Below are 72,089 nucleotides of genomic sequence, written 5' to 3' on the forward strand. Positions count from 1 at the left end.
TCCCTCTCATGTCTGGCAGGAGCAAAGGCCAGAAGCCTGATGGAACAAGCAACTTTTCTTCTCTTATCCCAGAAAATGTCCATAGTGTTTGGAATTGAGTATTGAACCCTCCTGTGGCACTTTATGAACAAAGCTAAAACTTGCAGCCTCTGGTTGCATCATCAGTGAGATGCCACATGAAAAAGACAGACACACTGGTTAGCCCCTGAAACAATGCTTTCTTTCTGAAGTGTTCTGCATCATGGTGAGCAGTCAGGCTTTCTACTGCTTATACCATTTTAGTTAGACACATCTCCCTGTAGTATAAAATTGCCATTTAAAAGTAAGGATACAGAGAAATTGAAAGGGTACACGCACCCCAATGTATATAGCAGCATTATCAACAACAGCCAAACTATGGAGAGAGCCTAAGTGTCCATTGACTGATGAATGAATAAAGATGTGGTGTCTATATACAGTGGAATATTACTCAGCAATCAAAAGAATGAAATCTTGCCATTTGCAATGATGTGGATGGAGCTAGAGTGTATTATGCTAAGTGAAATAAGTCAGAGAAAGATACATACTGTATGATTCCTTTTTTTTAATTAAAAAAATATTTGTTTATTTTCAACAGAGAGGGAGAGAGTGGGGGGGGTTAGAGAGAGAGGGAGAAAGAGGATCCTGAAGCTGACTGGCAGAGAGCCTGGTATGGGGCTTGAACTCCTGAGGCATGAGCCGAAACCAAGAGTTGGATACTCAACTGACTGAGCCACCCAGGTGTCCCTAAATACCATACGATTTCACTCATATGTGGAATTAAGGAAAGAAAAAAGATAAACATATGGGAAGGGAAAAAAAAGAGGGGGGGGGAAGCAAACCCTAAGAGAGAAAAAAAAGAGGGGGGGGGAAGCAAACCCTAAGAGACTCTTTTTTTTTTTTTCAACGTTTATTTATTTTTGGGACAGAGAGAGACAGAGCATGAACGGGGGAGGGGCAGAGAGAGAGGGAGACACAGATTCGGAAACAGGCTCCAGGCTCCGAGCCATCTGCCCAGAGCCCGACGCGGGGCTCGAACTCACGGACCGCGAGATCGTGACCTGGCTGAAGTCGGACGCTTAACCGACTGCGCCACCCAGGCGCCCCTCTAAGAGACTCTTAACAGTAGAGAACAAACTGAGGGTTGAGGGAGGGGAGGTTGGTGGGAGATGGGCAAGATGGATGATGGGCATTTAAGAGGGCACTTGCTGAGATGAGTACTGGGTTTATACATAAGTGATGAATCACTGGGTTCTACTTCAGGGACCAATATTGCACTGTACATTAACTACATAAAAATTAAATAAAAAATTAGAGGGAAGAATATATACATAGCATAAAAAATAAAAGTAACAGTGTTAGGGCATCTCTGTTTCCTTCCTGTAGTACCCCAGGCCCGTTGTCACTTGCACTTCCATGTATCAAGTTTTAACTTGAACGTCTTCCCTGATGTCACCTTCCCAACCAGGATTTTCTCCTGATTATTTTTTCCTTTTATAGCTCTGTGTTTGTCCTTGGTAACACTTGTCGCAGTTATATTTTTTCATTTACATGCCAAATCAGTGATTAGTATCTGCCTTGCCTACTGGACTTCAAATTATAACAGATCAGGTATAATATTTTTTTTACTAGGGCTGTCATATTTAACATGCATGCAAGATAAATAAAATAAAATAAGATAAGATAAGATAAAATAAAATAAAATAAAATAAAATAAAATAAAATAAAATAAAAATAAAATAGATTACAGGACACCCAATCACATTGAAATTTAAGGTGAACAATAATATTTAGTATAAGTATGCTGCTGATCTAAAATTCAAATTTAACTGGAAATCCTGTATTTTGTCTGGTGACATTTTCTACTTACAATTTGACCTTCAATGCCTACCATGGTGTTAGGAACATTGTAAGAGTTCAATTAAAATTTCTTGAATGGGTGTATGAAAGATTGCAGAAGGAAAAAAGTACCATAAAATCTGAGACAGTTGCTAATATAGGAGAAGGCTTACTTGTATGCTTGTAATCCATTCTCCCCAGAAACTCTCTTAAAGTAATATTTCAAAAATGAGGAATAATCCATCAAGCTTATAGATAAAAGACTTTCACAGTTATTGATAAAAATGTCATACTAGAATTCTGTCCCTCTAAGTTTTGACCTGCTGAGTCCCCCTATATCAGAGGTAACAAAAGTCACATACACACCCTAGTATGAACTAAAAGCTGAATTTGAGGCAAAAAGTTTCTACTAATTTTTTTTTTGCAAAATTGATTTATTATAGCAGATGAAACTAATATAGTAGACAGAGGTTGTGAACGATTCACTGAGATCAAGTACTACAGAAACAAGAAAGGAAACTGGCAAAGAGCCCTTATAAGGTCTTGGGTGAGCTTAGGTGAGCTAATTCCTGAACATTATAACTGTTTGACAGAATTGTTTCCTTTAAGTTACAAAGCGGATCACTGTCTTCTCAGATTTTTATGCTCATCTTTTCTTTCTTGAACTTCAGCAAATACTGAATGCCCCTGTAAGCAAGACAGTGTCTATAACAGATGAGAAGAATTTGTGTTACTGTATTGAATATGAACACATATATAGAAAGCATACTTAAGTGGAAATACATACATTCTTCATAAAAACAAATTGCTACATTCCATAAATGTACCAAAGGCAAAGGTTGCAGAGTGCAGAAAGAATCAATTTGTGTGAATACAAGTTAAGACATGTACTGTGATAGCGTTCATTCCCTCTAATACATATTTAGTTTGGCTCCTTATCCTCCATGATTCATACAGCATTAGCCACTTCATTTGTTTGAATACTCTGTTTTAAAACATCACTAATAAAATAAGTTCTACTACAGGTTTAAATTGCTACTAACGAATGTAGGCACACTTCTGCTTTGCTGGGTTTTGACATGCTCCTCCTTATCACAATATTTTAGAAAAACACTTTGTGGCAGATTAAAGATGAGCTACAAATTCCTTGCTATGACTTCCACATGAAGTGGAGTCTAATCCCCATCTCTTTGAATCTGGGCTTTAGTGATACACACACACACACACACACACACACACACACACACACACTTTGGAGTAGAATGTGTAAGACTGAAGGTTTTGTTATTGTTGTTTGTCTTGAGTGATAGTGATAGAACTTGCTGGAAAAGCCATATCTTTTGATTTTGGTTTGTGAGATCTTTTACTAGAAATTCAAACACTTTGTTATTAATGGGACTCTAATGTTTCTCTTTTTAATTTGGTTTTGAGGAATTTGACCAATTATGTAAATATTCAAATTTATTGGCATAAAGTTGTTTATAATATCCCTCTATTTTCTAAATTTTTTAAAATGTTTATTTATTTATTTTTGAGAGAGAGGGAGAGGGAGAGTGCATGAGCAGGGAGGGGGGCAGAGAGAGAGGGAGACAGAGAATTCCAAGCAGGCTCCTGATGTCAGCGAAGAGTCCTATGAGGGGCTCCAACAAAAGAACTGTGAGGTCATGACCTGAGCTGAAGTCGAGTCAGATGCTTAACCTACTGAGCCAGCCAGGTGCTCCATTATATTTTTTATTTTTTTATTTTAGATAGAGAGAGTGAACAGGGGAGAGGGACAGAGGGAAAGAGAGAGAGAGAGAGAGAGAGAGAGAGAGAGAGAGAGAGAGAATATCTTAAGCAGGCTCCACGCTCAGTGTGTGGAGCCCGTCACAGGACTTGATCTCATGACCCTGGGATCATGACCTGAACCGAGATCAAGAGTTGGATGCTCAACTGACGGAGCGACCCAGGCACCCCTCTCTCTATTTTCTGTTTAAGTTTTCACATCCGTTATGCTCTCCAATATTTCTAATGGTAATTCTTTAAGCACCCTCATCTCTCCTCACCGCCCACTCCATCTTCCTCTCCTTCTTCTTCATCAATCTTGTGATAGTTTTCTCAAAGAAATAGTAATGTATTTTAGCTTTGTTCTTTTAAGTGTATTTGTATTTTATTTCCATTATTTCCTAATCTATTAATAAGGGGAGGGGCAGAATGGATATATCATGGTCAGCTAGCAGCATGTCACATTTCCACCTGAGAACTGCATCTATGTTCCATAGAGGGCTAAAGGAAAAAAAAAGTAAATTTCAGAGAAGTACAACTTCAAAAGTGAAATTCTATGCATTACCCATTTCAAAATGATATATTTTGTAGTAAAGAATTTGGCCTTGCAGAAAGAGAGATCCAGCCTTATCCTTGGCTCCAGGGAGGTAATCTCCAAACTCTTGGAAGTACCCTCAGTGATAGGAGTACCTCTGTTATTCATGGTAGGCCTTTGGAACCACATCTGCCAGTTTATGCTAGCGAGATGACAGGTGGATCCCTCTGACCATATCTGAGACTTTATGCTAATTATGGTGACTTATGGTGGGCCTCAGCCCTGTGTTATCAGCCTGAGCTCTGAGAGTAAGGGCTGGAGACTCGCGTGCAGCTTTGTGGGCAATCATCCAGTCAGGCCCAAGTAATGAAACTTCAGTAAAAAGTCTAGGCACAGAAGTTAAGATGAGCTCCCTGGGTTGTCAAGCCTCCACAGGTACTGTCACACATTGATGCCAGGTGGAAAATGGAAGTCTTGGGTTTGGAACCCTCCCAGAATCTGCTCTGTGTTTTGCCTTGGCTGATTTTAATGTATCATTTCCTTGTAATAAACCATAAATGTATATATAATAGTTTTCAGAGACTTCTAGGAGTCCTTCTGGCAAATTACGGACATTGAGGATGGTCTTGTGAAACATCAGTTTGGACTGTCAAGTCACATTGCATCAGACCAAGAACCACACTTCATAGCTTCTATGTCCAACAATGGGCAGAAAGCTTGTGTCCCCAGAGCAGTGGCTAGATATAGAATTAGAACAGGCAATAGGAATAGTTGTTGTTTAAAATGGGTAGATAAAAGCAAGAGTAGTTGGCTTCTGCACCTTCATGAGTGTGTTCTCACACTCAACATGAGGGGAGGCCAAGGAAGGATCTCTATCAGATAGATTCCCCTGCTTTTCTGAGTAATCTGAGAAGAAGGAAGTGGGGAAGTATTCTGGTATGACTGTATAATTCTTCCCATGGGGGGAGGATGCTGTTATGACTACACTGTTTCTTTTTTGCTCACATCACCTCAACTTTTTTCTTACCTAATGCAGTGGTCCTAGGACCAGGCCTGTGACTATTGGTGCCCGAAAAGCAGAGATAATCCTTAAACAAACAAACAAACAAAAAAACACTGTACCTATATCTTTAAACTTTTATGTCAGAATTCCTAAGGGCCTGATAGGTTGGATTATGCCTTTACCCCATCTGGCATAATTGGGGTTGGTGGGAAATGTAACACACGAGTTGCTTAGTGTCCGAGAGCCCACTAGCTATGTACTGTGTAATCCTACCCTGTATAATGGGAGTGCATTGCAGGGAATGCTTGCTGGACCAGTATTACTACTGGCAATCTGGACCTGCTCAACAGCCAAACCTGCCGTCTCTTCCAAAGGTGAAAATGTTTGGGTAAAACTAGGCAGTTAATGAAGCTAGGGAAAATAGTAGCTGAGGCTATGGGAGGGCATAAATCGGTTTTATAAGGGGGGAAATAAATACTACATTACTACTTTGAGAAAGGCTAAGAACAAGAGATGATATGGTGTCAATGCTCAATTACACCAGTGGGTGAAGGCCACTTCTGCTTTTGCAACCTGACAGCATTGACAGGAAACCTACAAAGCTGAGTGGCATCACTCTGGCAGCCATTTTGGTTAGACAATATGATGACGGACTGTACTGTTAATGACTGAGTGGGACTCTGGTGATGTGCCAGTATGTTTTGATTCTTATACATTAAGAATCCTATATATAAGAATATACATTCTTGTATATTAAGAATATTATATCACATCTGCTGCCATAGTGTGATAGGGTATGACACTGGCCTTGTTGTTAAGGTTATAATGTTGATATTGATGATCAATTTGGGAAAAAGAATTAAAGCCTCCTCAAACCATAACACTGATGGAAAATGATTGGCTTAAGGAAGAACTGAATTTAGCCAATCATCAGATAATCTCTATGCTAAATAACATTGCATAAGTTTACTCTAAAGTACACATAATGGTAAATCAAGGAGTAAAAATATAAATGTAATATATGTAATGACTTTATAGGATGGATTAGTTTTTTCCTAAAAAAAAATTTAATGTTTATTTTTGAGAGAGAGACACAGAGTGTGAGTGCAGAAGGGGCAGAGAGAGAGAGAGAGAGAGAGAGAGAGAGAGAGAGAGACAGAATCCAAATCAGACTCCAGGCTCTGAGATGCCAGCACAGAGCCCGATGTGGGGTTTGAACTCATGAACTGTGAGTTCATGACCTGAACCAAAGCTGGACACTTAACTGAAGAAGCCACCCAGTCACCCTTAGGATGGATTAGTTTTTTCTTTAAACCTGTCCCTTCCCCATACTGGCTCCTCCAAATGTGAGGCACATTCATATGATAGTACTGTCTCTACCATATACAAGCTATACTAAATGTAGTTGCAGGTAAATATGATTGTTTTGCTATAAGACAGACTTGGCCAAAGGCCAGAGGTAGCCTTTATAGGATATCATTTGGTTTGGCCAAAGGAAAGCTCTGGCCTTTGTCCCTAGCCACTGGGAGGGACCTTCTAAACTTTTTGGATTTCTTAGATGATAGGAGTATCTTTGTTATTATGGACCACATCTGATACTTTATGCTACGGAGGTGACTCACGGTGGGCCCCTTGGGCTACATGGTATCAACCCAACTTCTGGGCAGTAGGGGACTAGGAACTGAGTGCGACTGCATGGGTAATCAATCAATCATGTCCACTTAATGAAGTCCCCATAAAGTTGTGGACACCAAAGCTTGGGTGAGCTTCCTGGTTGGCACTAGTGAGTGCATATTGTCGCATGTCAGGGTTGGAAGTGAAATGCATTCTGAAGACAACAGAAGCTTCACATTTGGATTTACCAGGCTCTGTCCTATGCGTTATTGGCTGACTTTAATTTAGTCTTTCCCTGTAATAAACCATAGGCACGTGTATATTAGCTCTGAGTCCTGTGAGTCTTTCTAATGAATTACCAAACCTGACAGTGATTTTAGAAATCCCCTCAAACTTGTAGTTGGTGCAGAGGTCCCAGAAACATTTGGCAACTCAGAGGATTGCGCCCTCAAACCTCACATTTTAGCTACCTTTGGAAGTTGTAGGTATATTTAAAAGGGAGAAACTGGACCAAAGAAAATACTCTGTCTCCATATACCTCATTTAAAAATAACTGTAACTATGGTGGGGAAGCCAAGGCACATCAAATTATTTTTAATACATGCCACAAAACAAATAAGTCACACCAGACACTTTACAAAGAAGAAGGTTCCTGTTATGCAGCATACTCAGGCAATGACTTCACTCCTCTATTTAAAGGAACTTACATGGTTTAAAAGACCCTCGTGGTGGAGCCCCCACTGCCTCCTCACCTGCAGAGGGTTGGTGGTACTGCCTTGCAGCCCTGAAACGAGTTCCCCCAAATGTCACGGCCTCTCAAAATACAGGGCATGGATTTTCTTCTGCCTTGAACGCTTTCCATCAAACCTGCGCCTGATTTATTAGTGTTTATCCTTCAGACCTCGGCTGAATTCTCTTTTTCCAAAGGAAGTTTTGCCTGCTTGCCACAGAGTAATTTTATACCTGTACAGGAACATGCACTTCTCCTTCATCACATTTTTGACAGTTGTGATAATTTGTGTCTGTGTCTCCCTTATTAGGCTGTAAGCTCCATGATAACAGGGTTACCTGTTTTGCCCACAGTTGCGGAGTGGTGGTTATGAGCCAGGTACTGTAAGGTGCAGTTATTTTACTCAATTCATACTATTCAATGAGTCAGATGTCTTCATTGTGGCCCCCATTTATAGAAAAAGAACGTTTGACATGAAGACCTAAGTGTCTTCATGTGTGGAGACTCTAAATGTGGGGAAACCATGGGGCACCTGGGTGGCTCAGTTGCTTAAGCATTCGACTTCAGCTCAGGCCATGATCTCGCAGTTCGTGAGTTTGAGCCCCCTGTTGGGCACTATGCTGACACCTCAGAGCCTGGAGCCTGCTTCAGATTCTGTGTCTCCCTCTTTCTCTGCCCCTTCTCCGCTAATGCTCTTTCTTTCTCTCAAAAATAAACATGCAAAAAATTTTTTTAAAAAAGTGGGGAAACCAGGATTGGAATCCATGAATTTTGACTCTAGGCCCTATATTTTAAAAACACCATATTACAGTAGATGGTTAATAATACTTGCTATATAAACAACAGAAATTAATAAAATATGCCTAGAATACTCTGTTATGCTTTACAAATACTACCCTTTCCAAAAATTTAGATGATAATCTCTCATACCATAATTGTATTTTATCTTTTGTAATCAAGAGTATACTCCAAAATCTTACTGAGCTATAGAAATATTCGTGGGGAATCACTTATTCCCAGTAAAAGCATCAGGAATACTTTTAATCATAGGAAATTGATTCATAGGAAATTGATTCAATATTCTGAGTCATAGGAAATTGCAACTTGGAAGCTGTAAAAAAAATACAGCTCTGAAGCTTTGAAAAAAAATAGCTCAGTATCAGTAATTTTATATAGCTCAATCCAATCAAAACTTTTTGTTGTTGTCAATAGAAATCCAAATAATATTTTTTTTTCTCCCTAATTCAACAACACATGAGGCTGGCCTGGCGTTTCCACAACGTGAAACAAGATGACGAGGTTTATGTCATCAGGAAATTTATTGCCTGAAAATACAAAGAAAACCCGCCCAAAGAAGTTTTGCAGACCAAGTATCTGAAAGGAAAGCACTGCCCCTTGCTCCTTTGTGCTTGCTGAGACAATTGAGATATTGTTATTGGATGCAGTTGCACGCTCCAAACCCTGGCACTTCTCTCTTCTCCAGCATCTCTGAAGAAATTTTAACAGAGCTTTAAACCTTGATCTCACTTCCTTAACCTATTTGTATTTCCCAGTGGTGGAAAATAGTCAAAACAAACAACTATCTAAGCACCGCCTCCAAAAACCATGATAACAAAAAACGGAAACAAACTGAAACCCTTTGACCGAAAAGGCAAAAGGCAAAGCAGAACAAAACAAAACCGAGATGCTTATCTATATGGTGCAGTCTACCTAAATTCAAAATCTGTTTCTTTTGTGGCTCATACGGATTCTTTGTTGAAGTACTTTCAGTGCAAAGCTGAACCAAACGAAAGTGGAGTAAATGCTCACGACCATTATTTCCCATGAAATTAATGCTGGCTTCAAAGTTTTTACCACCTCACCTTTCTGGAGAACTTGAGTTCTAATAGTGTCACATCGCAGGACCTCTCGTGCCGTTTCTGGAATCTGAAATTGACCTGGACATCTGGTAAGACACTATTATGATTTTCTCTGTTTTGTGGAATGTTCTGAAGCTTTACCCTCACTATGAAGATACTTGTAGAGGGATGAAGCCCACTGATGTTTCTGGCCTTGCTTTTGAGTTTATGAAATGACCAAGATCTGGCAGCCATAGAGTTATAAGGCTTTTCTCATTTTCATGCACTTTTGCAAGTTCTTCAGTAGTTTGTTCATAGCATTCTGGGTGTAGTTCACAGCTCATACTTAAGGACCATATGACACCCTCCCTCCTTTAAAATTGCCTGCAAAGAGCATGGATTTGGGAGTGAGATTAACATGACTTAATGCATAATATTATTCAAGACAGCATCATGAGGATTAGATGAAAACACTTCTACAACTTTTACTTTGTTTAATTTTTTAAAATGTTTTCTATTTATTTTTGAAGAGGAGGGGTAGAGAGAGAAAGAGACGCAGAATCTGAAGCAGGCTTCAGGCTCTGAGCTGTCAGCACACAGCCCAATGCAGGGCTCAAACTCACCAACTGCGAGATCGTGACCTGAACCCAAGTTGGATGCTTCATCAACTGAGCCACCCAGGTGCCCTGCTTCTGTAACTTTTAAGTGCAAGGTTTTGAGGCCTAATTAGACATTCAATACGTGTTCATTTTCTTCCTCATCTCCGTTAGGTGTCCTCTACCCTCCACGATGGGCCACTGGTGTCTCTAGTTGCCGGCCGTGTAGAGTATCATCTTTTCTTATCTCAATACTTACATCTGGATTCTGTGCTCTGTTCCATAGGTGTAACAAAAGCTCCCTGGCCTTTCTTCAGCTTTCTGTTTCTTGGGGAAATCTTCTGGAACCTTTCAAGTTTAGCTTGGTTTCAAAGGGCACCATTCTTAACCACTGGCACAACTGTTGGCATGTAGGGTTTCTTTAAAAAACCAGCGGTCAGGACCATGATTTTCTTCTATTTTGCCAAGAAATTTCATTAGTTTTATTTAGAACTGAGACTCCCATGAAATGTGAAAATTACCCAAAAGACTGTGGAAGTTACCCAAGAAAAGAGGCTTGTGAAACTCTATTAAATTATACTTCAGATCCTTCATGAAGCAAGGTTAATCACTGGCCCCACTGTAGACTTCATCTTAGGGTGATATTATACAAGTCTTCTGGATAGTCCTTAGAGGATATGGGTGAGAAGTGACCAGTCTGGGTCTCCCTCTGATACATACCTACATACATCCAAAAAGTCTAGCAGCAGTCAAAAAAAATTTTTTTTGCCTACTCATTAAATAAACATTTATATAATACCTACTACTATTGTTCAGCTCATGACAAACACTGAAGATTCAATAATAAATATGGTTTAAATTTTTCTTTAATGTTTATTTATTTTTGAGACAGAGAGAGCCAGAGCAGGGTAGGGGCAGAGAGAGAGGGAGACACAGAATCTGAAGCAGGCTTCAGGCTCTGAGCTGTCAGTACAGAGCCCGACACGGGGCTAGAATCCATGAGCTGTGAGATCATGACCTGAGCCGAAGTCGGACGCTTAACTGACTGAGCCACCCAGGCGCCCCAAATATGGTTTAGATTAATAAATTTATTTCTTGTCTCAGACAAAAATAAACTAACAAATAACTCTCACCATATGAAGAGCAGTATTCTAATTATCGTGCATCATATCTCTGATAATATATAATACAACAAGCCTCTGAAGTGGGTGAGTACTATAATTATCTCCATTTTACAGATGAGGAAACTGAGACACAGAGAGGCTAAGCAACTGACTCTAGGTGACACAGCTAGTACGTGGAAGAGCCAGAATTTGAACCTTGGCTATCAGACAGTTTTTGTTTTTGTTTTTTTAAGTTTCATTTATTTAATTTGAGAGAGATAGAGAAAGCATGAACAGGGGAGGGGCAGAGAGAGGGAGAAAGAGAATTTCAAGCAGCCTCCATCTTGTCAGCACAGAGCCCGATGCGGGGCTCAAACTCAAGAACCTTGAGATCATGACCTGAGCAGAAATCGAGTTGGATGCTTACCTGACTGAGCCACCCAGGTGCCCCTTGCTATAGGACTGTTAATGTCCTGCCACATGGTCCCTTGGCTTACTTCTGAATTCATCTGTGGGGGAAGTAGTAAGTTTCCACATGCTCAGAGCTTCCCACCACAGGCCCCTGGTATGTATACTTGTCAGCCTGAGAGCTTTCTCTGATTATTGTTTGGGGGCTTGCTCAGCGTTTGCAGGGTAAAGCTTAAAGGTGCCAGGTCTTTAATGCCTCCAGAGAAAACTCTCTGTGGGCGTTGGGTATGGTGGGTAAAATACCTTGTCCCTCATCTCTTGGAGACATGCTCCTTGAAGTTCTGAGACATGTTCCTTAAAGTTCCTCAGAGGGTTTTGAATGGTATGGCGCTCCCAAGGCTCTCAGGCATGACCTGCTCATTGGCATGTTTGATCTCTTTGATCTCTTTTTCCCCCTTTCTTTCTCCACTCCTTCATCTGTGCTTACTGGGATCACCTCTCAAAACAAGTACCTGCACCCAAACCTTTACCTCAAGATTTGCTTTTAAAGCCACCCAAACTGTGGCAGATACAACTCTCAACATAATATACTGCCTCTCTACAACCTCTGGTTCCTTAGTCTGCTTGGTCTCTGCTCAGAAAGGCCTGCCTTCACCATCTAAATTAAAATATTTATTTGTTAGGTTACAGGCTTAGCTGCCGAAACAAAGAGACCCAATATTGAGATTAAAAAAAATGAATTGCACTTATCTCTTGCATAGCATTCCAGAAATAGACAGGGAGTCACCTCCCCTTCCAAACATCTATATTCAGGAACATAGATTCCTTCCATCTGGAGGCTCTACCATTCCCTAGAGTCCCTGTTCAGGCTGGTTCACATTTCCACCAAGAAGGGGAAAGGAGTTGGTTGCGGCAAGATGGCGGCTTAGGAGGATGCTGGGCTCACCGCATGTCCTGCTGATCACTTAGATTCCATCTACACCTGCCTAAATAACCCAGAAAACCGTCAGAGGATTAGCAGAACGGAGTCGCCGGAGCCAAACGCAGACGAGAGGCCCACGGAAGAGGGTAGGAAGGGCGGCGAGGCGGTGCGCGCTCCACGGACTGGCGGGAGGGAGCCGGGGCGGAGGGGCGGCTCGCCGGCCAAGCAGAGCCCCCGAGTCGGGCTTGCAAAAGCGGAGGGGCCGGGCGGACTGTGTTCCGACAGCAAGCGCGACTTAGCGTCTGGGAGGTCAGAAATTAACAGCTCTGCTTGGAAAGCGGGAAGGCTGGAGGACAAAGGGAGGGAGAGCTGCTGAGCCCCCTGACAACAGAGCTCAGTTTGGTGGGGAACAAAGGCACTCGCCAGCGCCATTTCCCCCGCCCATCCCCCAGCCGAAATCCCAAAGGGAACTGGTTCCTGCCAGGGAACTTGCTCGCTCCGCGCAAACACCCAACTCTGCGCTTCTGCGGAGCCAAACCTCCGGCAGCGGATCTGACTCCCTCCCGCTGCCACAGGGCCCCTCCTGAAGTGGATCACCTAAGGAGAAGCGATCTAAGCCTGCCCCTCCTGCCCCCGAGCACCTTGCCTACCCACCCCAGCTAATACGCCAGATCCCCAGCATCACAAGCCTGGCAGGGTGCAAGTAGCCCAGACGAGCCACACCACCCCACAGTGAATCCCGCCCCTAGGAGAGGGGAAGAGAAGGCACACACCAGTCTGACTGTGGCCCCAGCGGTGGGCTGGGGGCAGACATCAGGTCTGGCTGCGGCCCCGCCCACCAACTCCAGGCATACACCACAGCACAGGGGAAGTGCCCTGCAGGTCCTCACCACGCCAGGGACTATCCAAAATGACCAAGCGGAAGAACTCCCCTCAGAAGAATCTCCAGGAAATAACAACAGCTAATGAGCTGATCAAAAAGGATTTAAATAATATAACAGAAAGTGAATTTAGAATAATAGTCATAAAATTAATCGCTGGGCTTGAAAACAGTATACAGGACAGCAGAGAATCTCTTGCTACAGAGATCAAGGGACTAAGGAACAGTCACGAGGAGCTGAAAAACGCTTTAAACGAAATGCATAACAAAATGGAAACCACCACAGCTCGGCTTGAAGAGGCAGAGGAGAGAATAGGTGAACTAGAAGATAAAGTTATGGAAAAAGAGGAAGCTGAGAAAAAGAGAGATAAAAAAATCCAGGAGTATGAGGGGAAAATTAGAGAATTAAGTGATACACTAAAAAGAAATAATATACGCATAATTGGTATCCCAGAGGAGGAAGAGAGAGGGAAAGGTGCTGAAGGGGTACTTGAAGAAATCATAGCTGAGAACTTCCCTGAACTGGGGAAGGAAAAAGGCATTGAAATCCAAGAGGCACAGAGAACTCCCTTCAGACGTAACTTGAATCGATCTTCTGCACGACATATCATAGTGAAACTGGCAAAATACAAGGATAAAGAGAAAATTCTGAAAGCAGCAAGGGGTAAACGTGCCCTCACATATAAAGGGAGACCTATAAGACTCGTGACTGATCTCTCTTTTGAAACTTGGCAGGCCAGAAAGAATTGGCAAGAGATTTTCAGGGTGCTAGACAGAAAAAATATGCAGCCAAGAATCCTTTATCCAGCAAGTCTGTCATTTAGAATAGAAGGAGAGATAAAGGTCTTCCCAAACAAACAAAAACTGAAGGAATTTGTCACCACTAAACCAGCCCTACAAGAGATCCTAAGGGGGACCCTGTGAGACAAAGTCCCAGAGACATCACTATAAGCATAAAACATACAGACATCACAATGACTCTAAACCCGTATCTTTCTATAATAACACTGAATGTAAATGGATTAAATGCGCCAACCAAAAGACATAGGGTATCAGAATGGATAAAAAAACAAGACCCATCGATTTGCTGTCTACAAGAGACTCATTTTAGACCTGAGGACACCTTTAGATTGAGAGTGAGGGGATGGAGAACTATTTATCATGCGACTGGAAGCCAAAAGAAAGCTGGAGTAGCCATACTTATATCAGACAAACTAGACTTTAAATTAAAGGCTGTAACAAGAGATGAAGAAGGACATTATATAATAGTTACAGGGTCTATCCATCAGGAAGAGCTAACAATTATCAATGTCTATGCACCGAATACCGGAGCCCCCAAATATATAAAACAATTACTCATAAACATAAGCAACCTTATTGATAAGAATGTGGTAATTGCAGGGGACTTTAATACACCACTTACAGAAATGGATAGATCATCTAGACACACGGTCAATAAAGAAACAAGGGCCCTGAATGAGACATTGGATCAGATGGACTTGACAGATATATTTAGAACTCTGCATCCCAAAGCAACAGAATATACTTTCTTCTCGAGTGCACATGGAACATTCTCCAAGATAGATCATATACTGGGTCACAAAACAGCCCTTCATAAGTTTACAAGAATTGAAATTATACCATGCTTACTTTCAGACCACAATGCCATGAAGCTTGAAATCAACCACAGGAAAAAGTCTGGAAAACCTCCAAAAGCATGGAGGTTAAAGAACACCCTACTAACGAATGAGTGGGTCAACCAGGCAATTAGAGAAGAAATTAAAAAATATATGGAAACAAACGAAAATGAAAATACAACAATCCAAACGCTTTGGGACGCAGCAAAGGCAGTCCTGAGAGGAAAATACATTGCAATCCAGGCCTATCTCAAGAAACAAGAAAAATCCCAAATACAAAATCTAACAGCACACCTAAAGGAACTAGAAGCAGAACAGCAAAGGCAGCCTAAGCCCAGCAGAAGAAGAGAAATAATAAAGATCAGAGCAGAAATAAACAATATAGAAACTAAAAAAACTGTAGAGCAGATCAACGAAACCAAGAGTTGGTTTTTTGAAAAAATAAACAAAATTGACAAACCTCTAGCCAGGCTTCTCAAAAAGAAAAGGGAGATGACCCAAATAGATAAAATCATGAATGAAAATGGAATTATTACAACCAATCCCTCAGAGATACAAACAATTATCAGGGAATACTATGAAAACTTATATGCCAACAAATTGGACAACCTGGAAGAAATGGACGAATTCCTGAACACCCACACGCTTCCAAAACTCAATCAGGAGGAAATAGAAAGCTTGAACAGACCCATAACCAGCGAAGAAATTGAATCGGTTATCAAAAATCTCCCAACAAATAAGAGTCCAGGACCAGATGGCTTCCCAGGGGAGTTCTACCAGACGTTTAAAGCAGAGATAATACCTATCCTTCTCAAGCTATTCCAAGAAATAGAAAGGGAAGGAAAACTTCCAGACTCATTCTATGAAGCCAGTATTACTTTGATTCCTAAACCAGACAGAGACCCAGTAAAAAAAGAGAACTACAGGCCAATATCCCTGATGAATATGGATGCAAAAATTCTCAATAAGATACTAGCAAATCGAATTCAACGGCATATAAAAAGAATTATTCACCATGATCAAGTGGGATTCATTCCTGGGATGCAGGGCTGGTTCAACATTCGCAAATCAATCAACGTGATACATCACATTAACAAAAAAAGAGAGAAGAACCATATGATCCTGTCAATCGATGCAGAAAAGGCCTTCGACAAAATCCAGCACCCTTTCTTAATAAAAACCCTTGAGAAAGTCGGGATAGAAGGAACATACTTAAAGATCATAAAAGCCATTTATGAAAAGCCCACAGCTAACATCATCCTCAACGGGGAAAAACTGAAAGCTTTTTCCCTGAGATCAGGAACACGACAAGGATGCCCACTCTCACCGCTGCTGTTTAACATAGTGCTGGAAGTTCTAGCATCAGCAATCAGACAACAAAAGGAAATCAAAGGCATCAAAATTGGCAAAGATGAAGTCAAGCTTTCGCTTTTTGCAGATGACATGATATTATACATGGAAAATCCGATAGACTCCACCAAAAGTCTGCTAGAACTGATACAGGAATTCAGCAAAGTTGCAGGATACAAAATCAATGTACAGAAATCAGTTGCATTCTTATACACTAACAATGAAGCAACAGAAAGACAAATAAAGAAACTGATCCCATTCACAATTGCACCAAGAAGCATAAAATACCTAGGAATAAATCTAACCAAAGATGTAAAGGATCTGTATGCTGAAAACTATAGAAAGCTTCTGAAGGAAATTGAAGAAGATTTAAAGAAATGGAAAGACATTCCCTGCTCATGGATTGGAAAAATAAATATTGTCAAAATGTCAATACTACCCAAAGCTATCTACACATTCAATGCAATCCCAATCAAAATTGCACCAGCATTCTTCTCGAAACTAGAACAAGCAATCCTAAAATTCATATGGAACCACAAAAGGCCCCGAATAGCCAAAGGAATTTTGAAGAAGAAGACCAAAGCAGGAGGCATCACAATCCCAGACTTTAGCCTCTACTACAAAGCTGTCATCATCAAGACAGCATGGTATTGGCACCAAAACAGACACATAGACCAATGGAATAGAATAGAAACCCCAGAACTAGACCCACAAACGTATGGCCAACTCATCTTTGACAAAGCAGGAAAGAACATCCAATGGAAAAAAGACAGCCTCTTTAACAAATGGTGCTGGGAGAACTGGACAGCAACATGCAGAAGGTTGAAACTAGACCACTTTCTCACACCATTCACAAAAATAAACTCAAAATGGATAAAGGACCTAAATGTGAGACAGGAAACCATCAAAACCTTAGAGGAGAAAGCAGGAAAAGACCTCTCTGACCTCAGCCGTAGCAATCTCTTACTCGACACATCCCCAAAGGCAAGGGAATTAAAAGCAAAAGTGAATTACTGGGACCTTATGAAGATAAAAAGCTTCTGCACAGCAAAGGAAACAACCAACAAAACTAAAAGGCAACCAACGGAATGGGAAAAGATATTCGCAAATGACATATCAGACAAAGGGCTAGTATCCAAAATCTATAAAGAGCTCACCAAACTCCACACCCGAAAAACAAATAACCCAGTGAAGAAATGGGCAGAAAACATGAATAGACACTTCTCTAAAGAAGACATCCGGATGGCCAACAGGCACATGAAAAGATGTTCAGCGTCGCTCCTTATCAGGGAAATACAAATCAAAACCACACTCAGGTATCACCTCACGCCAGTCAGAGTGGCCAAAATGAACAAATCAGGAGACTATAGATGCTGGAGAGGATGTGGAGAAACGGGAACCCTCTTGCACTGTTGGTGGGAATGCAAATTGGTGCAGCCGCTCTGGAAAGCAGTGTGGAGGTTCCTCAGAAAATTAAAAATAGACCTACCCTATGACCCAGCAATAGCACTGCTAGGAATTTATCCAAGGGATACAGGAGCACTGATGCATAGGGCCACTTGTACCCCAATGTTCATAGCAGCACTCTCAACAATAGCCAAATTATGGAAAGAGCCTAAATGTCCATCAACTGATGAATGGATAAAGAAATTGTGGTTTATATACACAATGGAATATTACATGGCAATGAGAAAAAATGAAATATGGCCTTTTGTAGCAACGTGGATGGAACTGGAGAGTGTGATGCTAAGTGAAATAAGCCATACAGAGAAAGACAGATACCATATGGTTTCACTCTTATGTGGATCCTGAGAAACTTCACAGGAACCCATGGGGGAGGGGAAGGAAAAAAAAAAAAAAAAAAAGAGGTTAGAATGGGAGAGAGCCAAAGCATAAGAGACTGTTAAAAACTGAGAACAAACTGAGGGTTGATGGGGGGTGGGAGGGAGGAGAGGGTGGGTGATGGGTATTGAGGAGGGCACCTTTTGGGATGAGCACTGGGTGATGTATGGAAACCAATTTGTCAATAAATTTCAGAAAAAAAAAATAAAACAGAAAAAAAAAAAAAGAAGGGGAAAGGAAAGAAAGGTATCCTTTATTAAGTATGTATCTTAGAAACTGTACACATTGCTTCTCTTCACATTCCATTGGTTAAGACATTGTCAGATGGCCTAGCTACGAAGGAGGCTGAGGAATATAGTTTTACTCAGGTAGCCATGTTTCCTTGTATCATTCAGGAAAATGGATATTGCGGATAATTAAGAGTTTTAAGCAAAAATAGCATCAACCCAAACAGCATTTATATATTCTTCTTCCTGCTTTATTTCCCATCAATTCACATATCACTATTTGATGACTGATATATTTCTCATATGTCTCCCCCACTAATGTATAAATGCCTTGAGGGAGAGGCTTTGTGAGTTTTGCCCACCTATAAATCCAGGCTCCAGCATGGTGCAGGAAGTCTGAAATCACTAGGGCTATACTACCTCTGAGGAATCAAGGCGACAACTTGTTTCTTCAGCTTTTGGTGGCTGACCTGGCTTTCTGGGCTTGTGACCACATCACTGCAGTTTCCAACTATGTCTTCACATGACACCCTTTCTTTATATCTGTATCTTGCCCTCTTTTGTCTGCCTCAAATATCCCTCTGCCTTTTATCTGATAAGGAAACTTATCAGTGGATTTGGGCTCACCCAGTAACTCAGGATTATCTCAAGACCTTTAATTGAATCACGGTTGAAAAGGCCCTTTTTCTGAAAAAGGTAACATTCATAGTTTCTACAGTTTTTCTGTAAATATATCCTTTTTGAACTAGGGTAGGGGGTCTGGGCCTGTGGTACATTTTGCAGCCTACCAGTCCCTTCTCTGGCCCCAAAGGTTCATATCCATCCCACATGGGAAATACAGCCACTCCATCCCAACATCCCCCAAAGACTCCATGTATGACAGCATCAACTCAAGTTCAAAATCTCGTCTAGCTCTCATCAACCCCCTAATCCCAAATATCATCATCTAATCAGATACAAATAAGACTCTGGGGATCTACCCTAGAGCAGAATCTCTCTTCATTTCTGGACCTGTAAAACTAGAAAGTGAACTGTCTGCTTCTAAAATACGATGATGAAACAAGCATAGGGGAAAACAAACAAGCACAGATTCTGTAGACCAATAATGCATCTCTGTGTCAGATTAAATCTTGAGGCCACCTTGTTGTAGACCTTTGCTGGGGGAGGATGGCAGAGTTCCTCCAGGGAGAAATGTATATACATTTGGTGGTGGTAGGGTGGAGATCGTGAGACATTTTGTTAGGGAAAGGAAGATGAAAGAGATAGAGTTATTGAAAAAAGTCCTGTAATTTTTCTATAAATTTCAATAGATAGCTGTATAGAAAAAAGTATTATTGTTTGTTTATTATTTTAGCCCATTCTGATAATTTTAATCTTTTTATCTATGCCTATCTATATTTATCTACCCATCTGTCGATTGAAATTTATAGAAAAATTGAAAGTATGGTGCAAAGAACAATTTCATTTTTCCTGAAGCATTTGAGAGTAGGTGGCCAAATATGTGCCTCCGTCACCCCTAATATTTTAGCATTTCCTACAAACCAGAACATTCTTCAATGTAACTTCAATACAAACAGAACCAAGAGATAGATTTTGACACATTACTACATCTAATCAGATTCCATTCAAGTATTGTCAGAGGTTCCCACAAGGTCCTTACCCCACACTCAAACTTCCCAATTGTCCCAGTGATGCCTTAGTAGCAAACATGCTTTCATCTGTTCACATTTAGTTGCCATGCTTCTTCACATTCCTGGAACAGTTTGTTGGCCTTTCTTTACCTTTCATGGCACTTTTGTAGATGACGGGCTATTATGTTATAGACTAGATATAGAAAGATATGTTTATATTTTCTAGAATTTTATGTGAATAGAATTATACATTATGTATTCTTTTATTTTTTGCCTGTCTTCTTTCACTCACCATGATGATTTTGAGATTTAACTGCCTCTGTAATTCATTATTTTGGGTGGGGCGTACTAAATGCCTATAGTTGAAGGCATGATACCAATGAAAAAACTTAAGTAGATATTTTGGTATTTCTCTTTTTTTTATTGTTGAGCTGTACTCTATTATATGGTTATACCACAATTTGTTTATCTACTCACCTTCTAGGGAATATTTGGGTTGTTTCCAGTTTTAGGCTATTACAAATAGGCTGCTGTGAAAATTTGTGTACACATCTTTGTATGAACATATGCTTTCATTTTTCTTGGGTAAATACCTAGGAGTGAAATGGCTTGGCCCTACTGACTTTTAAAAATTTGCTATCCATTTCCAAAAAACTATACCATTTTGCATTCCCACCAGAAGTGTGTAAGAGTTATGATTGCTTCACCACCTCACTGATACTTAAGTATGGCCAGTATTTAAAGTTTTAGACATTGTAGTGAGTGTGTAGTATTATCTTTTTGTGGTTTTGATTTGCATCTCCTTGATGACAATCATGTTGAGCATCTTTGCATGTACTCATTTACCATCCATATATCTTCACTGGTGAAGCATCTGTTCACATTTTTTTTTTCCATTTGGGATGTTTTATTCTTATTAAGTTGTAAGAATGCTGTATATATTCTAGACTCAAGCTCTCTCCCTAATTTTGAAGGAAATTGCTTCTAAAGTCCAAAGTTTTCAAAAACTTTAAATGATTACTACTCTGCTTTGCTTTGTATTTAATAAAACCTTCACTAAACTGAAGTTCACTCAGAGTTTACTCTATGTCTTCTTCTAGAAATTTGGTAGGTTTTGCTCCTACACATAAGTATATGGTCCATTATGATTGTTAAAAATATGATGTGAAGATTTAAAGACTTGAGTTTATATATATATATATATATATATATATATATGTATATATATATATATATATATATATATGTATATATATATCAAAACTGTTTTAGCATCTTGACTGAAGAGGTTATACTTTCCACACTGAATTTTCTTGCATCATTGGTGAAAAACAATCAACCATATATGTTTGCATCTATTTCTGGGCTCTTTATCTGTTCCATTGACTTCTACATCCATTTTTATGCCAAAAGCACAATTTTTCCTCAGTTGGGTAATAAATATCCTTCAACGTTACTACTTTGTTTTTTGACATGTTTCCATCATTTGTTTTTAGAGCAATTCTTTAGTTTCTGGCACTAAAGGATATTCTGTGTTCATCTTGTATTGCCTTAAGACCTAAAATTGGCCTTTCCTCCAACAAGCCCTATTTCCTATCTGTGGCGAATAGTATTTAGAAGCCAAGATCTGAGTGGGCGTCATGGACATTCATGACTATTAAGAGTATCACTAGTCCCATACCACTTAGTGGACAAGCTAGAGTATATATATGCATGCATTTGAACACACATATGCACACATAATATACATGTATACACATGATACATATATTTACATCCATATTTCTCCATTTTTATCTACCTATTGAAGACTACTATTTCACATTGATGCCACCAATTCTAAAACAAGGTTAATTCTAATGTTTTTTCTTTCTATATTTGAACTGACTTCTGTGGCAATGCAGAAGCAGGATCCTCTTATCTTAAATATATTACTTATTTGATCAACCTCCCTTTATGCCATCACCATTGCCACCTTCCTTCTGCATAAATACCCTTCTTACCTTGTTAGGCCTCTTGTGCCAGACTCTTCCCTATGTGAAATCCTGTTTTACATTCCTGGGTTGTGATACTTTATGCTTGGCTGTTGTTGGGGAAGAATGCCCTCCTTACCCTGCTTGGACTTAGAACACTACTTTTCAGGGGACTCCCTTTCTTTCCTACCCCCAAAACCTGTGCAAATATTTACCTTCATCGCCTACATTGAGTGGCTTTAAGATTGAACTGTTTTGGAAAGAAAAGGAAGAGAAGAAGATGAGGAAGAAGAAAAAGAAAAGAAAGACTAGTGGGATTGGATAAAAAGTAATTACATTTTGTCTTTAAGTGAGTGATAATGCAGGGTGCCTGGGTGGCTCAGTTGGTTAAGCATCCGACTTCAGCTCAGGTCATGATCTCTTGGTTCGTGAGTTCAAGTCCCGCGTTGGGCTCTGTGCTGACAGCTCAGAGCCTGGAGTCTGCTTTGGGTTCTGTGTCTGCCCCTCTCCTGCTCATGCTCTGTCTCTCTCTGTCTCTCAAAAATAAATACATGTAAAAAAAAGGAATTAAGTGAGTGATAATGCAACTCTACTATTGATTTTATAGGAAAGACACAAATCACGTGTAAATAACACATTGATTGTATCTTTAAATTTAATTGACCTTTACGGAAGTCAAAGCTGCTACAGCTGCCATTTCACATATCCTCTCCCCTCTCCTGCTGGGGAAAAGACAAGGTGCATTATTTAGTGTGATTCTATTTTTGAAACTCCAACTCAAGAGTAATGGTTGAGGAAATTTAGGAGTGATATCTGACATTCAATTTTAAGTGACTGTGTTTTTTTTTCTTGAATCTTTGACAAAATTCCACCTTTTGAGATGATTTGATAAATAAATGAGATGACCTGCTTCAAAGCTTGGTCAGGGGACATAGAGAAGATGAATAGTTACAGAGGACAGGCTACTGGGAGGGGAGGGATTACTGAACTAGCAACAGCAACTTGTATACGGATGAATCTGTATACATAGTCAGTAGAAGAAAATACCTGAGGTCAGAAATGAGCTATGCAGGTTAATGTTAACACAAAGTGCTGTGAAATTAAATTTCATAAGTTAACGTGGCATATATGTAATTATTGAATTCCATGCAATTCAGTCAGTGACTCACATTTAATATTTCATTTCATATGATAAAAAGCCAATGAAGTAGTGAACTATATCCACTCTAGAAGGGAAAAAGCTTAGAGGTTTAAATAAAACAAAACAAAACAAAACAAAACAAAAAAGAAGACACTTAAGATCACCAAATTGGTAGTTAAGAGAGCTAGGGTTGAAACTTTATATCAGGAACTCTTTTTTTTTTTTTAATGTTTATTTGAGAGAGAGAACGTGAGTGGAGGAGGGGCAGAGAGAGACGAGGACAGAGGATCCCAAGCCAGCTCTGTGATGACAGCAGCTAGTCCGATGTGGGGCTCAAACTCATGAACCATGAGATCATGACCTGAGCTGAGTTGGATGCTCAACCAACCGAGTGAGCCACCCAGGCGCCCCTAGATCAGTAACCATTAACAAATATGGCTACAGTCATTTTAACCTATATCATCTTTGCAGTCAGTTTTTTCAGTAGCAAGAAAAGGCCTTCAAGGCCTTAAATTGATGTTAGATAAACATTCATACCTACAACAAGGATTAATCACAGATGACATTCTCTCTGCTGCATTTGGTGCAGTATATAGAAAGCTGCAATGGTTAAGGAGGGCTTTCTGAAGGAGGTATCCTAAGAGAAAACTCAGAGATGAGTATTTACATTAATCAGATGAAGGATAGAGAAAGGGTGGAAAAAGAAACACTTGTACTGATATAGAAACAAAAGAGGACATTCTGGAAACTGGCAAGGTCACTAATAATTGTTTTATAGAGAACAACAAGTATGATCAAAGGTGAAGGCAGAAAGGTAGTTAGTGGATAGATCCTAAGTGCCAGCAGACACCAAGCTAATTATCTTTTCAGTTATGAGTTATTATTGAACTCTTTTCAGTTGGGAAGTAAAGAAATCAGATTAGTTTTCTAAAGATCGATCTCAGTGGTGTGGAGAATGGATCCCAGTGCATTGGTGAGAAAGCAAGCATGAGATAGAATAATCAGATAAGTGATATTGAACAGATCCATTTGAGAAATAATAAAGGACTCGAGCAAAGGAGTAGCAGTGAGCAGAATATGTAGGTTATGGAATCCAGAAATATTTAGGCACTAGTATTTATAGGATTTGTTCAGTGTCAGGTGTCTATGCGTCGTGCCATTCAGATAGAGCCTTCCAGTACTCAGGTAGATGTATGGGTCTCAGCTTAGGACATATATCTGACCTGGGAAACTAGATGTGGGAATGGTAAGTGGACAAGAGTGTCGCTGAAACCATGGCGCCAGATGCTATCACTTAGAGAAAAATGTACAATGGAGAAAATAGAAAGCCAAGGACAGAACCCTGGCAAGAACAAAGGCACAGATACTAGAGGAGAAGGCCACAAAGGAGATGGAAAACTTGAAGCCAGAAGGATAGGAGGGCAGCCGGAGATAGAATCATCGAAGAAAAAAAGAGGAAACTATTACATTTAAAGTCTTAAATAATTAGGGGCACCCAGGTGGCTCAGTCGGTTGGGAGTCCGACTTCGGCTCAGGTCATGATCTCACGGTGCGTGGGTTTGAGTCCTGCATCAGGCTCTGTGCTGACAGCTCGGAGCCTGGAGCCTGCTTTGAATTCTGTGTCTCCCTCTCTCCCTGCCCTTCCCTACTCACGCTCTGTCTCTCTGTGTCTCTCAAATATAAACATTGAAAAATTAAAAAAAAAAAAGTCTTAAATAATCAAATCTAAGGAGGCATGTTATCAAACTGCACAAAATGGCATGTGTTGCAGACATTTAGTGATAGGCCAAGCATCATAAGAAGCAGTGTTACTCACAGAAGCTTGCAAGGCATTATTTTTATGTACATATATGTATGTAATATAGAGCTAATTTATGCTTCAGATGTGATATAGGCTGAAAATCTCTAATGTATTTACATGGAACTTAGCTAAATTTCTGGATTTATGAATTCATCTATTCATTTATCTATTTGACCAATATTGATTGTGCACAGAGCACTGAGCTGGAATATTTGATAATCTCTTTTCTATGAAACGCTGAAAGAAATTCTGGTGGCATTTATTTCTTCTCCTAGAGTAGAGGTATCTCTTTGTCCCAGAGTAGATTGTGTTTTCTTTTTCTCTTTATTCAAAATTATTTTGAGAGTGGAGGGAGGGTCAGAGAGAGAGGAAGAGAGCATCCCAAGCAGGCTTTGTGCTGTCAGTGCTAAGCGCAACATGGGACTCCATCTCACAAACTGTGAGACCATGACCTGAGCCAAAATCAAGAGTTGGATGCCTAACTGACTGAGCCACCCAGGTGCCCCAGATTGTGATTTCTTAAGAACAGGTGCTATGACTCAACCGTCTGGAAAATGGAAATTAGAATGAAGTCTTGCACATAATAGAAGTACAGATAATATTTAGTGATGGGATGAAGCATGAGAGTGGGAATAGAGGATTTTGTGACTGATTATATCCATCAAGAAAATGTTCCTTGGCACTGCTGTCAGAGAGCATTTCTCACTAAATGGTCTGACTCACAACAATTTTCCATACGCTGCTTTGGAGAGATGGCGTAAAGTAATGGATAAGGACTATGCTCCTGGGCAATATGGTAAATATGTATTACAACTTTGGTAAATATGTATTACAACAAATATGTATTACATCCTTTCTTGTGTAATGAGATTGTGTTTGCTATTTATTTATGATTGGTTCTTAACACTTGTATGACTACCGAGCTATTTTTAATTTCTCTTTAAAATTTCTTACAATTCTTGTTTCACTTTCCGTATGTTTTACCCATGGCCCTGTGAAGGTTGGGGGGCATTGGGTCCATTCGGTCATTCTGGCTATCACTATGTCAACATAAATGTCGGTGTATGTCTCAAAGATGATGTGGTCTGTTCAGAATATGCTTTCGACTTTATCCTATCCAACCAACAAAAATTTGTTGCCATTACTTTCTACCTAACTAATCCATCACACCAGTTTTGGCTACTTAAGTTATTCCTAGTTATATTCTAAAAACAGTATCTCATCTTGCCTTCCCACTCTTTAAGAATGTTAATATACTTTAAGCTATACTCTTTAGACTAAATTAGTCTGTGTTAAGATTTTACTTTTGATTTCCTTTGAATTACTATCCTTGACCTTTTAATTACGGTAATTACTCTTCTGAAGTTACAATAAATAATCTATATTATTTCAATATTTGGATATCAAGATCTGAATACCTAATTTCATGTAGTTTTCCAAGTGGCATCAGAAAATGCATTACTATTTGCAAAAGTCATAGAAATTTTAAAGCAAATTTTCTAAGTAGACTCTCTTAATATGTTAGTTGATAGAAAAGTATTTTTCTTTTTGAAGAAATTCTCTGTCATTTGTGAAGTCCTCTGTATTATACAGACTGTGGGTGAGACTTCTATTACATTAGGTTCCTTTTAGTTCCAAAAGGCCAGGCATACTTCTTTTGAATTTTACAAGGAATAACTAAGAAGAAGACATTTTTCTCCCTTTCATTTGCATTCACCCAACATCACAGATATGTATAACTGTAGCCACATATCATGTAATACATATAAGGCACCTTGCTGGGTATTGTGGGTGAAACTGGGGTGAATTGTTCACAGTTCCTGCCCTGCAGCCATGCACTTTAGTGTGGGAGACAGATCCTTTAAGAAGTATCTCTAATTCATAAAAGGAAAAGAAGCTGTTATAATGGAGATACAATATATAATAGAGATATGCAAGAGTCCTAGACAGAGAGTTTTCAATATTGCCTGAGTTCATGGTAGAGATGAGATCTGAGTTGGCCCAAATGAATGAAAAAGGAAGGACCTTCTAGGTAGTGATAAAGGCTTGAGCAAAGATATGGAGACAGAAAAGTAAACGTTGTTTAGAGAAACAATGATTAACCTCTTGTGTTTGGAACATGTGTTTAACATGTGTCTCAAGAATAGTTCAAGATGAGATGAATAAATTTGTGGAAAATTCAAATGCCTGGCTGTCAAGTTTTGACCTTGTTAGAAAGGGACACTCAGAACAATATTAGGGAAAGATGTAATATTTTCTTTTTCTTTTCTCCACAGTATTTATAAATGAAATGATGGTAATATATTTTGATACGTCTATTCATATGATGTTTCTTTTTAATATATTATCCTTTATATTGCTTTACTCTGCCTTGAGGAAGATTAGCATTACTACATCAGAGAATAAAACAAGAAAAGAGTGAGAGAACATCAGTACTAAGTTTTGCATTGCAAATTGTATTTTTTATTCTTAGCAAGACAACAGCCTTAAAATTTTAGTATTGCTGCAATATAAAGGGAATTTCCAAATCTCTATAGCTTCCACAGAGGGATCTGGAGCCAGAGGTCTGACTAGATCTTTTGCTCCTTCCCTGGTGTGTGGAATGGATTCTGTTTTGAGGCTAAGCCCTTCAGAAGAAGCAAGATGTGATGGAGAAAAGAAGGGGAAGTAGGGAGCCCAAGCTATAAACTCTGTCAGATTGTGGAGAGAGATGACAAAACCTGATGAGAGGATAAAAGAACATCTATGGCTAAGAGATATTTTCCTGAAAACAATTGTGCTTTTGAACATCCTTCTTTGTAACCTCTGCCAACCTTAGAAAGTTCATTTATTTGTCTCCAAAAAGCATGAGGGAAGAGAGGGCATCCAGAAGCCTTAACTGAGAAAGACAGAATCAACCAGAAGAGATAGTTTAATAGGGAAGAAATGAGATATTATAGTTCAGGAATTGAAAAAAGTGTTTTGTTTTCTCATTTACCAAAGAGATGAAGATCTCAAAGGAAAATCAGATCAGTCATAGAAAACAAAATTACATTTGCTTTAAATATCTGAATGTTGTTATTGTTTTTCTATTTAACAAAGTGCTTCATCCATTTATGAATCATTATTTGTTTCTCTTAATTAAACCACAACAATTGTATAATAAAGGACTAAAACATTTCACACTGGTTTGCCAAGCCTTATAGCAACTTGGTTCTCTTACTTGGTGGCTGTATCACTGGTCAGAACAAACAAGCAGTTCATGACCTAAGATGAAAGGTGTGTGGAGAGTCTTAGGTCCCCCAGGAGGAAAGTAGCAGAGAAGCTGATAGACAAGGAGGAGAATAAAGGAGGCTGAAAGTATCATGTCTGGAAAACAGGAGACTTATGATCCCATGACTCTGCAGTCCAGATTATCTGGACCTAGGGATCACCCTTCTAAGGCAGGTATTATTACTTTGGTGCACATAAGACCATATTATATTTATTAACACTTTCTGGGATTAATTTTTCATTTAGTTGACTTTACAAAACAAATTTATATGCACTTTTCCTCCCCCCCCCCCCTTATTGCCATTGATCCTTTGGTCCCTAAACTAACTGCTCTATTATCTGGTAAGGTGTTAGATTTGGTAATATTATCTGATATTAACAGAAGTACTGTACTGTTTCAAGTTACTGCAGAAGACGAAGAACTGTGGATTTGGCATTTTGTGGTAATATTGTCTTATTAAACAGAACATGCATGTAACAAAATAAAAAAAATTATATCTAGTTATAGAAAGCCTATGAATGGAAGAAGAAGGGAAGAAGAAGAGGTGGCATATTGGTACTGAATGGAACTTGTGGGGATGGTGGAAATGTTCTGTATCTTCCCATAATGGTGCACCCATTTGTCAAAACTCATTGAATTGTACACTTAAAGTGTATATAGTTTATTATATGTAAGTTATACTTCAATAAAGTTAATTTTTTAAAAATAAAATAATATAGTAAGCATAATGATTTTGCCAAGCAGTGCTTACCTAGGTTTGAATTCTTGCTGGGCCCCTCACAAACTGGCCACTCACAGGGGTAAATGATGACCCCTCTGAACCTGTTTCTTTATCAAGTAAGAATAGCAGAGATATCTATTCCCTAGGATTCATATTAAGAAAATGTGGTAATATATGTAAAGCACACAGAAAAAAAAAAGCACATAGGAAGAGGTTCAGGAATGCGTATCTTTACCTATACTTGTATAACCTAGTGAGAGCTAATAAAAACATCTTCATTAATAGACCTGAATAATGCAATCTCAATTATAAGAGACAGCTCTTTGCTAAAACACCTAAAATAAAAAAGAAATATGTGTGCTATTATTCTAGTTTTTTTCTAATATAAAAGTATTCTTTCCCTATATTTCATTATTTCAGGAGAAAATATATTCAGTTCTTCTGACAAAAACTGAGGGAAAAAAGGTTTTTAATATGCTTTTAGTAAGAAAGATAACTACAGTGTGCTCATAATGGTCGTATAGCTTTCTTTCATTGCTGGGGTTCTAAATTACACTACACCACTAATGTTATGCCAATAACAAAAACTATGAAGTTTATTAGCTAATGTTTTTAAGAACCACTTCCTTTAAAAGTAAAAGATCTCAGTCTCTTGGCTCTGTAACCGTTTTTGGAATGTTCTGGCTGAATTCTTTTAAAACAGCCTAATTTATGGCCCAAACTATCATGGTTACTTCAGTATGAAGTTAATTCATTTAAACACAGACTAGCTTCTGATTCTCTCTGAGATTTACATTGTAGCCAAAGATGGTATAAAATAGATTCACTCCCTCAGAATAAAATGATAAGAATTATTGCTCTTGGCCTCTCTATGACTGCTTCAGTCAACAAACGTGTTGGCCTTGTAAAATAATGACTAAAATGCTCACCATCTGAAAGCTAGGAAAGGAATGACTGTACCATAAAATATTTAAATGAAATTTGCCCAGAGACTGAGGAAAACCAGAGAAGAAGAAACTCCCTTATTTCTTATTTGTTTGTTTGCAATTTACATCTCACTTCTGCTTGCTTATGAAAAGAATTGGAAGACAAGACGTGTAGTCTTGCACACTATAGTCACTTTAAAAAATTTGGAAAGAAAAAAAGAAATGGAATTGGGGGGTATTCAATTACTCTAATATATGCTAAATGTCTGTAATTCGCTGTTACTGAACAATGGAGAGGAGCTCATCTTTGTTGCACTGTAGTGAAATGTGAACTATAATTGGGAACCCATTTAATTACCGTTTTGTACTCCAGCATACTGTTTTGTACTATAGCCCATGAATTTAGTGAAGTTTACGATATAGTAGGTAAGAGTGCATGTTCTAGGGTCAGGCAAATCTGAGGTTGAACACCGGTTCTCCCATCCAGTGGACAAGTAGTATGGCCTCAATTCCTGCCTCTCCAACCTGATGATAATCATAACCATCTCATGAGTTTTTGAGAGGATTAAAGTCAAGAGTACATGGCAAAGACCCGTTTCTACACCTGGCATACTATAGGTTTGACCAATCATCCCTGGCACCTTACATACAAAGAGTTTCTGTGTTATGGGTAGCCATTACTATTGTAAATACTACCGAGAGCAAAATTTAAAATCTTTCCCTTTTGTTTCTTCTATGCAAGATGGATGGAGAAAACCTGAACATCATATTTTTACACATTGTACCTTATTTCTGTTTTACCCAGCTCCACAGTCTTTTCTTGACCTTCTATACTTGAGTATATATGTCTTCTCTACTTGGATATATACTAGATATATACTAGAACATATATATATATATATATATATATATATATATATATATATATATATATAAAACATTTCTTTTTCTAAATGTTCCTTTTCTGAAGATGTGGCTATATTTTTCCAGCCTTCCCTGATAAATGTCTGCATTCTCTTTGGTAATGGATTACCCCAGGAACTTCTTGTCTCCCTGTTTTGCTATGTTTTACCATCACCAGCTGTCAACTGGACAACTCCATATGAAGAATAACTGCATGTGAATACTGCATATTGAACACTAAATTCATTGTGTCTTTCCTCATCAGCCCTCCTGCCCTTGCATTCTTCCTTCCGTATTCCTACTCCTAGTGGATGGCTTGACTAGACGCTTGATTTTCTAATTATACATCTTGGAGGCTTTCTTGATGTCCCATTTTTCTATCTTGCTATATCTCACTGATCCAGTTCAATTCTCTATCCAGCTCAACACCCAATTTTTCTCTGATACTACCCTTTACACATTTTTCCATCATATGACAAGATGATTCTTTCCTCCACATTTGTATTCATGTTGTTTTCTCCATCCAAATGTTCTCTGAACAAGCTACAGTTTCAAAGCTCAGTGACAATTTCAACCTTTCCATGAGGTCTTATTTCTTGGCAAGCCATTTGGACTTTGTGCCATCAGCTCTCTTACTTTCTGATATAATAGCATCACGTATATGCTTTGTCTTCTTTGAGGAGATCAATGGAAGGCAGGTAGGCTCTGTGTCAGATGCCCCAGATTTCTTCTTAGTGCCTTAACATATCAGTTTCCTTTTCTATAAAATGAAGTTAATGTAATACTAAGAAGTCATTGATATAATTACATAAAATAATGTAACTAACACTTCTTTTACTGAAAATTGGCACCGACGTAATAGTTACTTTCATTATGATTTTCAATTTCTATTTGCTATGGCCTAAACCAAAAGGAGTTACCTACATTGTTTGTTTAAAAATTGCTAATTTATTGACTGTTTGGATCTGATATTTAAAAAGACATTTATTGCTTCATCTAACGAAGAATGTTTAATGTTTCTGATGAAGGGTACATCAAGTCATTTATAGGTTTATGATTTTTTGTAATAAACTTAGAAGTAACTTAGAAAATGACAACCTTGAATAAATGCCTGTGTTTACATGAAAATGAAATGAAGAGTAAAACCAAGCAAGAAGAGACTAAACTAGAACTTGGCCTATAGTCCAGCCATATTGGCCAACTTCTATAATCTCTCGGGTTTCTTTGCGTCTGACTTTCCCTGCTTTGATCCCTGCAATGCCCAACCTGGAGATAAATCTTCTAAAAATACCATTCTCATCATGTTGCTTTCTTGCTTAGAAATCTTTAGCATCTCTCCATGACTTAATGAATCAAGACCCTAATTCTTTGTTGGAAATTCATGGTTATACATAATCTGGGCCCAATTTATGTACCCAACTTCATCATCTATTATTCTAGCAGATGTGATCCATAAAATCTTTCTATCTTACATATTCAATAGTTTATGACCTAGGATCTGACACTTAACAATGCCTCTAGGGCCATCTAAATAATGTCTTCTTTGGGGTGGTTAGGTGGCTCAGTGGGTTAAGTGTCCAACTCTTGATTTCAGCTCAGGTCATGATCTCGTGGTTCATGAGACTGATCCCCATGTCAAGCTCTGCGGTGGCAGCATAGAGCCTGCTTAGGATTCTCTCTCTCCCTCTCTGCCCTTCCCCAGGTTGTGTGCACATACTTTCTTTCTCTCTAAAATAAATAAACATTTAAAATACATATATACATACATAAAGTTTTCTTTACTGGAAACTTCCTTAACTATAAGAATCCATATTATTAGTACCTGAATTAATCTCAAATCAAAATACACTTCATTGTTGCTTAGAAAGTGTCAAGCTCTGTGACAGAAACTTTGAGGAGAATAAAGACGAATTAGTTACACTCTTTGACTTCAGTCTATTACTAAGTTCAATGAAATCCATAGAATGTGTTTCGAAAATAGAGGAAAGAAAATGTAAGGCACAGTGTGTGTGTCTGTGTGTGTGTGTGTGTGTGTGTGTGTGTGTGTGTATTGGGGGTATGCTCAGAAAATGTTTTCAAGATGAGTTGATATTTAAACTGTGCTTGGAAGAAAAACTATCCTAAAGACACAATACACAATGTGTCTAGGACCCATGATACTTCTAGGAGTCCATAGATAAAATACTTTTAACTTATTTTAATATCATAAAAACTTAATATAACAGTAATGAATATATAATAACAAATTCAGCCAGGATTGTGCTTGTTTTTATACAAATAGAATAATTTTTAATATTTTGATGGTGGAAGGAGCCCCTGAAGACAAAGTGACTTGGGTTCTCAAAAGTTACGTTGTCACCGTGCCTAGAAGAATAGATGCGATATGAATGGGTGGAGATGGAAAGAGGAAAACATATGAGTAAAGGTCATGTTGTAGGAAAAAATAAATAGGGTATATGTAGGAAATTCCTGCAAAAAGAGTGTTTAATTAAATATGCGTAATGATGGCTAAGAGATATAGGACAATAGGTAAATACAGAATGTGGAATGGATCCATATTATGGAAGCCATTATTCATGGCAATTTTAAAGAGATTTGAACTTGTTGATGTTTATATAAAACGTTGTCGACTAGGGGAGTGACATGATAACAGTTTTCTATATCTAGTGCATTCATTCAACAAATATTTACTAAGCATCTAAGATGTGCTAGACATTTTGCTAAGTACTAGGCACACAGTAGTATAAGAGGGAGTACCTGTCATTATGTAGCCAACATTCTAATGAATTCCAGAGACAATAAATACACAAATTATCAAATAAATAATAATTTCCCAAAGTGATAAGTGCTTTGAAGACAGTAGAGGAGGAGAACAAATAGAGTAAACACAGAATACTGTTGTAGTTGAGAGGGTCAGGATTCTAAGCTGGAGGAACATAGCAAAGAGAAGACCAAGTTCAAATAACTGGTAGTTGACAAATCTATAATGAGGTTGTATGACTGGATTGAGTGTATCAGAGAATGAATTCAATCAGAGAATGAATGCATGGAATGAGGTTGGGAAGGAAGTTTACATTTTTGCACTTGATTATAAAACATTTTATGTCCTTGTGTCCTTATCCTTTTTAATAGTTTTTTACATTTATTTTTAATTCATACTAACTTATTTCTTTTTTATTTCTCTGTAAAATGGCATTTTGAATCATTTTTGGAATGCAATGGTGTGCTTAAAATTCTCTTCTATTCTGTGCAACATCTATCAGTGAGTTGAGATTATGAAAGGCATTCAATAAACATTTGTATGACTGGTTTGTTAGACAGCAGATATATTCAGATATCATATGAAATTCCACTTAAAGGAGCCAAGAATTCACTTTGGTCTTAGATAAAATAAATTGTCATTTAGTTTACAGAGTCCTATGAACATCTAAAATAAAATAAGAAGTATCTCATGGTGCTTTAAGTAATATTGGCCTTCTTCTTTGATAAATTCCTTTAGTACTGTTACAAGAGCACATCAGGGTCCATTATTCAATTTGGAATCTTATTTATTGTCATGGTAAACCAAGAAAAATGCTATCTAAATGCAAAACTTAGAGATTATTTTTGGAAGTTCCAGCATATATGCATATAGTTTCCCTCAATGTCTCCAAAAAATTTTAGCAAAATTAAATGAAAGCAAAAATTCAATTTAAAAGAAAGATTCCATTAATTGATATAAGCTTTGGAAGATTCAAGAAGCTGTGCTCAGAGTAAGCACCAATCTATATTTATGGAATAGTTAAGGAAAACAATATTATATAATTGTAAAATAAGGTTGCAACAAGTCTCATAGATTTTGGTATATTCTGTATTCTATATATTCTGTGTTCTGTATATTCTGTATGCTATAATGTCTCTAGATAAAACAATTTACTAAGGACTGTAGCATAATATATTTGTCATAATCATTGATCTTAACTGCTGCAACCTTTGGAGGGATTATTGGAATCTTACATTTTATTTCAATTTTTGTTAATAGAATTAGTCTCCTCCCACTTGTAAATGAAAGGTTGATTATAGGGAGTTTATATTTGTGATGGGCTTGGCTTTTGAGAGTGATGAATAAATATTAGTAATATTGTATTTGGGTAACAATCTTCAAAGGATTAAACAAATGGGAATTAATCCCTCAATTAGTCTTCCTTCAATTAAAACTGATAACTCCCATTCTCCAAGAGAGCAAAGTGAGTCAAAGAAACTTAATCCTTTGATTCTGTGTGAATTTCATCACTTTCCAAAGAAACATTAAGCTGTAGTTTAGAAGAGTGGGGATTTTAAAGTGCAAATAGATTTATGACTCTTGAAGTTAGAGTGATTTATTATTAATTACCTTCCTCTTATCCTTAAGTGTACATCAAGGCATCACTCCTGTGCTAAAATCCAAAGAATGTTTATATTAGATCTTCATTTATAATCAAGTTTTGTAGACTTAATTTGGGAATTCTATTACATAAATATGTATAGACCATTCAATTTAGCCACGTATTTTTGAGTATAATATCATAGATAGCAAGTTTAGAAAGGATTAATGTGCAAGACAGAATTCTGTATGGGAAAACACTTTCTTAATTTTGTCCACTTGGGGCTTATATATGACCTTCTAGTCCAGGAATTTATATTGAAATATATATTTGCACGTATTCTGGTAATATGTGCACCTAGGGGTTTCATGGAAGGCTTAGGATTTTTTAGAAAATAGTATGGTTTAGAATCACTGCACCCCATATTTTAGGAGAACAACATAGAATTTACAATAAACTCTAAAATCTATATGGTAGTATCTGATATGAATTTCTAATTCCTTCACACTTAGGATTAGTGGCCTGCTGGGGACCACCTGTACCAGTACTGATAACAGAATGATCCTATCAGAGTGAGCTTTCCAGGTTTGGGTCCGTGATATCCTTTTCATAACACTTCTGTGGTTTGTGCTGAGATAGCTTCCTGATGCTGCATAGCTAATTACAAATCATAACTTTTACCCTTATCTTGTTAACACTGAGTGTTGCTGAATGATTCTGCAGTTGTAACTTTTTTTAAAAAAATTTTTAACGTTTATTTATTTTTGAGACAGAGAGAGACAGAGCATGAACGGGGGAGGGTCAGAGAGAGAGGGAGACACAGAATCGGAAGCAGGCTCCAGGCTCTGAGCTGTCAGCACAGAGCCCGACGCGGGGCTCGAACTCACAAACTGCGAGATCATGACCTGAGCCGAAGTCGGCCGCTTAACCGACTGAGCCACCCAGGCGCCCTAGTTGTAACTTTTTAAAAATGTTTTTATCTCAAAACAATCTCAAACTTAAAAAATGTTAAGAATCATCCAAATAGCATTTTCCTGGGCGATTTGAGCGTGAGAGGCTAACACGATGCTCCATCATCCCTGCACACTTTACGATAGAACGAAGATATTCTCTTATATAACCCTAAGACAACTACCCAGGAAATTTATATTGATACATTACTACCATATAATCCTTGGATTCCATTCAAGTTTTTCAAATGGTCTCAATAATGTTCTCTGTAAGAAAAGGATCCAGTCCGGAATCATGCATGCTATTTAGCTGTCATAATCCTTTAAACAACTTCAGTCTGGAATAGTTCTGTGGTCTTTCTGAGACTTTCACAATCATGACATTTTTGAAGATTATAGACATTATTTTCCAGAATTCTTTCAGTTGGATTTTCTCATGTTTCCCCATGATTAAATTTAGGTTTTCAACTTGAGCAGACATACCACAAAAGCGACTCTGCATCATTCTCTTTCATCCTGTTAGGTGACACATGGGTTTGTTCCGTTACTGATGATGTTAACTTTGATCACTTGTTTTTGGTGGTATCTTGCAGGCTTCTTATCATAAAGTTACTTTTTCCCCCTTTATAATTAAGTATTTTATTGGAGCAAGTATTTGAGGCTAGGTAAATATCTCATTTTTCGTTAAAACTTCAATTTATTCATTTATTTAAATCAGTGTGGATTGATAGATTCTTGTTTTATTTAATAAGTTGCAGTCCAATATCCTCATTATTTACTTTAATGTTAAACTTGTCCAAGACTTAGTCACTGGGTCTCCTTTGAAGGCACTTTTTTGTCCTTTGGACATTTCTCCATCATTTTTTGAGAATTTCTTTCTTTCTGACACATGATTGTCCAGGTTCATATTGCAATATTCCTGCCCAGTGATAGATTGAGTTACTTGTCCAAGGAGTTCTACTTTCCTTAAGTGGACAGTGATATTTAGAAACTAAGATCTGGGTGCTAGGTGTTCTCATTACTATTGGAGGTTGCTGGTTCCAAGCTGCTCAGTGGAAAAAGATAGGAAATATATTTATATATGTTACATATACACACAAATATATTTTATTATTTTTACATATGCATATTTATTTAGGTGTGGGGGTAGAGATATATGTTTACATATAGATTTATACTTACATCCGTATGTAGTTTATCTATCTAGAATATGAAGAGTTCACATTAATATCTCAACTTTATTTTTTTTATTAAAAAAATTTTTTTTCAACGTTTTTATTTATTTTTGGGACAGAGAGAGACAGAGCATGAACGGGGGAGGGGCAGAGAGAGAGGGAGACACAGAATTGGAAACAGGCTCGAGCCATCAGCCCAGAGCCTGACGCGGGGCTCGAACTCACGGACTGCGAGATCGTGACCTGGCTGAAGTCGGACGCTTAACCGACTGCGCCACCCAGGCGCCCCTTAATATCTCAACTTTAAATGCAACAACATAGAGTTCATTCTAGTTTTTTCCCCTTCCCTATTTGTAACTCCTTAGTCCAACATTGAGAAACTAGGCTCTTACTATCCTTAATATCATTTATTTTATCAATTACCCTTATGTATCTAATCATTGCCACACCTAACCTGGATGTCCAGCTAGAATATACTTGAGATGATTACAGCCTTAGCTGACATCTGCCTAAAACTACATATACGGCTGCAAGTGAGAACCACCCAGTTAGATCCAATAAACTCACAGAATCATGAGAGATAATAATACATTATTGTTTGAAACGACCAAGTTGTGTTGTGGTTTCTTATGCAACCAGAGATAATCAGAAAAATGAGATCAGCAGGACAGAAAAGAAGGACAGCAAGTACCGAAGCACCTAAGAAAATTACCTAACAGAAATTTGGAGGACAATAAACACTAGTATCTTCTCATTTTACATCACAGCTTTGCCTAGAAGTAGCCCTAATACTATCTAGAGGGCAATACGGACATATTCAACTACTTGAACTATCACGTTTACAAATGATTTCATAGGAATTGTGAGTGCATGATCTACACAAAGCAAGATTCGTAAAGACAAATTAAAATAAGAAATGTAGAACTAGTTTTGTCTTCTTAATTCTCTAAAGTATCTTGAAAGGTCAATTAAATTGTACCTCATTTTTCTTATCTCGAAGGTTCTTTTTTAATCTGTGTATTTTGCCTTCCAAGGAACTGCACTATAAGGTTACATAGAGAGTCTTAAAAAATCATGAATGAAGAAACCACACAGAAATTTAGTTTTCCCTCAAACATCTTTTAAGCCCCATCTTGTTTTAACAGTAGAATCTATTCTACTGCAGCTTGCCTTCTCTTGTGGCTTGGCCTGCTTCTCTTCTTGGATGTTTGGAAGGCCAATATATTGCAAATTTATTGCCAAATGAAACTTTGAGCTTTGCAAAAGATACAGAATTCCATGGAGACCATGAGAAGGATATTAGAGAAATACTTAGATCTCATGTGAAGTCATTGGCAAATAAGCAATAAACAATGGGAGAAGAAAATGTTAACAAAAATAAGGATAGGCAGGGGTTTCAAAAGAGAATGATTGTTAAAAATCAAAGACTTAAGAGAGAGCTTTGCAAAGAATGATTAAGCATGTGTGTATTTGCAAGAATAATCCTCCTTATTATCATATGAAAAAAAAACACATTTTGTGCAGATATGATATCATGCAATAGTACAAGTTTGTCAGTAAATTGCACCAAGAAGAAAACAACGTTCTTTGTCTTTTCTAAAAATTGAACCATGTTTGCAATTGTAAACTAAATTTAGTTAAATATTAGATTATATTTAATCACATTTTTATAATTTTGGTTTTATTTTTCAAAATAAAGTTCCAATCACAATCTTTTCCTCTATTTTTACAAATGAAATTGTAGTGTCAATTTAATGTTGATTCATTTCAAGTGCCTTTTCTCCCTATATTAAACATATTAATCATCCCCAGATGAGGAAGTAAAACTCCAGATTAGTAGCCTCCAGATTAGTAAGAAATAATTTTTTGGATAATGGTTTTCATTATCAGTTAAGGGAAGATATTTTCTTAAGTAACTCAGAGCTTGCAAGCAATGGGTAAATAGACTTGAATATAATAAGTTCAGGTATTAGTTTACATGAAATAAACAACACTAAGATAATGGAAAACTTCTCTCAGGAAAGGATATATTCAAAGGAAATTTTGTATTTGATTTTAGATATTTTAAGAGAATACTAAATACATCACAAAATGTTAAATCCCACAGTCTTTCTACTCTCCTTTCATTCATCCAGGCATTTGGTTGAAAATAAGTGATTTCATCCAGGCAGTTGGTTGAAAATAAGTGATTTCAAATGAATTTTAGGCACAGAATTCTTTTCCCTCTTCTTCCCTTTATCCCTTCCCTTTTCCCACATTCTTTCTGCCTTAAATTCTTTTTCTCTGGAGCTTACAAGAAAGGCATATATATAAAACATATACAAGTATACAGCTGTAGTTGAATCAAGGGTTCCAAACCCAAAGTCAATTTATCCAGTCTCCATGTACCCTCTTGCTGTGTTGGCATCTGGGATTTTTCCATGATTCCCTAAGAATTAAGCTAAAGATGACTTGAAGCCACTGGACTATCTTCAGTGTTCTATCAGTTTAGAATCCACAATTCTGTCAGTCAGATGATTAATTATGGCACTATGTGGTCATATTTTACAGTGTCTGTATCATAGTGTTTGCCGTTCTTTTAGAAATTCCTTCCTGTGGTGGGAAATAATTGTCAGATTTGTACTACATGGCTCTTCAATGTTTGTTCTTATCAACTGAATGAAAAGAAACAAATGGCCTAAGAAAGGTCAATAAGGTTTAACTCCTAGGAATATGTTACATGGATCAAAGATGTTATTTTGATGTGGAATGGTCGATCGAATGAAGATACACAATCAGCTGTGTTGTAGACATTTTAGACTATTCAAAAAGCTGGAGAGAAGGAAGAAAGGAGAGGGAGAAAAGGAGAAAGGGAGAGGGAAAGGGAAAGTGGGGGGGGGAGAGAGAGAGGAATAATACACAAATTCAGAGACAGGTAAAATTTTACTGCTAACTAATTTCCTAATGGCTTTTGAGTTCCCGGTACCATTTCTTTATAGTCTTGAGTGCCTAGGACTCTGTGAAATTTTCTTTTATGTTTCATAGACATACACATATATAGATATAGATATTCCTTATTGAAATAAATTAAGTTTACTTGAAACCAAGGAAATTTTGATGGGCATACAGGCTTAAATTGGAAACAAGAGCCCCCCAGTAAGTAGTCTAAAGCATTTGTTATATATTTCAGTATATATAGAGAATACTTAAAATTGTTTATCTTTTGACTTATATATATTATACTTCCAAGGGTATTCCTTAAATGAATGAACAGAGAATACAAATATTTTTGCACAATTTCACATAGCATTATTTATAACATCAAAACTGGAAGCAAGTTTAGCATGGAACAGTAGACTAGTAGCTAATAAAGAATGGAAGAGTCACGTAATGAGCAATTATGTAGCCATTTCAAATGTTTTCTAAGAACATTTAACATAGGCTGTCACATTATACAACCCTAGGAGGTGTGTCATAGTCTATGTAAATGATGTCCTTTAGGCTTTTGCAGTGTCCAGATGATACTTGTATACACAATACATGGCATATTAATGATATATTAAACATTAAGCCAGGTTTGACATTATGTTACTGTCAAATAAAAACCGAAGTAGCATTCACCCAAAACTCTTTGGTATAATCCCAAATATATAATTTATAGATTTAAATGAATATATATACTATTCATTTAGATAGATTATAGAGATATATGTCAAATTATTATAAATTATCTCTGAATGTCAGAATTATGAATGATTTTTTTTAATTTTAACATTTTCTTTTTTTTTCTATAATGAATGCATATTGTTGGAATCAGAAAAAAATGATAATTATAATTTTAATGCTGCTATCTGTTGGCCTGTTAAACATCAAACACTGGGTTTATAAATAACAAAATCTTCTATTATATACCACATCTAATGTGCTCAGGTATCACCTTCATGGCAATTCTGTGGCTATGCTTTACATTAACACTCAACTATTAATTTTCTTTTATTATTCAATACTATCTGAGATATGCACTGTATTTATGAATTGCTAAACTGGGCACTTTTCTCTAATAAGGATCTGACTAGACTTAAATACACTGAGAAACAAACTCACGTTTACTATGGTCAATGATTTTGTTGACATAATATATAATTATTATTTTGCAAGTTCCTAAACTATAGGAAAGACAGAATTCTCCAGGTATTTTCCAAATCAGTAATAGGCTTTGATTTCTCTACACTATAAATGGATTTAACCTCTAGATGTACTGGTTTTCCCATTTGCAAATTGATGATATATAAGCTTGCCTAAATGTCCTCTGGGGATATGATAAAGATTGGTGTAATTTAAACTAACAGGAAACATTAGATTTAACTATGGCATAAACAGGTAAACAAATTTGTGAAATGTTTTAACACCTTTACAGAAAGGGACATATTAAAGAGGTCTGGGGACACTTGACAAAATATTGACAATAGTAAAGTCCCACTGTGGCGGAAAAAGTGACCTAGCTCACACATTGAATACGTGTATCTTCTACCCAACACAACATAATTTTCCAGTGAGTTTCAAAGAAGGACCACAAGCAGCCTTAATATGAGAACTGAACTGTGTGGGGCCAACCAGTCAGTTAGAACCTAATCCTAACAAGCAAGTGGTCACAACTTGGGTCCACACCCAAGTACCATGCCAATATCAAAGGATGCATTCCTGTTGTCAGTCTGCTCCTTCACCTTAAAGGTACTAGTCAAAGAAATACTAACCATGTATTATTAAGCTCCAGTCCTGTGTGCCCACTCATGGTTTTAGTATTCTACATATATTATTTCTAATCTCCAGAAAACTCTTTAAGTAGATTTTCTTATCTCCATTATACAGAAGAGGAAACAGAAGCACATAGATTTTACGTGATTTGCCCAAGGTCATTCAGTTAGTTGGGGTTGACTCAGCATTCAAATTCAAGGGTGTGAAACACAAATTGTTCTTATACTTTGATGCTTCCTTCCTGTTACTGAGATTGTAAGTGTTGAGACCCTCAATGTTAATGAAAATATATGTCTTATCTAGAAGACAACTCATAGATGGCCAATAGCTTATTTCTGTTTGTGGATATGATATGATATGATATGATATGATATGATATGATATGATATGATACTGCTTTCAAATAGCTTCCAAGATTTATTATTTTTCAAGTGATTTGTATTATCTATTACCGTATAACAAGTTACTTTAAAATGTAGCATCTTAAAACAGCAAACATTTATACTCTCATGGTGTCTGTGCATCAGAAATCCAAGCATGGCTTAGCTGGCTGCCTCTGGCTTAAAGTCTTTCATGACATTGCATCAAACTGTCAGCTTGAAGCTATGGTCTTATCTGAAGGCCTAATTGGTTTGGAGAATGAGGAGAAGATTTGCTTCCAATTTCACTTGTGTGGTCCCTCACCAGGTGGGCCTCAAGTCTCGTCACTGGCTCCACCCAGATAAGTGATCCAAAAGAGAGTAAGACAAAGCATCAAACACCAAAAACACAGTCTTTTTTAACTTAATCTCAGAAGTGAGATTCCATCTCTTCTGCTGTATTCACTTCATTAAAAGTGAATCAGTAAGTTCAGTTTATACTTAAGGAGAAGAGGTTGCATCTTATACTAGAAGATGAGGATCACTGGGGACTATCTTAAAAACTACCTATCACATGATCTAACACAATTGCCCAGACAATAGAAGATTATGATATCTACTTACAAGTTTTCTATAACTCCAGAATTGTTGTAGTCAGGACTCTAATATTAACTAACAGAATGCCAATGTAATCTGGCTTAAGCAAATATAGGATATTTATCAGGTAATTCAAAAGTTATGTATGGGTCAAGCTTCTGACAGACTGCATTGAATGTTTGAATATTAGCAGGTACCTGTCTGTCTTGTCTCTACTCTCTCTGGCCTTATTTTCTTCTGAGTGCCTTTATTTTCTGGCAGGCTCACTCCACATTGTGTAAAGGTTAATTCTAGTGACCCTGGGGGGAACATGATATATAGTGGCCACTATCTTTTTGCAGAGGCCAAACAAAGTTTTTCATTGGTTCTCTGAATAATTAGGACTATGGCATGTGCCATCCCTGGTGTGGGGTTGTGGCTACCCTCATATGAATCATACGAACAAAGTGTTTTAGGGAAATTTGGTTCTAAAAAGTAAAAGGTTACAAGAATAAGGGGTCATTTTATGGGAAAACAAACATTTTAAAAATATCTAAAGAAATAAAGAAAAATAATCACAATGTTATAGGCTGAATCGTGACCCCCGCCCCCGCAAATTTATATGTTGAAATCCCAACACCCAAATGACTATATTTAAAAATAGGGCCCTTATGGAGGTGATTAATGCAAAATGAGGTCATAAGGCTGGGACTTGAATCCCCTTGTCATCTACAAAAAATCCTGAAGTTGTCAGTATTGTATTTGTTTCCTGGGCCTCCCATAACAAATTACTACAAACCAGGTGACTTAAAACAAGGGACCAGAAGTCTGAAGTCAAGTTGTTGGCAATGTTGTTACCTTCCAGAGTACTATTCACAGACAGGTAATTACAAACAACCTGTTAAATTGGACTGAATAGGAGTTATAGGAAATTCCTTAATGGAAAAGAAAATATTTTGTCAATAAAATTTTCTATATAGAGTTCAAATGTAAGCCTCAAAGATTCCTTAATGTAGTGTAATTTGTAATAATATCATAAAACAAGTCTTTGTTAACATTATTGAATTTTTATAAAACTTATGACATAAGAACAAAAAAAGTCTTTTAACAATTATAACTAAGTATATTAGTTTTCTAGAGCTACTATAAGAAATTGCCATAAAGTACGTGGCTTAAAACAGTGGAAATCTATTCTTTCATGGTTCTAGAGGCTTGAAGTCTGAAATCTAGGTGTCAGCAGGTGCCTGTTATCCCCAAAGGTTCTCTGGGAGAGTCTTTCTAGCATTGCTTGCTGGCTATTCTTGGCTTGCAGATGTATCACTCCAATCTGTGCCTTTTTCATCACATGTTTTCTGTATGTGTCAATATCCAAATTTCCCTTCTCTTATAGGGACAGCAGTAACTGGATTTAGGGTCCACCCTAATCCAGCATGAATCCATTTGAACTTGATTAATCTGCAAAGACCCTATTTCCAAATAAGATCACATGGACAAATACTGAGGTAGAATTTCAACATATCTTATTGAGGAATACAATTCAACCCGCAATACTAGGTCTTAAAATTCTTTAAATAAATTGCATTAGAAAGGAAAAGAACATTAGACTCCCTTATTTCACTTTATTGGTTTCTATGAATAAACAAGAATAATTTATAGGAGGAAAGTTAAAAATCATAATTTTGTTAGGACTCCCACTGTACTAATCTAGTATTTCATGAATAAATCTCACATTGTAATTGGTTTCTGATTAAAAATGTACTGTCTACATAAACTATTACAACTTACTTACCCACCTTCAAATTCATACTTACCAAATGATCTTTTCTTCAACTAGTGCATAGTCTGTAACTTTGGCATGGGAGTCACATGCTTAATATCACTCCACTGTGCTGAAGAGATCTGTTTAAACAAATCACAAAGCTGTGATACAGGACAGAACACCAAGGCAAAAACATTTCAGCTTCTTCTATTTAAAGTCATCATGGTATTTAAGAATGCAGGCAAACTACAGGTTGCTTCAAGTTTTAGATCATCATTCTCCCACAAACCTTCAAATCATGTTCTAGGTAAGAGCTCTGAAATTCCAGCGTTCACAGTGACGTTGCACCTGCATGTAGAATTCTCTACCTTCCCTGATTCGGCAGCTATTCTAGAACTGAGGATCCACATTTTGTTACTTTTCCTTCAGCAAGACCAACAGTCTCTGATAATATTTCTCCAGGTTCTGTAAATTTGGGCTAAATTTTCAACATGTTAAATTAAAACGTTTTTGTTTCTTCATTTAAAATATCCAGAGAAAATTTTATATTTTTTTGTGTGTAAAAATGGAGCAAGTAGGTGTTATGTAATGGGATGATTATTATCTTTCTTATATTCTCTTATTTCCCCCACTCTCATAGCCTGAGTACCCTAGAAAAGAGTCTGAACCAAAATGTATATATTAATGCTCTTTGGTAGGGGTGAAACATCATGTGCAACGGCAGTGAGAGTGAAGGAGAAAGGGAAATGAGGCAGGAGTGAGGAGGAGAAATGAATCCAGTTGTCTGTGATTTTACAAGAAAATTCAGTCGGTTATTATTTAGTCATGTGGGATATCTCTGGACAAGCTTCATGTCTCTTAGGTGGGCATGGGGTTTGGGGAAAAGAGTAATTCATTTGATGGTTCTACTATTTCTCACTGGTCACATCTGCTCCAGGGTCTATGAAGTCCCCACACTCCTGGGTTGTATGATCTAGCTTTTCTACAGAACAACAGAGAAACCATACCCTTTACAGCTTTGACCCGGCCAGTGGTTTGGAGACAGTGGTCACTACCAGTTGGGGGGTTCGTGATCTATAGTGATGATGGCAGCAGTTGGACTTTATCATCCCCAGAACTGTGGATTTCAAAGCTAGGGCTGCTCAGGCCAAGAACAAAGTCAGGAAGTTGAGGTCTGGAGAGTACACGTCAGTGCAGCCTATTGGCAGTACATAACTGGGTCTACACACAGCTGGGTTGATCTTTAAAGGTCATTTATTCCAAATGTGACTTTAAAAATATAAGGAGATATTTTCATCTTCAGTTAAAATGGAGTAATAAAGACTGAATTTACCCTCCCATTTGGGACAATTCCCCCATAAGGCAAAGTATATAAAACAACAGTTTTCAAGACACACAGTGTCAGATGATGAAGGAGAGTGTGACCTGAGAAATAGGAAACAAAAAGGTGAGCCTAACAAATGCTTCCTTAAGACTTTCTGGGCTAAGGGGCGCCTAGGGTGGCTCATCTGGTTAAAGCATTGGACTCTTAGTTTCAGCTCAGGTCATGATCTCAGGGTTCATGGGTTTAAACCCTGCATTGGGTTCTGTGCTGATTGCACAAAGCCTGCTTGGGATTCTCTCTCTTCCTCTCTGTCCCCTGTCCCCCCCGCCCCACCACCACTTATGCTCTTTCTCTCTCTCAAAATAAATAAATAAACTTTAAAAAAAGTTTCTAGGCTAAGAGAGATCCAGTAGGAGCCTAGTGTATGGAGGATATGGAACTGTGTGTGTAAACTGAGGTAGCTAGAATTTGAAGTGCAGAGTATCAGGAAGAAGAGAGCAAGAAAGAGAGAGAGTGAGAGAAAGAAAGAAAGAGAGAGAGAGCATGCTCCAGGAAGATACCCCTTGAGTATGCGACTGGATACTAACACATGCATGGAGACTACTCCAGGCTGAGGAAAGAACCATCTGATAGTTTTAGAAGTAACAATGCCTAGCACTCACACAGGACTTGGAGTAATGTCTGTTACCACCAGCTGAAACTGGAAAACCTCATGATGAAAGGGCACTGGGTAAACAAGAGACTATTCCTGAATAGTGGGAATCTTTAGCCTTACCTAGAATTGCTCTGATTCTAACAAATATAAAATCAAGATCCAAAAAGAACAGGGGCACCTGGGTGGCTCAGTCGGTTGAGCGACCGACTTTGGCTCAGGTCATGATCTCATGGTTTGTGAGTTTGAGCCCCATCATGCTCTGTGCTGACAGCTCAGAGCCTGGAGCCTGCTTCTGATTCTGTGTCTCCCTCTCTCTCTCTGCCCCTCCCCTGCTCATGCTCTGTCTCTCTCTGTCTCAGAAATAAATAAACATTAAAACAAATTTTTTAAAGAAAAAAATTTAAAAATACCCAAAAAGAACAAATTGCAAGTAACTTAAATGCATCATAGAACAAACCTCATGAATATTTGTATAAAAACAAAACGATCCAGAACTCAATAGAGTAAAATTCATGACTGGCAAAAACAAAAAACAAACAAAAACACCCCCCAAACCATTATACCCTTGCAAAGCAATAATAAAATATAAGCCACATTGAGGAGAAAAAAAACCTAATAAATTGAAACTGGACTAGAACTAATAAAATGTTAAAATAAACAAATGAGGACATTGATACTGCTAGTACAACTATATTACATATGTTCAAAGAGTTGAGGAGAGGCATGGAAGATATAAATCCACCCAATTTGAACTTCTAAACATAAAAAGTTTGATGTGTGAGATGAAAAAAAAAAATCTGAATGCGATTAAGCAAGTTAGGAGACATTAAAAAGGAAATATTTTAGAATGGTTAAACTTGAAAATGTTGACCACACCAAATGTTGATAACGAAGTAGAGAAACTGGATATCTCGTGAACTGCTTATGGGAATGTCCAATAATATAACTACTTTGAGAGATTGACAGTTTCTTAATCTGTTTAACATATGTGTGCAATATAATCTAGTCACTCCACTCCTTAGCATTTTCCCAAAGAAAATGAAAGCCTACATCCCTATAAAGAATTGGGCATAAGTTCACACAATAGCTTTATTTGTAATATTCCACTAAAAAGACCAAAATGCCTATCAACAGGTTAATGGGTTGGCAAACTTTGGTATGTCCATGTAATGGATACTTGTCAGCAAGAAAAAGGAACGAACTATTGATATATGCTACAAAGTGGATGAATATTAACATCGTTATGCTGAGTGGTAGAATCGAGACAAGAAAGCATACATACAGTATGATTCCAGTTATACAAAATTCTAGAACATAAAAACTAATCTATAGTGACAGAAAGCCTATTAGTTGTTGCTTCGAGAAGGGGGAGGAGGGACAGAGAAGTTGGAGTGGCAATGACTGCAAGGATCCGTTGGTGGGTATTGATATACTCATGATCTTGATTGCGGTGATGGTTCACGGTAGGTACACATGAAAACTAATCAAATTGTATACTTTTAATATGTGCAGTATATTGTGTGGTGTTAAAAAAAAAAAAAGAGGAACCTGGAGAACAAAGGTTTCACAGGGAGTCATAGGTAGAACTATGAAAGTCATATTTCCTTTTTCTATAATGCATTTCCTTTATTCTTAAAAGTATTTGGAAACAACATTGATTATTAGATGTAGTGTCATGTGTAAATGCAATCCATAATAATTTACAGTTCTGTCCTACTTCTTCCAAAATCAAAGAAGCACAACTGCAACTGTTATTCACACGGATGTTGAAAGGCTGGGAGTCCACATGTTGATGGAGCCACCATAGCCATGGTTACAATATTGCTTATTGTGGACTCCATAACAACAAAGGATGTGCAATGAAAATTCACTAGTCTATACAGTAATATTCACTTCACACAGTGTTTGGAGTTTCTCACATTTTATCTTAGAGCCACCTGCAAGCTCATTAAACACAGATATCTGGGACCCATTACCAGTTTCTGACTGAGTAGGTCTGGTAGGGGGCTGAAAATTTTACATCTCTACCAAATTTACAGATGATGCTGATGAAGTTGCTCGAGGGACCACACTTTAAGAATCACTAAGATAAATGCCCTAGACAAAAAGACAAGGAATCCCTTCATGCAGTTGAATTTAATTATTCATTTGGGTTTGGATTTAAATATGTCCAGGTGGCAGAGAGCAAGCAAGCATCTGAGCAGCCCAGTGGAAATACCCCTGTCAGATGCTCATCCGTCCTTTCCTGTTTCCTGGATCCATTTAGCTCACCACAAACCTATTTTGTAGGTGTAGGAGTCACACACAGATCTTTCTACTTTTCAAATTTAAAATGTTTAATGGTAGTCAGTTGAATCCTCGCAGAACCAATGAAGATCATTGTCCACTTGTAAGTTCAACAAGGTGTTTAAACGCCTGTCCTATGTCACACTCTGTGTTAGGTACTTGATATTCAGTGGTGAGCAAGTTGGGCACGGTCTTTACCTCTTGGAAATTCCTGTCTATTGGAAAAATTGTCATTATATCAATAATCATCCAAATAAAAGAGCACAATTATGACAAATGTACAGGAGAGCTGTAAATATTATTGATGATCAGTATAAAAATAATGTTCCTGAGAAGACAATGCATGTAATTCTATAACTTGATTGCATCTGTATCTGCCTCCAATTCTAAGGATAATTTCTGATATAGTTTGCACTGGACAATTCTAGTAGACAATTTTAAAGTGTATGGCACTCCACCTCCCATTTACATTTTCATTGCCTTTGGTTTTATCCCTGAATTTGTATCTTCTTTGTCTTATAAGTTGATTTAACTTCTACCTTTTATTACTTTTATATTTTTAGAAGTTATGGTGTCAGTTTATTTAATGTTTATCTTTTCTTTGACTGATTTCATCTCAACCAAAATAGATCTCTTGTTTAATTTGTTATTGTACTTTTGGAAGAGAATCAGATTTTCTGAGCTTCACTAAATTACTTCTTTTACAAGACAAATGATTCACAGGAGACCTGAATGTGAGTATTCAATAAATACTTTTCCTCCATTTCCCAATTTTTTTCCTTTATTCTTGCATGCACAGTAAGCTTGTGAAATTCATGAATGATAACTCTCAAAATTTCCTTGAAACCTGAAATTTAAGTATACCACAATGTTTGCATAAGCTTCTAGCTTTCACCTAAATGCCAGTATAGTTCCTCTTCTTATCATCTCACCTTTTAAACTTACATGAAGAGTTTTATGCAATGCAATTTTCACATCAAAAGGAAATTTTTAATTCCTTCTGAAGGTTACCGTGTAACTAATGATGAACAGAAAAAAATCAAAGTTGCCTCGAGAAGTAAGTGGGGAACAATTGACCAAATTGGTGCTTTTTTTTCGTTTTCTCAGGTCTCAGGACATTTAGAACTTTACAGCATCAGAGCTGAGGGCCAAACTCTCAGGGATCACAGCTTTGACAACATAATTGCCTGGGACATTCAAGGCTAGGCTCTATCACCAGCTGAGTGACTCACCAGCTCATGTAGAATACATGAGATTCAAATTTGTGACGGAGCAAAACTTCAAATAACTCCAAATTATGAATGCCAGGGTTGCTTGGGAATTGTTCATTCTGTCTTCCAGCATTTGTAAAATATTTATTCAACAAATTATAAGATCGTGGCCAGTGATGAATACCAAGCCTCTATACTTCATGTTCTATAATTATGCCAAGTTGTATAAAATCATAGACCTCAAGATCCTATGACATTATTTACAACTTGTTTCTTATTTCTCTGATAGCTACAATACCATTTTAGATCCTTATCCCATTCATCCATTTAAGCATTTTTGACATCTACTATGATGTAAGCACTTTGCCTACTTCTTCATACGATAGGCTCTACTCACTTAAAAAGCCTATAGTTTGGGTAGAAAGAAACACAAACAGACCATTACAATAAAATGTGAAGAGTACTGTATCACAGGGAAGCCCAGAAAAGAGGAAGAAAGACAGACACATCAAGTTTATGAGGTTTAATCCAGTAAGTTTTCCCATTGATTTTCCTCTCATTCTGAACATGGTTCATGAAATAACATCCTAAACATGTCCAGAGTCAGCAAGTACCACCCAGCATCTGTGTTTTAGGCCCCACTGCAGCTTTCATTATTAGCAGATCTGACACTTGCCTGTTCTAGTAAGTTATGATGGTTTCTATCAGGACATAGAAAATAGATGTGAAAATAGATGTGATAGACTTGGAATAGAATTTAGTCATGGGAAAAATGTCTGTTTTAGGTTAAAATATCATATCAAATAAATAGTTGCTAGGTGACAACACAGTGTGATTCATATTCTGCAAATGATATAGCTGTAAAAAAATTAAAACTTAGTTTTTCTTTAAAGCATTTTCTCATATTGTCTAACGATGCTAGGTCGGGGACTTTTTTTTAAATTTTTTTAATGTTTATTTTTGGCACAGAGAGAGACAGAGCATGAGTGGGGGATGGGCAGAGAGAGTGGGAGACACAGAATCCAAAGCAGGCTCCAGGCTCTGAGCTGTCAGCACAGAACCCCACATGGGGGTCAAACTCACAGACTGTGAGATCATGACCTGAGCCGAAGTCAGACGCTTAACCAACTGAGCCACCCAGGAACCCCTAGGTTGGGGACTTCTAATACTGTAGGACAAACACATTGACCATTAAATTTTTATTTCAGGAGGGAGTTACTGATACCCAAAGTCCCTGCTGAGACACGGTAGGGTTTTATGATGTAAGATTTGAGGTAGATTTTCCCACGACTTCCATCGTCTCAACTTACTCCAAAAAGGAAAAATAAAAACCTGTATTAAATGAAAGCCCAAAGAATTATTAGAATTGTATGGTTCCAAACAGGGCAAGAGAGTAATATAAGTAATGGGAACATATGTCAGTAGAAACTTACTTTCTCTTTTCCAAAGATAGTGTGCCCCTGTAGGGAGAGACTATCATTTGTTCTTTGGGCTGGCAATACTTAATTCTCTGTTCTGTACTTGGTAGGCACTCAATAAACATTCGGCAATGATTATAAAAATAATGAAGATGAAGTTATTTTAATTTTAAATTAAGTTAAATTCTAGGAAGGTTTTGTAATAAAAGTAAATTTAATATTTCTCCCAGCTCTATTCTTTGTTCTTTAGGACATTTCATAAGTATGTCTTGCCTGTTCAGAATGACACTATGCATTATTCTCAAAGGCATGAATTTTTTCAATCTCTGGAGTCATATTGATTTGGAATAAACATGTCCTTAAAATTCTAATTTAATGTTCTCAGAAAATTTTGCCATTATGGAAGTCACTTTCATATGTTCCTGTGAGAGTCAAGGGAGAGATTTGAATTTCTACTTGATTTCTTGCTTCTATTCAATTTCCTATCCAAGGTGTCAAATTTATCTCTAACTTGTGACTTTCATAGGAAGATATGAGGGCTCCAATGGCAGAAGGGAAAGGACTATATTTATAATTGTCAGTATTTTTATAGCAACAAGCTGCTGGATCAACAAAAGATAATACAGATTGAGCCATTTATATTCTTACAGCTATAATTTAATTTTACGTGGGAGCAATACATAACTTTTCTTTTATGTTTACTTAGATATCTGTGTCTTGGAGCCCCTTTTTTGCCTTTGAATTGCCAGTTATCTTAATACTGTTTTTATCTTTTATTTTCTGTGAAAGCAGAAGAAAAAATTTTAAGTGTAATGACTATAAAAGGAAATGACACCTTATAAAAGGCATTGTTAAAATGAAGTACTAAATGTCAAGATTCTTAAAGCACAGGAGAAAATTTACATTAGTTTCTAATTATACTCTATCAGCAAATTAAAAAATACAGAGTCTAAAACTGGAATAAGTCTAGAAGTGAATCAAAATTGCATTTAAAATGTCTTTTCTTTACCAGATGATCAAAGTACCTATTTTTTTTTTTCTGTGTGAAATGCCACCTGTTCTATACAGCTTTCCTGATTGGTTGAAAATGAAATTGAAAATTCTGTGCTTTTTCACATCCACCTCAATCATATCTTTTCATTTTGCATTTTGTAGTTTCTCATAATTTCTCTTTTAATAATCAGTTTCTTATCCATCTAGATGTACATGTCCTGTGACAGTCTTTGAAGAAAATACATACGCTATTGTAGTAGATTGAATGCTGCTATTACATTAGGTAATCACCCACTCTGCTTCTCTATTTTCCTTAAGAGTTCATGAAAACAAAAGGAAGGCAAATCTCCTTATTGACCAAAAATTACACTAACAACTCAACAGATGAACTTCAACAGATGATGAGCAGAGGTGAAATCATATAATTTTGATTAATCCTTCCATTTCAAAGCAAGTTTGACTAAATGTGTAGTCATATTGATGATAAAATCTGTTTTGTTTGATTATTTCCAGTTGCTAATTAGTAAACTGTGGAGTTTAAAAAATAGAGGGGACTATAAATTAAACATTGAGCTACATTCCTGACTTTGTACATGACCATGAGAATGTCAACTCTCAACTATCCTCAGGTGAGTTATGAAGAAAGAAGCCTCTAGAATTTTCTGAAGATTGAAAGCAATAATCCCTCCAACAGTTTTTTTTAGAAAGTTAAAAGAGCATAAAATTGATATGCAAGCTAGATATAATGACTTATTTCAAACTACTACATAGAGATACTAGTTAATTAAGCTATGTTTAACTGGAATTTGATTATTACCATGAAGATGAGTATTATTTTTTTCATGTGTCACTAAGACCATATGTTTTCAATAAACTCTTTGAGACTCACCTTAACAGTTACCGCATGAGAACAAAGAAAAAAATGTTTCATTTCTGTATTTCTCTATTTAGAATTATTGAGGAGAAAGGCCAATGGCCACATCAAAATATAGTTCTTTGAGGTAAGTACCTTAGTGTTGTCAGCACAACATGAAATATTTAAGATTTCTGCAACAGGAACTAAAATGGGCATTTTGTCACACAATACCAGATATGCCATTTCAGTTGGAATGCATAGAAGTAAAGCATTAAACACACCAGATAACCTTATGAAACTATAGTCTCATATCTAAGTGAAAATCATGCAAGAGTATCCATAAAACTTGTACTTCTAAAATTCTAGAAAAGGATTTATCTTGTTTTTTCATTATTTAAAAAATTTTTCTTTTATATTTATTTATTTTTGAGAGACAGAGGGACACAGAGCGTGAGTGGGGCAGGGGCAGAGAGAAAAGGAGACACAGAATCCGAAGCAGGCTCCAGGCTCCGAGTTGTTAGCACAGAGCCTGACACGGGGTTTGAACATGAACCGTGAGATCATGACCTGAGCTGAAGTCGGATGCTCACCTGAGTGAGCCAGCCAGGCACCTGTCTTGTTTTTTATTTTTAATGTTTATTTATTTTAGAGAGAGAGGGTAGGGAGGAGCAGAGAGAGGATAATGTATGTCATTTTTAAGATCCCACTATATGAATATGCATTCCCTATCCCACTGCCCCACCATCTTTCTAGGATAGTATGCACACTACGTTAGCAGGAACAAATATTCCTTCCTTTGGATCTTCTCTTCAACACTCTGGACATTTTAAAATAACAATTTGTCTTCTATAAGACAAGTCATCAACTAAAATATACAGATATAAATAATCTATTTATAGACAGGCTAATTATATCAATCCAAATAGAACCAAAATTCCTTCATATTTGGACTTGTCCATTGGCAAATAAATGTAAGAAGCTGGCCAAAGTATAATTTAATCCCAATGGGACTGCTATTTAAGGAAAACAAAACAAAAATTCTTAACTTTAACCAATTCTCTTCTATACTCCCCTCTGGGCACATAAATAATAAAAACAACTAATCCCATAGGGATAAATCCATGTCCCCTCCCCAACTTCTTCTTCCTCTTTAATTAGGGACAAAACAACTAAGTAGTACAGTTTGAATATAAACTTGCCAGTATTTCTAATATGTTACATAAGAAAATTGTCACTAGTATATTAAGAAGAATTCTAACTTGGTACAACATAATCCACAGAGCAAGAAGTCAGGCCTAGAGGGAAAATGAAAGGTCAAAGAGTTGGTTCCAAAAAATCTTCCAACTCTAATGAAATAGTTTGTATTACACAAGGTCTCCAGTCAAAAGCTACTATAAAACCTCAGTCTAAAAATTTTCAGCTTATTTAGGCATTAGAGAGCAATTAAAGCAGCCATGATTAGAGGTACAGATTAAAAAGAGAATGGAAACACACTAAAGGGAACTATACTTGTTTAGCTGCTTTCTCCCATTGAAACATTTACTATTATTTGCCATTTCATAGTGGGAGGCTCAGAGTTTAAGCAGAAAGTCTGTCTAGAGTGTTTGTCAAACTTGGGATGTGGTAAAAATATAATGGCTAAAAAGGTAGGTCAGACCCAAACGAACAAGATCGAGAGAAAATGACTTTGTAAGGAAGTGAGGAAAACCTTTTTTTTTCCTTGAGTCATTTGTCAAGCATTAATATTTCAAGGTGTAAGAGACTGAAGAACTAAGAAGGAAACAGGTTAGAAGGCAAAAACAAAACAAAACAAAACAAAACAAAAACCTTTTAGCAGTCTCACAGCACCAAAAGAACACAAATTGGAAATTAAAATCTTCTAATTCTACTTGTACTTCTAATTCTACTTGTACTTCTAAAATTCTAGAAAAGGATTTATCTTGTTTTTTCATTATTTAAAAAAATTTTCTTTTATATTTTATTAAATATAAAATATAAAAGAAAAGAAAGAGAGGCAATGGTAAAACTCAAATTTTGCAGGAATATGGGCAAAGTAAAAATATTACAGCTTCTACAAAGCTTCAAACCAGTTCTCAAACTTTATTAATCCTAGCTTAGACTGAGAGAATCTGCCCTTATACTAACTACTCACTAGAATAATTAAATATTCTTTGATAAAGATAATGTCATATAGAGCTTCCTGTCTTAGCAGTCTTTTATATACAATGTTTAGAATTCAAAACAAATCTACAATAGTACCAAATGATCAAAAAACAAGAGAAGGAATAAGTACTAGAAACAGACCCACAGATGATCTAGATAGTGAAATGATAAAACAGAAATGTAAAAATAATTGTAATCAATATGTTCAATAAAATAGATGACAAAATAGTTTCAAAAAGCATAAGAATATATATATAATATATAACATAACATATATATAGAATATATATATATATATATATATATATATATATAAATATAAATATAAAATATTCAAATGGTAGTTCCAGAACTGAAGGATACAATAACTGAAAAGAATATTTGTGGGTAAATTACCAGAAGATTAGATATAAGAAAACAAAAATGTAGGTCAGTAGAAAATAACCACATTGAAAAACAAAGAGAAAAGAAGGTTGGTCAAAAAAAGAAAAAAGATTAGGAGACATAAGTAATGTCGGAAATGGTAAAATGCATATGTAGAAGAAAAGAGAGAAGAGGGAACATGAGACCGAAGCAATAGTTGAAGAGACAATGGCAAAACATTTTCAAGGCTGTAGAAAGATATCAAGATACAGTTTTTTTTTCATTTTTTAATGTTTATTTATTTTTGAGAGAGAGAGAGAGAGAGAGAGAGAGAGAGCGAGCATGAGAAGGGGAGGGGCTGCGAGAGAGGGAGACAGAATCCTAAGCAGACTCCAGGCTCTGAGCTGTCAGCACAGAGCCTGACATGGGGCTTGAACTCATCAACTGTGAGATCATGATCTGAGCTGAAGTCTGATGCTTAACTGACTGAGCCACCCAGGAGCCCCTCAAGACACAGTTTTACAAAGAACTGCTACTCTCCAAAATTATAAATACCCAAAACATCACATCTATGCACAATTTAGTAAAACTTATGAAAAAAATAAAGGGAAAATAAAATCTTAAAAACAGCCAGAGTAAAGAAAAAAAATTCCACATTATTTGACTTCTCCAACTAGCAGTAAAGGATTCTTATTTTTACATTTTCTTACATTCTTACAGTGATATATTTCTCTAACTGAATTCATCCTAATGCCCCTTATCCTAGAAATTCAAAAAAATTCAAAAATAAATGTGTATGGCTTGGTAATTTGAATGACAAATAGTCACATTAAAAAAATCAGCTTGAAGACATTTAATCATTTCTCCTTTTCCAGCCTGAAATCTTTTCCCTTTATAATTTTATTTTGAAATTTAGGAGGTGACATTTGTTTCTTTTTTTTTTTTAATTTTTTTTTCAACGTTTTTTATTTATTTTTGGGACAGACAGAGACAGAGCATGAACGGGGGAGGGGCAGAGAGAGAGGGAGACACAGAATCGGAAACAGGCTCCAGGCTCTGAGCCATCAGCCCAGAGCCCAACGCGGGGCTCGAACTCACGGACCGCGAGATCGTGACCTGGCTGAAGTCGGACGCTTAACCGACTGAGCCACCCAGGCGCCCCGACATTTGTTTCTTAATTGGGAATTTTAACCTTGAGACCAACTCTTCAACTTGATTTGTCATTTTCTCATGAGCTATCCCCCACTGACTCACTCAAAATACAAACTTCGAAGTTCTTAAATTCACAGTGACCATGAAATTTGAATCTTTGTCTTTTGGTCATAATACCATTATACAATATTTATAAGGATGTAGGAAAGGTTTATTTTACATTTAGGAAGATAAAACTATTCTTTAAGTGTATTCTTATTTTCCTGTGTAATAAGAACTGTATTCTTATTTTCCTGTGTAATTCCCTGATGATGAGTGATGTTGAGCATCTTTTCATGTGTCTGTTAGCCATCTGGATGTCTTTGGAAAAGTCTATTCATGTTTTCTGTCCATTTCTTCACTGGATTACTGTGTTTTGGATGTTGAGTTTGGTTAGTTCTTTATAGATTTTGGATACTAACCCTTTGTCCGATATATCATTTGCAAATATCTTCCCCCAGTCTGTTGTTGCCTTTTAGTTTTGTTGATTGTTTCCTTTGCTGTGCAGAAGATTTTTATTTTAATGAGGTCCCAATAGTTCATTTTTGCTTTTATTTCAGAAAAATGAAACCTTGCTATTTGCAACAATGTGGATAGACTAGAGTGTATTATAATAAGTGAAATAAGTCAGAGAAAGACAAATATCATATAATTTCACTTATATGTGGAATTTAAGAAACACAACAGATAAACTTAGGGGAAGGGAAGGAAAGATAAGATAAAAATATAAAAGAGAGGCAAGCCATGAGAGACTCTTAACAATAGAGAACAAACTGAGGGTTGCTGGAGGGGAAGTGGGAGGGGGGATGGGTTAAATGGGTGTTGAGCACTAAGGAGGACACTTGGGATGAGCACTGGGTGTCATATGTAAGAAATGAATCACTGGGTTCTACTCCTAAAGCCAAGATGACACTGTATGTTAACTAACTTGTATTTAAATTAAAAAAAAAATACAAAGTAGCCCACCATGCTGGTTTCTATTTAAACCAAATTTGAAAGAAGAATCATCATTTCTTTTGGATTTATATTTTGTTCATTTTTCATTGGGACAGACTTTCATCTAAACAAGAAGAAACACGTGAACTACAACGGTAACTATGAGGAACAAAGACTGATGGAAGAGGAAGCAAAAAGGCAATGGAGGAAATATTTTAGGAAATTATGGTAGAAAAAGTAGAAAAGAGGAGAGGTAGAAAGGAATTATTCAAGAAAATATAAAAGGGAAAGAGTCAGTATTAGACATTCAGATTCAACAGATGTTTGAACCTCTGTGGGCTTGCCTGTGTGCTGGGCTCTGAACAAAATGAAAAAGGCCTCTGCTTCCAAGGAACTTATATTGTAGTTGTTGTGTATCAGTTAAGATTAGGTGGTCTGTATGAAAAAAATGTGTGAAAAGATTTTAAAAGTCATATTGTTTTTCTTTAACCCAAAATAAAACTGAACTTAACCCAGTGTTGGTTAAATTCTACCCTGAAGGCAATCACTGTTCAAAACAGCTGCTGTGGCCCCAGCTTCCCCATCCATTACCAGACAGCAAAAAAGGGGAAGAGAAAATAAAGCAAAAGGGAAATATTATCCCTTAAGGAACCGACCGTACTAGGAGTCTCTTCCCAAAACTTTTAACTTCTAACTCATTAGTCAGGGTTTAGCCATGTTGAAACCTTTAGCATATATGGAAGAGTGGGAAATAAAATATTTTTGTTGGGCATATCACTGCTCCAAATAATACTCGTTGTTTGCTCTTAAAGCGGAAAGCAACAATGGATATCGTGTAGGGATCCAGTTGGCTCTGCCATGGATAGAAATGTGAACAATGTGATCTTTGATTATTATTTTATATTTATTTGCTTCTTATGGTCTTCAAACCATGGATATATTCATAATGATAAAAAAGAGAGACTTATGTTGCCTGAGTCTATTTTCTCCAAGTTGGCCCTATCAGTTATTGTTCATCTAAATCTACTTTTCCTTTTTTCCATTCCCTAAGAGCTTACTGGTTTTTAGTGGAACTGGGAAAATTGTTTAAACTCCAACGTGACTCACAGAACTACTTGCAGATGTTGCCTTTGAACATTTGGAGACTAATGAGAGCTGCACACTAATCTCATTAGATTATTCACAAATAAAAACAATAATTTTATATTCTTAATAGTTTAAGATCCAGAGATTTGGCACAAGACACTGCCAATTCAACCCTATTTCCAGTTACTCATACTGAGGACATATCTAAATAAGTTCCAGAAGCACCTTAAAGTTTCAATCCCATTATAATTCCTGTGGCTAATTACTGGTGGCAGAAGGACTGAGTTTCTCTTTCACATATTAGTTTTGGAAAGTTAAACTCTGTTAGAGTACTAATAAGGAGTATGCTGATTGCTTCTCAGCTCCTACTTCCCTCCCTCACACTATTAGAAAATAAACGAATGGTTAAATCTTTCTCTGAATCAATCATGCAATTTCCTGAGCACAGGAGCTTTACAATTTGCAGTATGCTTTTCCCTGTAGTATCTCACTTTATTCTCATACTTTCCCTGTAAAGTATAACAATTTGCAGTTATTACGCACATTGTACCGTATCTGAGGGTCTGAGGAGTGACCTGAATTGTTCAAGTCACTTGGCCTGTAAAATTTGAACTATGACCGATTAAAAAACATTTTTTCACTATAATTAATGTCCTTTTAATCTACCCACAAATTTTCAGTAAAATTATTTTCCTATGTTGCTGTTACCAATACAGAAGAAAAAAACAAAAAAAACAAAAATTTTCTATGTTGCTTCTGCATTCCCCTCTTTTAATTACATTCATACACACTTTCACATCTCTCCCTTTTCTTCCCTTCCAGAGCAATTTGTTTTGTAGCTATCCCTTAATTAATGCCCGTTCTTCACCCATTGGTATAAAGGGCAGGAATGAAATATCAAAACTTGCTTTGTAATTGTAGATTCACTCCTGCTGCGAGGCTGAATGAAAGGAATAAAATTTCAATTAAGCAATTACGGAGGAGTGCCGCTGAAAGCCTCAGGGGTGCAACTGTTCCTCTCCATGATTTTTGCAGCCCTCATTGACCATATGTTGAATTTCCATTTTCCATGGTTTCCTCTCAGGCGGAAATCTCCACATATTGACATGTGTGTAATGGAGGAGCACCACGTGAGGCCCAGTTTTGTATTTATCCAAGCCCACTTGCTTCAATGTCTGTGACAAGAGTAGAATGGGTACCAGCAAGAGGCCGGACATTTTCGATGCCCTGTCAAAGCCTGGCTGTTCTTGGTCCTGTGATGATATGGAAATGGCTCCCTTCTTATTGTGCAAGCCAAGCTCACATGTGGATTAGCCCTTTGAACACCAAGTCCATTTCTTTGCTTTCATTGTTTAGTACTTGTAAGCCAGAACCTGCATAAAGAGTAGGCATTCCCGTTTCCAACCACGTAGACTGACTTCAGAAAGCCTAAGAGAGGCGAGCTCATAGAGTCACGTTGTCTCCAAGATACCAAAGAAGCCAAGTTTGATTGTGTTTTCCTGTCTTTCAACTCATAGACTTAAGGTTCCTGCAAGTTGTGAGCACAAACTATCACTCTATAGATACTCAAGGCACTTGGAATCAGTGACCACATGTCTACCCACTGGAATTAATTTGGAGTAACAACATGTTCTGTGGATATTTCTTAGTTGCTTTTTTTTTTCAGTGCCTTTGCTCTGAGATTATAAAGCACATATTTAAAAAATTCTAATAGTTCTAAATGTGAAAATAATGCTTTAATACTAATGTAATATACTAGTACTACTAATATGCTACATTTATATTACAATTCAAATTTGTCATGTCATTATTGTTTCTTTGCATTGCTGACCCTGATGTTAAGAAACAGAAACACGTGGAAGCAGTAGTGATCTTTTGTATCATTATTTTATGAAAGGGGATCTAAGATTCTGAAGCAGAAGTATTCAGGAGTTTGTTTTTAAATGTTAATACCATTGTCAATATACTCTAGAACTTAAAAAATGTTACAAAGAGTGCTGAAGAAAGAACTTTATTTTTTAAAAACATGAAAAATAAAAAGGAATATTCATTGAATCTTCTCCAGTCCCTATCCCTAATACCTGAGCCTGCAGAAGTGAACACAGACCACAACATCCTTTGCAAACAGGGTTCCGAGGGCTCCTGTAGGACCAAGCCCAGTGTGTGTCCTCACTGGTGCATTCCGAACTGTAATGGTCTGATCCATGCTTTGTTTAACTTCTCTATTTCCACTGTCTCACTTAAGTTCCAGTAATAGCATTTTACTGAATTTTCCTGAATAGTTTTAAGCTCCTACATAATTTTCCTAAATTGCTTCAGCCTACAATGATCTTCTTTTCTTATGGATTGAATTGTGTTCCCCCCAAAAGATATGTTGAAGTTATAACCCCCAGTATCTCAGAATGTGACCTTATTTTGAAATAAGGTTAATGTAGATGTGATTAGTTAGGGTAGGTGGGCCACTAATACAGCATGACTTGTGCGCTTACTCATAAGGCAATGGCCATAAGAAGTTTCAAACACACAGGGAGAAGTGATGTATCTATAATGACTGCCAACCATCACCAAAAGCCAGGTGAGAGGCATGGAGCAGATTCTCCCTCATGAAAAAACCCTTAGAAAAAACCAACCCTATAGACACTTTGATTGTGGACTTCCAGCTTCCAGAAATATGAGAGAATACATTTTTGGTGTTTTAAGCTACCCAACGTGTGGTGTTTTATTACAGCAGCCCTAGTAAATGACTATATTCTCCATTTCCAACTGCTATTGTCTGCCCGTTCTATGGAGCACAGTTTAAACATAATCGCTATTCTCCCTAGTTCCTCCCTGAAAGAAGGCCATCAGAAATCTCTTACACCTACCTCATTTCCTCTCACCCTACCTTGTTACTCTAGCCATTTCTATGCAGTCAGCTGCCTACAGACACAACGTGACAGGACCTCATTCAATAACAGGGCATGTCTTTACTTTCTTCCCCTAACCTTCTCTGCTTCCACCAAATGGGACTTCTCCAGGCTGCAGAAACTTCTCAGTCATACTAACACACACCAATCTGAAAGAGCAAAGAAGTTAATATACTGGAGGGCTGTGAGCCAGTAAACTAATACTCCTCTGTAATGTTCCTTGGATGGATGGTTCTGAGACACATTTTACCCAGTAGCTTGCAGGACTGAGCGGAACCGAGCCCACAGAAAACCAGCTCATCACTACAGCTTTAGATTGTCTTTCCCTTCATTTCTGTGTCATTTTTTTTCAGTTCTCTACTTTTTGAGGTCACATTCTGAAATAATTCAGTGTCACAAAAGCTTTAGTCTTAATTTCTGCTTTGGGGGTAGAAGGTAAGCAGGCTGAGACATTTTTCCACCATAGACTGACTTTGCACTGTAAATATTCATGTGGAAAACCCTGCTTTGCACTTGGTTATTTGTGAATGCATATGAATGTCCTGATTCATCAGGAGGCTCTGGCTGCTGTGGCTGTGAGGGAGGTCTGTAGCCTAGCTTTATCTAATGTAGGACCCAGGCCAAAGAAAAAAGTAAAAACAACAAACAACCACCAATAGCAGGTTCTAATACTATATATCTAAATATTTAAAGGTAACAATTCAACCTAATAAATTATCAAATAAAATAGGTACCCTCCTTCCACTTGACAAATATGTCTTCGTAATGACCTGGAAGGCCAGGTTAAATTCAGGAAACTTGGATTTTTTTCTGGTATAGGAGTCCCGTACCAGAGCACAGCAGGGAGAGAGGGAGCCAGCACTTGGCCTGAAGCCTGTCCCGCTTTTCTTTGTATCACATCCCAAATACCATCCCACTTTGTCCTGTACATGTGGACTCCCTATTCAACTCTACCGCCTTGGGTCTAGGGATTACACATAATGGTTCAGTCTGCCTTTGATGGGATAAAGCCTGGAAGAAAAGTCAGGACCACTGGACATGGAATTCCGAGATCCTGAGGATCTAGATCATGACCCAGAAGGGGCTGTGTGATTTCAAGGTGGACATATCACAAAGAATGGTCAAGAAGTTTGTTCAATAAGGAAGGTTTGTTTCATAAAGAATTATCGCCAAGCTAAAATGGGCAGTAACAAATCCCTGAAATCGTAGTGCTTGTGAACAAAAACCATAAATAAAATAAATACAACCACACTTTACAACACAAAAAGATCTTTGAAAATAGGGCTTATTCTTAGGTAAAGTTGATGAAAATCATAGAGTGCTTCAGGGAGCACTGAAAATCCTGCTCACTGCCCATGACATAGTTCTAGTAATCCTTTCATTATCCTTGAGAATTCCAGAATTCCACATCAAAGAGAGAGTAGGGTAATCCCAGAACCACTGTGGTTAACAGGTAAGTACAGAGGGCAGCCCAAAGGCTTATCTCTTTCTCTGCCATCTTCTAACCCCATCCCAAACTTTGGTTATATCCCCTACATTGGCAAAATTAGCTAGATTAAATTTTCTGACTGAACAAGTTTAATGATGATGTTTCCCTCCAGTTAGTTTACTATGTTTTATTTTATTTTGTTTTGTTTTCCTATGTGTGTACTTATTTATTTGAATATCTTCTTTATTTTTTATTTTATTTTTTTTTAATTTATTTATTTATTTTGGGACAGAGAGAGGCAGAGCATGAACGGGGGAGGGGCAGAGAGAGAGAGAGACACAGAATCGGAAACAGGCTCCAGGCTCTGAGCCATCAGCCCAGAGCCTGACGCGGGGCTCGAACTCACGGAGCGCGAGATCGTGACCTGGCTGAAGTCGGACGCTTAACCGACTGCGCCACCCAGGCGCCCTGAATATCTTCTTTAAAAACCCTATCAAGTAATTTGAAAATAGCTATATGGATACAGTGTTAAGCAATCCCATACACCTGTTTTTTTTGATAAATGTTATATAATAAACAAATTTTTAAAAAGGCTTTTGTCTTGCACTCAAAGGATACACACTATAAAGCTATGCAAATTCAGATTCTTATTACATTATTTAGTACTGAGCAAACTTATTCATCGATTGTCTTGCACATGCTCTTTTCCAACAACTCATAGTATTTATAATTCATCCATATCAAAAAGTGTTTACTAAATGCCTCTCTAGATAACACATTCACTGTATAATTCTTGGTGTAGCTATTAAAGTGTTAGCTTTATCTTTGGGCATTTTATAGTGAGTGGAGGTATCATGGAATGTCTTAGGTAGGATGTTTTTACCTTCATTTACCTCCCCCCATTCCTACCCCTGCCTTGATATTCTTATAGTTTCTAAATATTATGGAAGCATGAATAGCACCATGAAAATTTTCTATATGTATTGATGTATAATATACAGCCTAAAGGAAAAAATCACAGTGAGCACACTACACAGTAAAGACCACTTTCTCCATTCCAGCCAGACTGTACCCATAAGCTCCTCCCATACAGAGATTTCTGAAAAATTTGGTTTCTAGATTAAACAAACTTAAAAAAAAACCTTTTGACATTTATTTATTTTTGAGAGACAAGAGAGACAGAGCACAAGCAGGGATGGGCAAAGAGAGAGGGAGACACAGAATCCAAAAACAGGCTCTAGACTCTTGAGCTGTCAGCACAGAGTCTTATGTGGGGCTTGAACCCATGAACTACCTGAGCTGAAGTTGGATGCTTAACTGACTGAGCCACTCAGGTGCCCCACAAACTTTTTATTAAAATGGAATGGTACACTAAGATAACTTAAGAATTTTCCCAATACAGGAATGCTAGCAAACTATAACGAAAATTTTTTCAAATGTGTAGTTGAACACACGGGGAAGAAAGTAAGATCCTCAGGTGCTAACAATACACAAAGTAGAGCAAACAAGAATGGTAAGTGAATGGGTGCTATGGCTGTGTGGTAGGAAACTGAGGCAGGTGACAAGCCCTTGGACTCGTGTGAGGAAGGGAACTGTACATGAAATCTTGACCTTAATCCAGAACATTAAAATGACTGTACCTTCAAACCAGAACACCCTTAGGCTCAGAGGGAGAATGCATGAAGACTTTCCTAATGATATTTGGCGGTGGGTGGCTTTAAAGTAGTTAATTTCCAATTCTCAGCTTCCTAAAATTGATCTTTTATAGAATATCTGAGATTTTTAAAAATGCTTATGCCTAAAGTGAATCCATCTGGCATATGCTGGTTCTCAGTGTTACCTCTCTTTTCATAATCACCCTTTCCCAAATAATAAAAGACAAATTCTATGTTTCCTCTAACAGTGACCTTACTAAGGGGCTTTGGCCAAAAGTGTAACGTTCTCCATGTCAAACAAAGTGGCCATGGGAAGACTGATGATGGTGTTGGGCAAATGAGTATTTAATGACTGGGTAACTGATCTTTTCAGAAATCAGATAGTATCTAAATTGCTCTTAATTAAATTGAAGCAGGATCTACTTGGCATTTAGCTTAACATTAAAAATAAATATTGATGACAGTGTTTTCTGCCATATAACTCAGATTAAATTAGTTCAATTATATGTCAATGCTGCAACAATTCCCATCTACTTACTTATGTAAACATGAGTTTTCAGCATTTATAGCTATTCAACTTATAATTATGAATAAACCCAGTTTCATATTAGAAATAGAAAACATTCATCAATGGATAAATTCATAAACTAATTTTAAAAAGACTTGCACATAGAGCAAGTGTGTGTAATAATTAACAATATGTTATTTTGCTACTGGCTTCCAAAAAATAGCTGTAATAATAGCTCAAGTGACGAGAAAATAATAATACTAAGAGCTTTATGATTTCAAGAAATACAAAATGAAAATATAAATTTGTAATCTGATTTTGCCCTATGGAGATATGTTAGGGTAATCAATTAAAGATAAAGAATTCTGAGTTCAATCCATTCTGAATCTTTTTCTCTTCATTCCAAATCTTTTTACATGCTCTACTCTCTAATGGAATGTCTTATTTATTTATTTATTTATTTATTTATTTATTTATTTATAGCTACCAACAATTTTTAAATTCCAAGTACAGGCTAGGAACCTGTTCTGTTTGGCCAAATACCAGGTTTGGTAAAGCTACATTTATGCTACCAATGAGTTCCAATAGGACCCTTGGGCTATAACGTAGGGACTGAAAAGTGACAACTGAATGGACTGAAAAGTGACCACTGAAAAATAACAATACATTTCAGAGTTTAAGTATGATTGCTTTAGTCAAAAAGTAAAATTTTACTAAAATTCAACTTTGCCTTTATCTAAATATCTAGCAATGCACATAATGGCACTGGCACATATATTTGGATTTGACCCTGAGTCACCGTAAAGGTACAATTGGTGATGTTCCTTACATAGACAAGTGCATAAATATTTCATTCCAATGACTAATGACTACATTCTATTATTTACTCTATAACATTTAAGTTCTACTCTTCTATACCTAATTGGCTAAAGAATGGCAAGATAACATGACTGATACTAAAGACGATAATGTAATGAGCTTGTAAAGAGCATCACAAAGTACTATACAATTTGTTCAATTTACCTTGCATAATTTAGATTTGTTCTAGTTTGTCAAAAAGTGCCTTTAATGCATTTTTTCCCTCTGTATGGTCTTTAGACTGGAATACAATGCACCAGATTACTACATTCATAAGGAAATTTTACATGTAACTCTCTGTAGTGAAAGAGTGTTGTCCTTAGTCAACTTTAGCCAAGTTTCCTGAAGCCTGTATCATGTATTAATATGAAATAAACAAAATATGCAATAAAGGCAAAGGAAATGTTGATGTTATCATGTATTCTATATGGAAATATACCTTGGCTGACATTTTAATGACATATAAAGATTTTTTAAAGATTTCTGAACTAGTTGTTTTGGCCTATATATACAGCTTGCTCAGTTTCAGGACATTTTGACATGATAATATCTCATATCCTGTAACTGATATAGCAACTACCCAACTAGACAAGGTTTTCGTGGGTTAAGCACAGTTAACTAACTTACATTTCTTTTTCCAACCTAATTAAGTCAAAGAGATAAAATTCCATCGGAAAAAAAAAACCCACAAAAGAGGCCAAGGAAAATTTTCCAATAATTCATCAGAGTTATTTACAACACAATTACACATAAAAACAGTTATTTAAAAATGAACCTGAAAAATGTTAAACTCCTGGTAAATTGGGAGGGAAAGATGTCAAATACTCCACAAGTGTAAATCTTATGATGTGAGTTCTTAAATCATTTTTGTTTACTCATTGGCAGCTCATATTTTCTCCAAGGAATGACTAATTAAAAACTAAGGAACAACTTGGGATGGCAATGTTTAAGAATGTTAGTGCTACTCAGCTTAAAAGTTCTAACTGGTATAAAAACAGAAGAAAATTGACCTATACTTTTTTTAATGTCAAATCCTATGAAGACAATATTAGTGACATAAAAATTTATATTGCCGTATTTTTATAATTATAAAAGTAAGCAAAAGTTAAAATCCAAATGCTAAGGAAATGAATAAAGTGAATAAAAGTCCTCCATATTCCCCCATTAGTTTCTGGCTATCCAGTCCTTCAGATTTTTTTCTATACATATTACTAATAGTGTTTTATTCTATTTTTACAGAAAGATATCAGACAATACAGACTGCTCTCAAATTTGACATTTTTCATTTATCAGTGTATTGTGAACATTATTTCATGCTGCTAAGTTTAAGTCTATCTCATTATGTTTAATGGCTTCATGTTATTCCATTAAATGGGTCTATCATAGTGCTTCTCTACTGATGAAAATTTGAGTTCTTAGCTATCAAAACAATATAGAAATGGAGGTGTCTGGATGACTCAGTTCATTGAGCATCTGATAGCTCAGGTCATAATCTCATGATTCCTGAGTTTGAGCCCCACATCAGACTCCATGGTGACGGTGTGGAGCCCGTTTGGGATTCTCTTTCTCTCCCTCTCTCTCTGCCACGCCCCTGCTTGTGCGCTCTCTCTCTCTCTCTCTCTCAATAAATAAATGAGTACTTAAAAAACAATATAGAAATGTACATATGTTATCATACTTTGACACTTATTTCTGAAGGATAACTAGATGTGAAAATGTTATGTCAAGGATATGATCATTTTAAATTTAATAAATATTTCTAAAATATTATTGAATTAATGTTGTACTGACTATAATAACCAAAACATTAAAATCTCCCTGTGTTTTATGTTTGTTTGGCAAGTTTCACATATGGAAATTAAGCACATAAATTTGTATAATCCCATACAATTTATATACACAGAATATTATCACTAATTGGTAAACTCTCATGTTTTGATTTATATTTTGTCTTCCAAGCTTTATTTTTTTTTATTTTTATTTTTTTATTTTTGGGACAGAGAGAGACAGAGCATGAATGGGGGAGGGGCAGAGAGAGAGGGAGACACAGAATCAGAAACAGGCTCCAGGCTCCGAGCCATCAGCCCAGAGCCTGACACGGGGCTCGAACTCACGCACCGCGAGATCGTGACCTGGCTGAAGTCGGAGGCTTAACTGACTGCGCCACCCAGGCGCCCCTTCCAAGCTTTATTTACATAAAATTTTGCTTATTAGATTGTTCTTTTTTATTTTTTATTTTATTTTTTTAATTTTTCTTTCAACGTTTATTTATTTTTGGGACAGAGAGAGACAGAGCATGAACGGGGGAGGGGCAGAGAGAGAGGGAGACACAGAATCGGAAACAGGCTCCAGGCTCTGAGCCATCAGCCCAGAGCCCGACGCGGGGCTCAAACTCCCGGACCGCGAGATTGTGACCTGGCTGAAGTCGGACGCTTAACCGACTGCGCCACCCAGGCGCCCCTAGATTGTTCTTTTTTAATATTAATATATTAGTATTAATGTAGACAACATAGAAGTCTTTCACATTTATCTTTGTGTTCTAAGCACAAAATATAATGTTTGGCATATACTAGGTGTTCAATAAATTCTTATTGTATAAGTTAATGAAAATTATTTACCCTTACTTATGAATAAGGAAAACAATGTTTCCAAAAGAGGGTGAAGCCAGGTTTCTTGCTGGCCTACCACAATTACTTTTCTTTCCATTGCACTGCACTTACTTATGTGAAATATATCTCAAAAGGTTTATGCTGTAGATTTTGTTTTTTGGTAGTTGAGAGGCATCTAGCCCATTAAAAGGCTACATCTTTGGCTGCTACCTTTCTGTTTCCTCTCCAACTCCCCTCTCCCTCTCCATGTATACAAGTACTACTGAACAAGCTGAAAATATGAAGTCATGCCAGGATTTGTTTAAAAAGCTAAACATTTCAGTGAAAGATCTTCCTGAAATAAGAAACTAAGTATAATTTTCATGAACCTCCAATAAAGATCTGATAATGTTATTCACGCTGCAAGTTGAAAGTGAAGCAGGAGGAAAATCAGCCCCGCTCTGCCACTGCATAAATCATTCCCCTGGGAGTGAGAGAAGTGCTCAGAGAATGGGAAATGGGAAATTCGTGACTCTTCCTGACGAACGGTTTGGTCTAGAGTGAGCTGCAGTCGTGATTTTCCAATAACAGCCTCTCCCGAAACCAAGATAAATTCCAATTCAAAAATAATGCCTTTATTGTGTTCAAAATGGTTTGTTTTGTGTAAGACAGTTTATTAAACTGCTGAAATTTGTCATCGAAAACAGGGTTTTGTACAGATAGGACTTGGTAGGATCTTGCTACCGGGAACTGACGTGAACTAGAATGCGGATCCCATAACTGACTCTAAGGGAGGAAGAAACTATTGATCTAAATCCTCTGGCAGGAAAATAACACGTTTTAATTGAAGAAAACAAACACAGGCATACTCCTAGAGGCATTTCAACCCCCTGTTTCTTTCCTGCCATGTGTATTTGATTATGGAATATGCTGTAAAGGTAAACTAAGAATCGATTAGCTTAGATGTCATCAGAGATAATCAATGGGCTTCCTAGCATTAGATAGCAGGTGGTGCAGAATGTGCAAACTGGGAAGCCTTCATGTTCCACCACAGCAGGGGTTCTCTCCGGCGAGTGTTTCCCTCACTCCACCATCCCCATGTGTTTGGCAACTCTGGACCAAATGTTGGTTGTCACAACTGGTTTGCGGTGAGGGAGCAGTTGCTACGGCATCTACTGTGCTGTTAAACATCCTATAACGCACAGGACAGCCTCCATAACACATGATCATCCAACCCACATGTCAGCAGTACTGCTATTATGAAACCCGGTGCTAGGTAAATGGACAAAATTCCAGGTATGTATTTGTAATATACTTTTGATTCAGAGTGAGATGATTAAGGAAAAGATAAAAATGGCTTCAGACATGTATTAAATTGCAGTTAAAATTACACCTTTAAGTTACTTTAAATCATATTTACAATGAATGGTGGATTAATGTTGACTAACATCGTTTAAATAATGCTATGAATGTAGGGTAACAATTCAGTAGGATCAATTTGCAGGGTTTTGAGTAAAATTTAGTACCTGGGTCTTACATAAATTAGGTATCTTTTCATTCAGACTTTACAGCAAACTTCCAGAAAGGGAGTTTTTTTACTATCCAGAATAGATACATAGATTCCTCTGAAAACTATGGATACCAAGAAAACTGGGCTCAGTTTCCCAGAAACTTTCTGTAGAATATGGTCCCAACCGGTTCTTTATTAGGTGTCCTGCCTTCAACTTTGGCACTGTAGGTGAAATTAACATGGCTTCCCTGACCACAGCTGCCTGGATCAGAAAGAGGGGCATGTGCCATAGGCCTAGTCTCACCAAAATATCAAGGTGGCAGTTAACATAATAGATTTAGTGATAATACCTTTCTGCTCCATTTTGATGTAAAGTTTTTTTGTTTTTATTTTATTCCAGCAAACAGAATTATAATTTGGCTTTAATAATTTTATAAGTTGGATTCATACATTTTAGATGGACTATTATATTTCTTAATCTTAATTTGCTTTTCATTTTATCATGAGTTTTTATGCTTTTGTGTGGGCTACGCTGGAAAGAGAGTAGGGCAACTCTTCCTGAACAGCTTGGCAATAATTCTGCCTAACAGATGCCCCCCATGGGAGCAAGAGGCAACTCAGTCAAATGCTCTTTTGTAAGAAGGATAAACTCTAAGGTGAGCAAAAAGTTAAGTCTCTAAGGCCATCATATGCTATTCCTAAAGCTATTTGTGAATCCTAGGAATCCTGAGACTTCGGTCACTCTGGAGCCAATCAGACAAATCTACCTCACATTTCTGTGCATTCTTTCAATTTTCTTAATCACTGAAGATGCAGAACTTCTTCTTGTAACTCCAAGAGACTTCTTTTGTAGGAGCTGAATCTGCAGAACTGAATTTGACAACTGGAACCCACACAAGTCCTTTGCTCTGTGTTCAGACCATACTGGGCCTAAATATTTTTCTGCACACATCCTAAAAATTCTGTGATTGAACACACTTTCCTAGTCCTATGTAAACAGTACTAAGAATAAACAAAAACACTTAGCTACTGCCTCCACAAAAACTTATCCCTCCTAGACAAGAGTACGGAACAACTAAGACAGTATACTAATCAGACCCTGAGCTTTCTCATCAAGACTTGCTTAAAGAATCTTCTCTCACCTTCACTTGCTATGTCCACCAATCCAAAGTCATTGTATCATAAACTTTGCCTGATTACAGCTGTTTTCTTACCTTTCAAGATTCAAATGATAATGATCCAACTGAGGCCCTAAAACCTTAGATTTCCTTTGACGTTCCCCTCTGAGACACTTTTAAGGCTCTGTCAAGGTAAAGTTCTCCCTTGCTGTAGCAGGGACCATATACTTAACTTTGCTTGGCCACCGTACTTTTCATGTGGTCTTTGGAAGGCAAGTAATAGCCAAGTTAAGATATTGCAACAAGGCTAAAGAAGAATGAGGGGCCAAAAAGATATAGATCTCATAAGATCTATAGATCTCATAAGCTGCTAGGCCTTCTTAAAAAGTGATTTATACCAGAACTGGTTTCTAAGAAACGAGGAAGACTAAATAACTGATTATCCCCTGTGACCACCTCAAAGGTGATTTAGGTGATCAAAATA

At 37.1% G+C, this 72,089-nt stretch overlaps 1 long non-coding RNA gene across 1 annotated transcript; it reads left to right on the plus strand.

Moving 5' to 3' along the window:
- The first annotated feature begins 9,136 nt into the window (after positions 1 to 9,136).
- LOC122491836 lies at positions 9,137 to 58,463 on the plus strand. The gene is made up of 4 exons (XR_006299461.1): positions 9,137 to 9,451; positions 52,757 to 52,849; positions 52,952 to 53,067; positions 58,064 to 58,463. It is a non-coding gene; the product is annotated as an uncharacterized LOC122491836 (long non-coding RNA).
- Positions 58,464 to 72,089: the final 13,626 nt, after the last annotated feature.

This window comes from Prionailurus bengalensis, chromosome C2, assembly GCF_016509475.1.
Source record: "Prionailurus bengalensis isolate Pbe53 chromosome C2, Fcat_Pben_1.1_paternal_pri, whole genome shotgun sequence".
NCBI classification, from domain to species: domain Eukaryota; kingdom Metazoa; phylum Chordata; class Mammalia; order Carnivora; family Felidae; genus Prionailurus; species Prionailurus bengalensis.